The following is a 71,912-nucleotide window of genomic DNA, read 5'->3' as shown; positions in this document are numbered from 1 at the left end:
CCTGACCTCAGACCAAGAGCCAAAACAAATCTTTTAATTTTTTTTATATTGATTACCTCGAGTAATTTGCTATAATGGCAGAAAACTGACCAATGCAGATACCTGCATAGTTGGTTGGAGTCCATGTCTGGGTGTGTCTTTTAAGGTGTTTTCAATGACTCACTGGGGAAGATGCGCCCTGAATATGACTGGTACCATCCAAGAGGCAGGGAGCTTGGATCGACCGAAAGAGTAGATGTAAGAGAGACTCGCTCTTGCCACTTGCCCTCCATTCTTGAGTGTGTTCTGTAGCTGTGATCTGTGCACATCAGACTCAGCTTCTGCAGTTTTTGGATGCAGTCCTGCAGCAGAGACTCTCTGGGCTGCATGGGTTCTCTGCTTCCCAGGAGCTGCAGGATAGCTTCTGTCTCATTCTGAGGCTTTCAGTTTAGAACTCAGCAGCTACCGGGTTCACTGACTTTTCAGACTGCTGGCACATTCACTGCGGGACTCATTTGCCTCAGGCCGTATGAACCAGCCCAACAGAACACCGCTGCGGGCTATGTAGAACCAGTTGACTTCTGCTTATCTGAAGTATTGGCAACTACTGAGGGAAGCCCGGAGCTAAGAACCCTGAATTTTGAAACAGGCTGTAAGCAAACATATCCTCTGCTTCAGACGATGTCTGCCTCCGATCCTTCACAAACCCCTTTGGAAAGACAGACTGGAGTTGATGCTCTGCTCAGAAAACATGCAGAAATGCAGAGATGTGCCTCCCAGCAAGGCCTGAAGCATCACAGGGCTCTCTGCGTGTTAGCCATAGTGGGGACAACAGTACTAGTCCCTGGACGCATCACATCCTTTAGTATGGAACCTTCTATCCAGCGTGGCTCTTGAGCCTGATCTCTTTCTTGGCACCTGTGCTTATACAATTCCTCGGCTCTTTGCGCCCTCTGTCTCTCTGAAATCTGCTGTCTTCTAGCCCCTGTTTGCGAGGAGCCCATATTTGACAACCCTAAGCCCTTTAGAAAGCCTGCAGGGGAATGCAGACTCTTCCCAGGACTTCCTGGACACTTCCTCCAGACAGCCACTAAGACCGCTCCCACTGTCTCAAGGTGATCTCTACACAACGCCCCTTGCCTTGCTTCCCTTCAAACTTGGAAGTTCTGGAGAAACCTTGTGTGCTCAGGACTTGGCTGTGGTACCCGGCACACAGAGGCATTTAATGAAAGAATACGACACACACACACACACACACACACACACACACGCACGCACGCACGCACACACGCACGCATGCACACATGCACACATAAATCTTACCACGCTGGAAGCTCCTAGAAAGCGCTGGGTAGACAGACAGCTCCAATGGCGTTCAGTGTCTGGGCTGATTGACAAGCCAAGCCATCTGCCGCCTTTCCATGTGTCATTTTCACCTCGCTTTAGAGATCTGCAGGGCCTAGTGGACCCCTACTTGAGAATGTTGACCTTGCCAAAGGTGCCATTCATTTCAGCTTATATAAGGGGAAAATACTACTAATCATTTTTACAGGAATTTAAAAACCACAAGCTTCATGTTCTTTTAAGTTAGTAAATATGAAACTCATTTCGCTCTTAATAGTCTACAAAATCAACACTAATTTAAATTAACCGTCTGTGTGTAGCTTACATGGTAAGTTTCAAATCTCAAATGCGTTTTTACAGCGGCTTTTGAAGGCTGATGTTGGAAAGAATGACAGAGTCCCCACTAAGCCCGGAGCCAGGTTTGAGGCTCGCTTCCAATGTTCCCCTAACATTGATAAAACTACATCAGCAGACAGAAGCTCAGAAAGTTGGTTCAAGGAATGTGAGCCCACATGAGATTTGGGAAAGCAGGGGGCACACTGGCTTTAAGAGCAGCCCTCCAGGCTCAGATGGACCTGTGTTTGGATTCTGTTTCTCCTTCTAACTTGAACTCAGTTTCTTCATCAGTGAAAGTGTGAAAATGTAACTTACAGCATGGGATCGCGGTGAAGACTGGATGGGGTGATGTGTGCTAAAACAAGCAAACAAAAAATACCACAAAGCAAAATGGGTGGTACACAGCATGATCAGTTATTGTCGATTTTATAATCAGAAAGACCTAGACACATATGGCAGAGAAGGCACTAACAGCTGTATGTTGGGTCTCCAGCTGTGGGACACTGAGACGTTTCTTAACTTCTGCAAGCCTCGGCTTTCTTCTCTCTTAAATGGGCCCCAAAGTGATACCAACCACGCAGGTCTGGAAGATGATCTACTATTGTATAAAAGAATGTGCTAAGGAGCGGTGAGGTGGATATCAGTGGCCCAATTAACAGTCTGTAGCTCTCCTGCCTGTTCTGCCGTGTTAGCTCACAAGCTGGAAGTCATGTTTGCAAAGCACCGACCCCAGTGTCAAGTACTCATGCAGGTCTTCGGAGATGAATGCCGTCGTTTCTAGCCCCTCCCAGCTTTGTCTGAGTTCTAGCGCTAGACGAATGGATGAGGCATTATTGATTTCCCAAGGTTTCTTTGACAGCCCAGAGTGGGGCGAGGAACAAGAGGGGCCCCATCCCCTGGAAACCACAACCTGGACATGAACTTCCTTAATCAGTGCGTTGTAGAATTCCTACAGCTGGTTCTCCTTTGGAGTCAATTGGAACCTCCTGGGCCCCCTGCTCTTTTTTCTGAGAGGAGCAAATGTCACCCCACAGCCAAGATTTAGAAATTTGCCACACCGGATCAGAAACAGATCCATCTGGGACGAGGTCAAGGTTCTCCGAGGCCGTGGCCTCAGCCCCGGGAGTCCCCAAAGCCTGCAGGGTGGCCTCTAGCCTGAGGTCAGCACTGCCTGTCGGGCTACCAACAAGGGCTGTCCTGTCCCTGGCTGGTAACTACCCGGATTTCCATTTGAGAAGGTGAGTCACGTTCGGATGTGGAGAGTACATTAAATAACAATTTTTAGGATGTGAGCGTCAAAGAGCACAGCAAAAATGCTTTTGCTCTGGAATGGGGCCGTCTCCTACATGCCAGTCTCATAATCTCTTCCATCTGTCCGCATTTCTGGTGACTCCCAACAGGCCCCCAGGGCCTCCGGAGTGGCGAGGCTGCCCTGGGCACTGCCGTTACTAGGAGACGTCTTTTGCCAGGGCCCGAGGCTGGAAGAGAAATCAGGTCGTGTGTAGAGAGGCCTAACTCAGGAGTTCACTTGCTGTGCAGCCTCGGACAGTTCCTTGCGTTCCCTGTTTTATGTTTCACAGGGAGAAGGGCAAGCAGGCTGCATGCTCCCCAGAGCTCTCTGATACTTGGATCATAAAAGCGTTCGCAGATGCTCAGTGAAAAGTCGCAGCAGCCGCTAATGAAGAAGCACTTACCGGCTCAGCTCCGCGGGAGGCACTGGTGTTTGCCACCCGATGACCCGAATGTGTCGACAAGAGCAAGCGTCTCTGAATGCTTTGGGAAAAGAAGGGAGAAAAGGAGGTCCAGCGGCACTGGAGCATCTCTCGTAGGTGCCATGATATACATCCTGGGCTTAAGGAAGGGAAGCGTGGATCCAAGGCCTTCAGCCCAGTTGTGCTGTTGGAAAGGGTCGTGGGTCTGCTCCCCATGGGTGCTGAGCATCCTTGGGTGCTGCCGGCACACGGAGGGCTCAGACCAGCAGCACTCCTGAGCACAGCCAGGAAAAGTAGACAATAGGGGTGTGGAGGACCAGTGTGGAGCCACAGGCTCCTGCCAGGACACAGGTGCAAGGGCAATCTGGGCCCCACGCTTGCCTGTTTCCTACAGTTGTGGCCCTGTTGATTGTTAGGGCTGGTGGCTACTCTGAGAATTTCCTGGGGAAGAGGATTTTATAAGCTGGGAGACGGTCACCTTTGCCTGCTTATCCCCACAGGAAGAAGAAACAGCGGACTTTACAGAGTGCAGAGACATTAGCCCAAGGACGGCGGGCTGATAAGGGTGGGAGAGCGGAGAGTCCGGGAGCCCTTCCTTCCACTCGGAGCCCTTTGGTCCTTGGTCATATGAGATCTGAGTAGTGATGCTTTCGAGCTATTCATCAAATGTGTGCCATTTTCTCGATGTGGTTTGGCACCTCTGGTGGTAGCTGGAGAGCCTTTTCTGGGATGCACTTGCGGTGTGATTTGGGGGTCAGGTTCAGGTGAGAGGCATGTTGGTTTTCTGACTGCTATCATGAATGTTAACTGAGTAGCCTAAAATGAGGCATTTGGACTGTTTCACAGCTCGGGAGATCTGCCTGCAGTTGATATGGCAGTGGGTCAACTTCTAGCCTCTCTCCATCTTCCAAGGTCTCTGCAACACTGGCCTTTGAGTACTCACAGAGCATCCCTAGGCTGGTTGACTCTGTCTTCCTGTTGCCTTCTCCACCTCCCACCCTTACAAGGACAGTTGTCATTGGATTTAGGGCCCTTCAGAATCTGGGACTAAATCATTTTGAGATATTTAACTCTAGCTTCATAGAACCCTTTCCAAATACAGTTACTATCACACATTCCACACCCGTAAGCCTTCTTGACCCCATTCAACTTACCCCAAGGGTCAAGAATAACAGAACAAACAAGAAATGACTAATTGCACATTGTAAGAAGTAGGAAAAAGATGTTTATAAAGTTGTAGAGGGGAGATAAAATACATTTTGAATCCTTGGGGCTTCAAATTCTTTACTAGGAAACAAAAATAATATTTAACTCAGACAACTGCTTGAAGTTTTAATATGTAATTATTGACTGAATAACTGATGAAAAGTGTACCTATCAAATAATGGTACATGGATGTTTTCCTCCTCTGGCTTCAAGTTTTTCTCTTCCTTCTCTACCTAATCCATCTCGTTTATTCATTTATTAAGCTTGCTTCGAGACCCTACTGAGTGCCAGGTTTTATTGTAGCTATGGAGCGCTCTGCAGGGAATAGACAAAACTTTGGTTCCCTGATTAGTTTATGTTTTCATCTTTATAATGGTTACATCTTTGTTTCAACTCGTCTGAACCACAGAGTGCAGGGATCTGTCTTCAGACACCTTTTGTTTGTTTGTTGCAGAGATGGTATTTCTAGATGAACCCCTCATGTGATCTGGTAGACTGGGTCGGACAGATTGCCTTCCCTAATGTGACTAACATTCCCCAGTCAGTTGAAGAGATGGCATGGACACAAAGGAATTCTAGTTTTGAATGAAAATACCAGCATGGGGGGCGGGGTTTGTTTGGTGCTTATCTTCACAGTCATAGTTCAGCAATGACCCTTCCTAGGAGTCTTGGGCCAAGCAACTTTGGACTGGGACCACAATATCCACTCTTCATATCCTTGGACCTTCAGATATGGGGCAGAACTGAACCACAGACTTTTCCAGGTTTTCAACTGCTGATTGACTCATCTTGTAAATCCTGGGACTTTCCTGCTCCTGTGCTCATGTCGTGTGCTGATTCCTTACTCTCTCTCTCTCTCTCTCTCTCTCTCTCTCTCTCTCTCTAATCATGTGCTGATTCCTTATACCAACTCTCTCTCACTCTCTCTGTCTCTGTCTCTCTGTCTCTGTCTCTGTCTCTCTCTCTCTCTGTCTGTCTTTCTCTCTCTCTCCCTGGTGCTATATCTCAATAGAACCCTGATAAGTAAGACATTATGATCATCTTTGTCCTCTTTGAATGTAATATGGTGTCTTCAGCCATAATTTGTTTTTAATCTGCAGAACTGTGCTGTGAATCAGGCAGAATAAGCACTCTGAGAACCCTACCCTTACAGAGGAGGAAACTGAGGTCTAAGATGGATGTCCTTTACTTATGATGCTAAGGGCCAACCCTTTAGAAGCAGGGCAATCTTAACTTCAAACCCAGGGCCCTGCCAGGTGAGAAATCTGGGCTGATCCAGGGCTCTGAGCCTCTCATCAAGGAGGCAGAGCTGTGATTAGATTATTGGGCAGGGGAGCAGGATAGAAGAACAGTTACTCACTTTGATTTTTAATATAGCATTAGCCATCACTTGGAAACCTCTAGAGATACTCTTGAGAAGAAATAAGAGACTCAACTTGTGGACTAGGCAAATCTTGTAAAGCAACGCACAAGCAAGGTCTAAAAGAAAAGCCATGTCTAGACTTAAAGAATAAATGCACTCACCAATACTCTAGATGAGTCATGGCAACTCAGATTTGAAATGATTTGAGAATTTATCGTTTCGTTTTAGTTCTTTCTTTCTACAGTAAGAACATGAAGGTCCAGAGAGGCCCTCTGGCTTGTCACTGGGTAGAGCCGGAGAGAAATCTACTAATCTTCTGCTCAGATACTTTGTCAATCCAACACACTGCATGCTGATGTCATGAATGTAGACTGTCTCTCTGTCAACCTCATGAAGTTGAAATGGAATGTGGTGCTGGGGAAAAGAAAGTCCTTTTCCTCTGCATTCTGTGCTCACGGACTGTCACTTTTAGGTAGCCCCTGTGCCTGGATGTTATCTGAGATATATGTGGTTACTCATAGGCCTTCATTTGTAAAGAAGATGCTTTGGCCTCAGACAGTCTGGGTCTTGGTTCTAGTTCCTTGCTTAGGAGGAGAAGCACGGCCACATGTCTTACTCTTTGGGCTCTGTGTTTTCATCATCATGGTGCCTGGACACGGGATTTCTGACTCATGTTTTCTAACGAGGACTATTAGATAAAGCTGGCAGCACAGCCTGAACACCAAATGCTCAGTAAATCACCCCAAATATTGAGGTGCAAGCAAGCCCAGTATCAAAAGGGGTGTGCTCAGAGCACATACTGTCTTCAAGGCTGAGTTCATGCTACTTTTGTTGGCCTATGAAGCTAGCTGTAGCACACCACTGTATTCTGTAGTGGTGAAGTCCTTTCTAGTACTGGCAGAACTGTCTTTTACTGTCCCCGATGCTGTAGGAAGTTCTTTTCCTCTCTCATCTAAGCTTTTCCATCTATTAAATGGACACGGAAATCCTACTGGGCAGGAGCCAATGGCAGTGCTTGGCAAGAAATTCACCTGTTCACTTGCTAAGGAAAAACTAGCATGTGCTTGGTATTGTCCAGTATTAACTATAGAATAAAATTATCATCTTAATTATCACTGTTACCAAATTTTCTAGGCTAGGTGAAGCTCCTGGGTGATGAAACCTTCACAGAAATGACTGATCAAGCATGTCAGAGACGTCAGGTATGGTGGCACAGGCCTGCATTCCCAGAAGCTGGAAGGCAGATGTAGGAGGACTTGTGACTTTAAGCAGCCTGGGCTACAAACTGAGTTCTAGACTAGTCTGGGCTACAAAATATGACCGTGTTTCAAAAAAGAAAAGAAAAGAAAAGAAAAAAAAGCAAGATAGCAAACAAAAATCTATACAACAAAATCATGACCATGTTTAGAGTCAAAGTGGGAAGCGGCATACATGAAATTCGTAGAGCTGATTATTCTGCCCCCTGGATAAGCATTGTCAGTGGCTCTAAGGATGAGATGTGCTTCTCATAAGGATGAGATTTGCTTCTCATAAGGCAAGGTTGAATTCTGTGCTTCCCGGACTGACCTGAAAATCCTGACTGTCCTGCCTCCCCCTCCTCAGTGCTGGGATTACAGGGTGAGCCATGTCTGCGTAGTTCTGACTCCTAAGCAGAGACTCTCAGGGTAAGACTCATCACTCTGCCCCATCACACAACCCCTTGCCCATCACATTCAGTACTCCGGCTATGCAGGATGCTAATTGGACCATCCACATACTGCCAAGCCCTGCAGAGGAGATGAACGCGCACCTAACTGAGCTGTGTGAGCCTAGACTCAGGATTTTCAACCTCTGTCCAAGAGGCCATCTTAAATTAATACTTTCTTGATATCCTCATGGTAAGATTTAAAGAGCCCATGGACTGGTCTTAGTGTTGATCTTCTTCCACTGGCTAGTTTTGTACCTTGGGGCCCACAGGGAGGAGCCTTGGTTCTTCTTCTGTAGGATACTTACCCCATACTGTGGTAGATGAGATGGGTGTTTGGAGACATGTATGTTCTCCATGTTCTCATCTGTCATGGGAATGAAACTCATTCTGAACATATTTCCAGTTTTTTTTTCATAGACCAACTATATTCCACCAGGGAAGGTGTTCATTGCAATTGGCAGCAATGTTAGTGACAACTGAGCTTACAGTGGAGGCTGGTGATTATGCACAGGGGACTAGCTTCAGTATTTCGTGTAGATATTTCTCACACAGTCAGTGTTACAATGGAGATGGTAGTTGCAGTTTTCAGATGACGAGACTGACGTTCTGGGAATTGTATATCTTCAACGAAGCTTGGAGAGTGGCGAGCCCAGGAATTCTTGCTCCATTGTCCCTTGGCACCAAGAAAAGGGACCCACTGTCTACCACTCAGTGAACGGGAGATGCTGGTGAGCAGTAGAGGACCCTGCGACCACACCGAGCTACTGCATTCCCAGCCTTCAGCATGGAATGTGGATCGTTAGGAAGATCGTGGCAGCTGACATTCATGACAGAAGGCAACTTCTGCACCATCAGAAGGTGGATAATCATCTCTGTGACCCAAGTCCACTGTCTAAGGGTGAACCCCAGCATGGTCTGAACCCTGAGACCAAGTAAGACTAGCCTGTACTGAAGAAAATGATTATAGTCAAAATGCTTTTAAAGTTCATCAGTTATTTTCTGTATTATGTCCATTAATAATAATATCCATGCCTGGAATACTTAATTAGGTTGGTTTCCTTCCTTCCTTCCTTTCCTCCTCGTCCTCCTCTTCCTCCTCCTCCTCTTCCTCCTCCTCCTCCTCCTCCTCCTCCTCCTCCTCCTCCTCCTCCTCCTCCTCCTCCTCCTCCTCCTCTTCTTCTTCTTCTTCTTCTTCTTCTTCTTCTTCTTCTTCTTCTTCTTCTTCTTCTTCCTCTCTCTCTCTCTCTCTCTCTCTCTCTCTCTCTCTCTCTCTCTCTCCTTCTTTCCACCCCCACCCTGTACTTGGCCTTATACTTGATAGACAAGGGCTCTCTAACCCGCTGCTTCCTGACAAATCCCCCTCTGCCTTTAGTGTCTTTCTCTTGTGTGACCCACTTCATTTAGCGTTGCTGCCTCAGCATACGTGGGGTTATTTCCCTGAGCAAGGGCAGCTTATCAGTGACGATAACCATTCACCCAGAATTTTGCTGTGGTTCTCCAAAGAGCCCATAACTAATGGGGACACCATCCCGACATGACTACATCGTTTGAAGTGGGAAAGTGGAGGTGAGGAGGAGGAGAAATAGCTTATTTAATACTGCTTCTGATATGTTGTTCTTTTGAGAGATCGTGATGCTTACCATCTTCAGGGAAGGGTTTTGGAGCCAGCTCATATACGGTGCGGTGACGGGAACTGGTGGGCACTCATTAGATGACAGTCCTTATCCGTTTCAGTGTGGGGGGCTTAGCTGTACCCAGTCTTGGGCACAGATCTGGTGTCTGGTCTGCGTCTGCTGGAGCTCTTTCTTGTGCGGCCAGGTGCTTAGACCACCGTATGTGTCATCAAACCGATGACACATTACCCTTTCACTAATACGTCTAGGCCCCTGCAGGGAGAAAGGCTCCCACATGACAGGGCCCTCCAGTATGAATGCAGTCGCCAGGGACGCCTGGAGTAGAGGGAACTGACTCACACTGAGCTGTCTCCCACCCCAGGGAAGCAGCCCGGGAGCTGCCCACCTCTCCCACACACCACGTTCTTGGCCCAAACTTCTAGCTGCAGCGCTTGGATGTGCTCATTGCCTCTCTTCTTCCGCATCTGCAGGGACCAGGAAGAGGACTTTGCAGGCTCTCTCTCTCCTTCACTTAGCTTTCTCTGTCTTTTTTAGCGACTGATGGACACAGACAAAGCTGAAAATTTTCTCCATGTCTCATAGAACCTGGATCCAGTGGGAATCTGGGCATTGAGAGAGGAGCTGGCTGGCTCTTGCCCCTGGAGGAAGAGTTAGTCACTGGATCGCTGCTGGCAACTGGCGCTGTCACGGGGAGGAAATGCACTTGGGATGAGTGAGTGCAGTGTGGTCTCCACAAAAATCCTCTTTTTTAATTGAGCAGAGGAAGTGGCCTGCTGATTTCCTCTTTCATTCACTGACAGTTCCTGTCTGCTCCAAGCTCAGCAGCCAGGGGGGCACTGGACCAAAAGCGGAGTGGGAGGAGATTAGGGTTTACACACACTGCTTCATTTCCCCCACAATAACCTTATTGTCACGGTCTACACTTTTCCAAACTGGATGCTGAATGCTCGTCCAAGGTCACACACAGTCTACCTAGGGCCAAAGCCACAGCAGGGAAACATCTCTCCAGGCCCCTTGCCCCGTTCCCCTCTGTTCATCTCACAGTCGCCCCCATACTACCCTCCAGGATGTCAGAGGTTTCCCTAAGCTTGGGTGTTAACCCCTCAGTGTATGGTTGTGTACACAGCACAGGTTCTGTAAGTGCCTGCTGTACCGAATGCTATTCCCTACCTTTTAGGAAAATTCACATTTTCGACAACTGGAAAGGAAGAGAATCCACACACGGAGGCTGAGCAGCGGTCCCAACACCATTCTAGATCCCTGATGGCATGTTTCACTTCGACCCCCCATCTCTATACCTTTTTTTCTTTCTCTTACATTTTTCGCTCAAGGAAAATTCTGCCACAGTTGCTCCTAAGTACTTCACAATTCTCTATTGATTTCATTCTCATTTCCATCGTGTGACACAGGCCGTGTTAATATCGGCACTGTCCCACCTGCAAATGAGTCACTGAGCACAGAGGGACTTAGTTGTCTGCTTGGAGACATACAGGATGGTGTGAGTAGAGCAAGAATTAACGGGTGGGCTTCACAGCAATCCCGTGAAGCTAGAGGTGTGCACTGCATGGGCTTTTCACTGCCTATGCATTTCACTGTCTAGGTATGAATATACTGTCTAGGTATGAATATACTGTCTAGGTATGAATATACTGTCTAGGTATGAATATACTATCCATGCATTTTCACATGTCTTGCTCTATCTGATGCTCACACTCTGGGAGCCTTGGACAGCTACTCCTGTAAAATCCGAGTGCACAGGTCAAGGTCCCACACTCAGTGAGTGAGCAGAGCTTGTGAGTCAATGTCGCTGGGCTTTGTGGATTTCTAATGACCAGAGCCAGTGCTGAGGGCCTGGGGCTGCCTGGAACACGGGTGAAGCTCTGAGGAGGAAAAAGGTTTTCATGTCGCTCTTTGACAGTTGGACAGAGACTCCCCCCATTCCTTCCCTCACCCCCCTCTTCTCCCTCTCCCTTTCTCTCCACCCCTCAGTGTGCAGGTCTGTGTGTTAGTCATAAAAGTAGTTCTCAGAAACTTGAGGTTTTAATAAAACATGAAAAACATTTTCACTAGCACCCTCCCTTCCCTTTCGGATCTTAGGTGCTACACGGTTTAAGGAAATGTAATCCATATGCGTGATTATTCATACTTCCATCATCAAAAATACTGTTGACTCTTTGAGAAACATTTGATTTTCTGGATGTCATTCTTTTTAGAGTATAAAGGAAGAGTTTTTTTTTTTACCCCCCTCAGCTACTAGTTTATTTGCCTTGAATATCACTTGACTGAGGTGAACAAGTGGTCACTAGACTGTGGCCCAGCTTCCTGTGGACTTTTAACCCAGTGATAACCCGGACATTCGCTTTTTCAGACTCCGAGCTTTCAGATGTGTGTGGGGGGGGGGAGGGCAAGTTAAGATTTGTAGAACGCCCACTTTGCACACGAATCGCTGGGTCCTTCTTTTGAGGGGAACAGTGGAGGCAGCATGAGAGCAAGACCCAGAGGCCCGAGCCTGGTGCGTCTCACACCTAAAAGGTGTTCCCCTGAAGTCAAAGCCACCGCTCCTCTTTTCAGGATATCATAGAGGCTGCAAGGGTCAACTTTTTCCACAAACAAGAGCAGGATTTTCTTCCCCTAAGCTCACCCATCTCCACCCCCAGCCAAACACAGACACAACTCCAGCAAGAACAGAATGGTACCACTTTGCCCGCCTTGGCTTCCCAAGGTGGAGGAAGGGCTTCAAGGGAAGGAAGGTGCAGGGCGTGGTTTCCAGGTGGTGGTGCGTACGCTTCATGGCACGTTGTTATTGGCGGTTTTATTGGTAGCGCAATAGTAACCTCAGAGAGAAAAGGAGACCAAAGGACGAGCAGAGTAGGAAGCTAAGGTTCTGGAGCTGTGGAAGAGACAACAGAGGATGCCTGAGCCAAGAGTTGCAGAAGCTGCTGAAAACCAGGCGCCACAAGCAAACCCTGTTAGAGACCCCAGAGGCCACTGCCCTGCCCCTCCTGCAGCCCACGTTCCTTAGCTTTCGCTGCCCCGCCGTCATTATGTTCTGGACTCTTTTTAATTCGGAAGCTTTAGGGGCCACATCCTGTCATCAATTTGGGGCTGACTTCAATAAGCATTCTGTGCTGGGCCAATGCGGCAGGATGCAGCTTCCTCCTGGTGGGCCCTGATACAATAGGGTTTTCTACTGAGATCAATGGATTAATTGCAAAGGCTCCATTCGGGGCCATAAGGAGAAGCATTGTTTTTTTCCACAGCCCACAGCCCGGCCATCAGGGCTTGCCAAACTTCATTTTTGAAAAGCCAGGAAAACAATTTTGTGAAGAGGGGTTAGGGTGGAGGGGAACAGGGGATTCCTTTCGCTCATCTCCGTAAAGGTCAGAAACAATTACAGTGAGAATTCAGAAGGCACGTTTGTTCTCTGACTGTGGCCCTGTCTGGAAAATTCCACCCAGAAACAATTGTCTGTCCCTCTTGCAGCCCTCCCTTCCCCCACAGACTCTCCACCCAGGCCCCAGCCCACCCTCTTTTAGCTCCAGCCATTCTCTCCCCTGTAAACAGCCTGGGATGTCTGGCCACTGAATGGTCAAAGGGCTCAGCTGCATTCAAGGGGATGAAGCATCCCTGAAGCGATGGACGTCTCTGAGGCAGAGAACTAGATGTGGCTGAAAGACAGAGCTGGAGAAGCTGTCTGGGCAGAGGAAGGACCCCATACATGACCCGTGTGTTCTCCTGGGAGTACGGAATGAACCGACTGTAGGACTTGGGTTGGTGAGCTCCCTGGAGTGGATGTTGGGGTGCTGCCTTTCCGGGGTTCTGGGAAAGCATGTGTGGTGGTGGACCACACGATCCTAGGGACCTTAGTGCGGAAGCTTCAACTAGACAATTCTTCACAGGCACCCAAGGGTTCCTGCTCAGTTCTCACCTCACCAATACATATTCTTTCCTCTAAATATGTGGGTGACATTCGAGAAATGATAAGCCGTGGTGGTGGGTTTTATTTGCATTTTACAGCTGAGACAGACTAGCAGGGCAGAGGGGGAGACAGTTAAGCAGTTGGTTTCAGACCCATGACCAGATAAGCCCCAGGAAACCTGGGATCCCTTCAGCTCAGAGACAAGTGCCAGGGTCTGCAGCCAGCCCCCACCCCCAGCATGGCATCTGCCACAAAGATGACACTCAAAAAAATAAAAATTTGTTGCATAAATTAATAGTTTCTTATTCAGTATTCTAGGCTATATGGGGCCCCAATCCCTCTCTACCTGCCTGGTTGCTTGACCATGACTGACTGGATTTTAATGTTGCTCAATAATTCTTCCAGAAGATTCTTTCGATGCGATTATTTTAACAGCCCCTTCAGGTAGACTGACCCAATCCTGTCCTACACTGGCTTCCTCTTCCCCATCCCACTCCTCTATGCTTCACTTTAGTGATTCCCTTTTCCAAGACTTAACCATAGAGGGATTTAACATGGAGTTGAAGAAAACCGTATAATCTAATTGTAATACCTCAGCATCTGAGCACAGTGTGGGCCCCCAGGGCTCAATGGGAGGAGATTAGAGCCAGGTGCTTATGCTGAAGGCATCTTCCCTTATGGAGGAGGGCAGGGTACCACACCTGTCAATCACCTCCAACGTAAGCCCCAATGAAACCAACCCTGGATGCTAAATCGTGGGGCAGAGAACCTTTTGCCATCACAGCAGCTCTGAGATGCAGAAGACTCTAGAATCAGAAGAAGCTTGGGTTTCAGCATGGTATGGCCCTTGACAAGACGCGAGAGTCAGTCTCTTGTAGCCAGGATTCCAAGCAAAATTTCCAACATTGCCTTCATACAGCCAGCCTCATTTTCTCAGCCTGTCTGAGGCTGCCTTGTCACCTAGGATCAGATTCAGCTCCTGTTCCATTTCCCCCCCCCAATTCAGTCTCTCCCGAAGTTGCCTGGGAGGTGAAGGACTGCCAGAACAGAGCTGTTTTTGCTCTGGCACACTTCCTTCCCCTGCAATCTCAAAGGTAGGCTGTCTGTCGGTATAGCCTCACTGGAGCCGTTAGATGGGACTGGAGAGTGGCAAAGGCTGTAACAACGTGAGAAGGGTTTATGTTCAACCCCACAAAACTTAGTCTGAAAAAAATATACATATGTATCTATGAAAGTCCTGGGGAGACAGCTAGTCAGTAAAATGCTTCTTTTTCAAGTACGAGAATCTGAGGTCAATCACCAGAACCCATGTTTAAAAAATAGGGTTTGGTGTTATCTAATCTTAGTGCTGGAGGAAGGGAGTGGAGACAGGAGGATTGTTGAGGCTGTCTAGTTAGCTAGTCTAGCAAAATCAGTGAAACCCAGGCCAACGTCTCAAAAAACAAGGTAGGCAACTCTCTTGGTGACTAGCCCCTGAGGTTCGACCCTGGCCTCCACCTAGGTGCACACTTACACACACACACACACACACACACACACACACACACACACAGTATACAGGCACACACACCCTCATGCACTATGTGCTTGTGCACATACACACAAAACGGAATGTGCTCACAAAGTGTGAACTTCTCAGCGTCGGGAGCCTTTGTCCCAGGACGACTGCGTTCCCAGAAGTAGACTCGTGCAACCCCAAACTGGCTCAGGAATCTCTCACCATTTCCTTCCATTGTCCCCACTTTCTCTCGGCGTTGTCACTGTCGTGTTTGTTGATGGAATTCCACTAATGGAGTTTTCCTGGTCCCCATAGAAACAATGAAAAGACTTGGCAAACCAAGTAGAGACCAGCAACTTGCTCTACGTGGGCGACTGGCACGCATCTTGGGGTGGTTGGTTTGCGGCTTTCAGTTGAAGTCTGAGCTCTGGAAAGGAAAGCGCATAGCCACTAGTGATGTGAAAGTGGACAGGAAGGCGGAAGGTGGCTGAGACTGCGCAGTAGGGCCTAGGACTGACTAGGATATGGGGACCGAAAGACCTGAGCGCTAAGTCTTATCATTCTCTGTACTAGTTGTGTGGTCTCGAACAAGGCACTTATTTTCTCTGCCCTTTACCAAGTTCTCCAGTGAACATGGGAATTTTGCCTGTGCTTTGTATCTGAAGCGAAAATTAAACCCCTAGGTTCTAGCTTCTTAAAAGGCCTAGGGGAGGCGGGGCATTATGTAACTAGGTATGGGGGTCATGAAAGAAAGCTTGGTAACAGCAAGACGTTTCTGCCTGCAATGAATAACACCTTAATAGAAAATCAAATGTGCAGTGAGTCCGAGGTGTTTGCAGCAGCGCTCACCTGTGCTGCATTTTGCAGCTTTACTGCAGCCTTTGTAATGCAAATGCATGCCCACTTTGTACTGTGCATGCCTTCATGCAGTGCTTATAAGCACTGATCAAATCGCCTCAGATCATATGCGTGGCTGCTACGTATGAACAACAGAGTTTCTCTTTCCTGTACTTACTGAGTTTTCTGATCGTAAAGAAACATAATGGTCTAATTATGAAAAATTAAAATAGTATTTCCCTATCAGCATTCCCCAGAATGTAAGCATAAAATTAGTACATCTCTGGATTTTTCTGTTAGAATGTTTCATTTTAAAAATTGCTACTTGAGTTGCTTACTTTAGTTTCATAAAAATTAATTAAATTGATTTTGGCTTGGAATTAGGTCAGAATTTCCAATAATTTCTTGAATGAAATACTTCTACCACGTTGTGTAATATATTTGTGGGAAGTTGCATTCTCGGCATTGGTAATTACAAAATCAAAATATCAGTCAATTCTGAAAATATTCAACAATGTTTAAGTCTTTATGCAAAAAAATCACATTCAAAATTGCCTTTAATAAACAACAACAAATATATCTAACAAAGATTAGCTTTCAGTTTTCAAGCAAATTTCTTTATGATTTAGTATTGGTAAATATTTGATGCATACACTGTTTCATATGCCTTTACACCTAAGGGCACATAAAAGCTCAGGCAAAGAGGGTTGAAAGTGGAAAAGCTTAGGAAATCCTTCCCTAGGGGAATGAAAGCACCTGGCCCAGGGCGACTGTCTTTTTCCTTCAGTGGGCTTGGCACATCCCTCCCACTTGCAGATATTCTAAAAGTAAGTTTCTGATATGGGTAAGTCAAAGAGACAACTTTCAAATTGTCAGCTTCAAGCATTGGCAGTTAACTTTTACCAATGATGGCGTGTCCTTGCTTATATGCATGTATGTATGCTTTGGAGCAATAATTTATAAGAGAAGAAAAGACTACTTCATTGAGGCTGTTTCCAGTCTTCTTCTTCTGAGCGCATGTAAAATAAGTCTACCATTGATGAAATATCCCAAGTACTATGTGTATATTATCTTGTTCAATTCCTAAAATCATTTTATGAATTAGGAATCAGGAGTCCAAGTTCCTGCAGAAAGAATTCAAGTTCAGATAACTGACTAATAGCAAAGTTAGGGATATATTTTACTTTCATTTGTAAAATTTGATTTATGGGTATTTTATGTCTGCAGTTGTGTGCCTGGTACCTGCAGAGGCCAGAGAAGGTGCTGGAGTCCTTAGATCTTGAGCTCCAGACAGTCATGAGCCATGATGTAGGTGCTGGAAATGGAATCTGATTCCTCTGAAAGAGTAGCCAGTGCCCTAACCACGGAGCCATCTCTCCAGTCCCAGAACTAGGATTTTTAACTCTGTATTTCCTGACTAGAAGAACAGCTCTTGCTATCAGAGCATTTAAAATGCTCTAACTCTCTTTAGCACTTCGTATTAGACTTTCAGCATTCACAACCTTGACTTACTAAAACGTTTAGTTGACGAGCTACCCTGTGCTAGGGGCTGTTCTAGGTGGGGGATTTCAAGTTATGGGTGGTGGTCTTGACTTACTTCAGGTAGTTGTTGGGATTTTTGTTTTGTTTTAGAAAAACAAGCAAACAAACCTGCAAACAGAATGGTGTTATTTACCTGGAAAGGTTATACCAAAAACACATGGAAAGCACCCAACATGCATTTGGCACATACCAGATATTTATATGAGTGTCTCAAACACTCAAACAGGGTAATTTAGGGAGAGTGATTGTTGGATAGAAAACACAGTGAGGGGCAGTGTTAGGTTCCAGGGTCAATGGCAGAAAGGAACAGATACCATTTATAGGCCTGAAGGGTGAAGAGAGTGCTGTCCTGGGACCAGGAAGGATCACAAGAGATGGTGAAGCGTCTAAGAGCTGTGCCCGGTGATGGAAGAATAGAGTAGACTCAGTAACCTGGCAGGGAAGGAGCCAGGAGCAGGGATACCTCACCCGCACTCTTTTCGTAGCTTTTTGCCTGCTAGTAGAACTCCACAGGTTGAGTGCCGTAGAAGCTGGGGGCAAAGGTCAGCATCTGGGTGACAAAACTGATAAACACGAGGGAGGAATCGATGGGCAAACAGAAGATGCAGCAGTTGATCTGTAGATACCAAAGCCAGGTCCCCACCCCAGAGTTGCTTATGGCCTGCACGCAGCGAGTGTTCACATCACAGAACAGGGTGTAAGGAGCACAGCACAGTAGGTTTGACCTTGACTTGACACTGCTATCATTTGACGGCCTGCAGGCATCCTCCAAAGTCACACAGAGCCTCTTCAAAGTAGATCTTGAGGAAGGTCCACACCAGGATCCTTCTGAATGGCCTCTTTGCACCTGCTGGTGTGGTCAGGTTATCTTGCTCTTGTTTGCCAGTCCTTTCATAAAGCCAAGCCTGTGAACTTTGGTGAGCCTGCTCCCTTCAGTTTCGGGGCCTTGGCCTTCTACCTGCCTCCATCAAAGCCAGCATCTGCACATGGGGCCCTTCTCTGCTCACTTCCATCCAGAGCTTCTGCAGGGCTGTCCCTGTCCTCCTGAGGCATGGTGCTCGCTTGTTTGGGTGAGGCGTATGTTATTCAACAAATATTTTATGCAACATTTATTGAGTGTCTATTGAGTTCTTGGCACCATGAAAAAAAAAAAAAGGAGTACCAAGAAGGCGTTTGGGACTGTTGCTCTTACTTAGGACTTCCTCCTGGGATTATAAATCCTTTCTCACCAGGCCTTTCCCCCTCTAGACTGTGAGCATCCTGAGGACAGGAAATCTGTTCAATTATCTTTGTGCTGTCAGCGATCAGGAGAGAAGGCTTCCAAAAGCTGTCGCTATAGATGAAGCAGAAATGAAGGAAGAAAGGAATTAACTGACTGTACAATTATTTGTTAAGTGCCTAAGATGGGCCAGCTTCTTTGAGACATAAAAAACAGCTCAGGGTGTATACTTGCAGGTGTGTGTGTGTGTGTGTGTGTGTGTGTGTGTGTGTGTGTGCATGTGTGTTGGTTGTGAATGTCTCTAGGTCTCAGAGGACAAAACACAGGGTTCCTACTTTGGCCAGATTTTTTTGTAACATTTTAATCATTCTGAACCCTAAGGACAGACACTAAGGGGCCTGTTTAGAGTCCCAGTGTAGATGACCGGTGGTTAGAGCTCTTCAAACAGTTTTCAAAAGCAGGTGATTGCTGTAGCTGAGGGCTTGTAGGCATATGGTATTTGAATGATATAATTTCTTTAATTGAAAGTGTTATCTTAGCCGGAGAGTTTTGCAAACCCCCCGGAGACATCTGTTGCTGTTTTTGTGCTTTTCCCCAGCAAACAATCTGGTGGTGAGAAATAGGAGTGACTAAATGGAACACCAGGAAAAATTGTGGGGTTGAAAAACAAATCTTCCTGTCTTTAAGGTTGAGGCAATTAATCAAGGTACAAGGCGGGCAGCTTCTGGTCAGAGGCTTCTGTGAGATCTCCGGCGGCTTACTAATGATGACGAACACAGAACCAGCGGGATGAGCAAAATCCAGCTCTTATTTTTGTTATTTATGGGCCTTACCTATAAGATTTGTACACGGGGGCCATGATAAAAGCTTGGGGCCAGATCCGTGGGTCCTGAAGCATTTCCAGATAGGCCCCGAAGTCCCTAAGGCTCCTGGAACTCAGTCCATCAAGGCTGACATATCACCCGTCTCCGAGACCCACGTCTCTTACTGAGCTGTCTACGTTGTGGGCCTAACCGGGTGTTTTACCAAGTCAGAAAGCTCGCGAACCATGTGTTTTCTGAGATCTGGAGCAAGCTACAATCAAGGGCTTGCTCCCCTGGGGAAGGGCTACCTTTTCTGTACTCCATGCCTCTGCCCGATTGCTCAGACTACTGCCAAGGCTACTGTACCTAACCTTGACCCCCATGGATAGCAGGATTCACCTCAGAAGTCCCAATGGAGATATGACTTAAGGAACTACACAGAGAGCTGGGAGAAGGCTAAGGAACACGTAGAGGATGTTACCAGAGCTAAAGAAGAGTGCAGCCAGAAGCCGTGTCACCTCTAGGAATGGAGGGCCAAAGGGAAGAAAAGAGACCTTAGACTCCATGGAGAGCTAGGAGTAGGGATGGCTGCCAGGGGAAATAGCAGAGAGGTGTGTGGAGGCAGTGGGGTGTATGGGGGAACCAACAGCACTCTCTACCCACCTTCTGTCTTCTGACTGAACCCAGAGGCAGGTGGGGTCCAGGGTCTAGAAGATGTGGGCATAGCACAGGGCTAGAGAAAGGCTGAGGATGGGTCTGAAGACAAGGAAGAGGACAAACACTAACCACACACACACACACACACACACACACACACACACAATTCTATACTCTCTGATAGAGTTCCTGTTGGTCTCTGTTAGAGTCCCTGTTGTAGCACCTGAGGGTCTCCCCAGTCTGAACTTCTCAGGACCTCTCTGCTTTGCTCAGAGTAAACCAGGCTTTCCCAAATCACCATGGGTTAGTCAGTGTCCCCTCTCTCTGGGATTCTGAGAAACCCCCACTTTCTGCCTGGCGACCTGAAACTCTTCCTCTCAGGCTTGCTTCCGAAGATGCATGCTCTGGGCAGATGTCTGTGAGCATCTGGACCCTTGGGCCCTCCTTCCGAGCAGCGTCCACTGTACGCTGCAGTGTTTCTGCTGCTGACATTCTTCGTGATTTGCTGTTTTTTTTTTTTAAATCAAATCTGCTGCATTCATTTTATGTTTCCATCATGATTTGGGAATGCATTTAGATAGTAAAATGGTTACTATAGTAAAGATTTTTGTCTCGGCTACTTTTGTGACAAGAACCACTAAAATGTATACTCAACAAGAATCCCTAATATCACACGGTTTTCCTAGCTCTAATCATGTTGTGCTGAAATCCCTAGATAGTCTCTATGTAGTGGTTTGGATGAAAATGGTCCCTAGAGGCTCATAAGGAATGGCACTGTTGGGGGGTTTGGCCTTGTTGAAGGAAGTGTGTCACTGGGAATGGGTTTTGAGGTTTCAGACATTTGAGCCAGGCTCAGCATCTCTTTCTTCCTGCTGCCTGTCAATCCAAATGTAGAACTCTCTGCTCCCTGTCCTGCACCATGATTGTCCGTGAGCTTCCATGCTTCTTACTGAATGACAATGGATTAACAATCATAGACTAAATCTCTGAAACTGTAAGCCAGCACCAATCAAATGTTTTCCTTTACAACAGTGGCCATGGTCATGGTGTCTCTTCACAGCAATAGTAGAACCCTAACTAAGACACTAACCACATGTTTTGGTAAATATGGGAGTGCAGTGTCTCCATGAGGAGAACATGGAATGCAGTGTCTCCTTGAGGTGAACATGGAGTGCAGTGTCTTCATGATGTGAACATGGAGTGCAGTGTCTTCATGAGGTGAACATGGGAATACAGTGTCTTCATGAGGTGAACATGGAGTGCAGTGTCTTCATGAGGTGAACATGGGATTGCAGTGTCTTCGTGAGGTGAACATGGGATTGCAGTGTCTTCATGAGGTGAACATGACAGTGCAGTGTCTCCATGAGGTGAACAAGCTGTGCGGTGTCTCCTGAGGTGAACATGACAGTGTAGTGTGTATAATTGTATAATGTGGTTCTTGTTTTACTACCTTTAAATTCTCACACTTCTTCCTGTAGAGCCTGCTGTGCACTGCATTCCCACTAATAGCTGACAAAGATTCCACTTTCTTTATATCTTTGCCAACATTTTTCTCTTGATTTCTTTTTGATAAATGCAATCCTGTGGTGTAAAGTGATTTTTCATATTGATTTTAATTTCTGTCTAATGTTGAACACCTTTTCATAAAGTCTCATGACCTTTTCTATGTCTTATTTGAAGAAATGTTTATACAAGTTCTTTGCCCATTTTTCCTTCATTTTCTTGCTTTTTGCTACTAAGCTATGATTTACCTTGAATGTGTCTATATCCTTCAGTTGCTTAGGCAGCATATAATTTACCTTGGCCTATTAACTAACTGTTACAATACTGAGAACATAATTTTTCTCAGTAAACCTTAAAGAATAAAGGAAAAAACTGAGTGAAAGGAGGAAGATGTGGACACCAGAAAAGAAATAGGAAGTGAAGAAGTAAGGAAGAGAGGGAGGAAGGAGGAATATAGCAACAGCAAGGAGATCATTATAACCACTCAAACCATTATCCAATACCTTGTTACTTTTCACTTTCACGGGCATCTTAAGTGTCGGGCGCAGGGATGGCTAAGGACCACTGCGACTTAGGATAGGGCAGAAGAATGCTGAAGAGAAGCAGTTGGAGAAGTTGGGATGTGGACTCAGAGGATGAGTCCAGTGTCTACTTCACCACATGTTGGTTCTTTGCTGAAGTAGGCAATGCTTTTTTCTTCCTTGCTCCATCTTTTATAATATATCTCTGCAGTTAGGGTTAATAATCCCGACCACGGCCATGGAAGAGATGGCCTGGGAAAATGGCCAATATGTTATGCAAGGTTACATACATGAAAGGGGTTTGTGAAGCACTCACAATACTCTAACTGCCACTTTTCGCAGCTCTGATGGACTGACTGTGCACCAAGCTACACCTTATGTGCCCAGTTGAACATAAGGCAAGAGTCTTCTTGTGCAGAGGAAGTTCCCTGATGGACTCCGAGAGAACCAGAGACCACCCATCCCAGTCTTTGATCTCATGCTATAGTTACTGGCTAAAGGCTCCCTGGCGAGTGGACACAGGCTCTATACAGCATGGCTGCTCATCCCTGTCAAGCTGGCCCATCTTTCTTTGACAGACTCTGGTAGCCCAAAACTTCTTTTCCATGGGACCACCCAGAAGAGGCTGATGTTCAGTATATAAGGGTTGTTTTGAAATGAAGGCGGCTCTATTGTCGTTCTGAATTCTTTTTATCAAGGCCAAGAGTCCCTTCTGTCTCTCAGCTGGTCTTCATTAGACAGACTGTAAGACTTTAGTACCCTGCTGGTCACATCAGAACTTTGCTTTCTGTTGTTATTCCAAAGGCCACGGATAGACGGAAGTGGCTCGTTTGATTACCTTGACACCATAGCAAGCCATCATAAATCTAAAGTAAACACCATTAATTACAGTGGTCCTTGTGTTCCCAGAGGATAGAAATTTGGGCTTTGTTCAGGAGCAGGACACTGTCTCGATTCATATGAGTGGTGGATTAGCGCACCCAGGGCGGCCTAACTTCCAGAGCCCCTCTATTTTCTAGTGACAATAATGCCTTTTCCTTTCATCCTGGTCCACAGCATCACAACATGTGACCTCTCTATGTAAGCTGTGAGGCCAAGTGCAGAAAGAACTAAGGATATACTGTCTGTGGTACTGTGCCCAGTACCACAGCGGTCTCTTCAGTGAAAAGAAACATTTGCCCTCATCTTCAGAAGTGCCTTCCACGTAGAACGCGCTGAAAGGAAGGATGCTTGTATGGGCCCTGTCAGAAAAGCTTTCTGAAGTTTGTTAATGGATTCTTTTCCCATCCACTCTGAGATTACTAGGAAGCAAGGGTTTATAATCATGCAGGCTGGAGGTATTCCAAATGTGGTCTGTGTCTTAGTATTTGTCTGTAGTCTTCATGAATTTTTACCAAGAAGATACAGCGAGTGTTGGGAAATTTGATATCCCCTTGGCATCAAAGCGTATGATCTTGATATAAAAATACCAGGTTAAGAAATGGAACCTGGTCTTTCCCCATAGATATTTTGACAAGCTGATGGATCCATTCACATAGGAACTTGAACTTCATCTAGAGACTAGAGTCAGTTTGAGTTGCTTTGGAAACAGTAGTCCTTACCTGTGAGTGATGGGCCTCTCTAGGCACTGGGAGAGACTGTAGGGATGGACGAGACCTGGGTCTTCCTGCAGCTCGCAATACTGCAGCATACCCTGGACCACAGGGTGCTGAAGGGTAGATGCTGAAGGACTATTTGAACAAGTACAGACTTTTTCTTCTATTGTTTATCCGTGTAGTCTTATCTCATCAACTCCACTGCTTACTGTGTGAGGACAGATGACATATCTTACATTACTTGTCCTTTAACGCAAAGACGTGCATCCTTCAAATTTCATTTCTTAAGAAATGATGATAGCTCTGACCAGGGAAATGTGTATATGATGGAATTTTCCTCCTTCGAACTCATGATGATCAAATCAGAGGTACATCTTAATTAATGGCATCTTTGAGTCTAAGAAATACTGTAATTCCAGCAGGGGATGGTAGCAATCCTGCAATATTCAAAAAGCTGAGGTCAGAGGAATATCAAGAGGAGCTTGAGCTATATAGTGAGACCCTGTCTAAAAACAATGATGACGTTAAAAAAAATTCTGTGAAGCCAAATTGCTCTCATCTCTCTGTGGGACACAAATGGGGAGTCCCATAACTCCCTCACCCCAGTTAAATCATTAATTATCCTTAGGTTTTAGAGACGTAGGGGGAAGAGGACTATGTGAAAGCCAAGGTTTTTACAAACCCAGCTGAAACAAATGCTTCTCAGTCAGTGACTTTGTCCGGCTTTCTAGAGAAGGAACTTAGTAGGGATAAAAGCTGCTGTCTGATCAAGAGAGACACTGTGGGGTCTACTGAGAGCTCCTGATTTTCTTCTTTACCAAATTGGTAATCTAGATGCAGTTCAAAGTCTGAATCAAAGTTACTCTTTTGGGAAGATAACCTGGGCACTCCAGACAGAAGAAAACTCTTGTTTTCTTCTCTGTGTCTTCCTAACACTCTACCCGTGCCAAGCTAACAGCCTGGATGCTTTGCGTCTCAAATTATGGTGCTTTAGGAATGTCTTCACTCTCACTGTTTGACACACGCTGCTTTCTTGGGAGATCAGTCTGTACCAGGAGGCCCTGAGAACTCCCCTGCAGATCTTGTGGTATTTCCTCTGTGAGATACAATTTAGAGATTGGCACGGTGTGTGTGTGTGTGTGTGTGTGTGTGTGTGTGTGTGTGTGTGTGTGTGTAGTTTCATTGGTGGTGGAAAGTGAGAATTTGGTCCCAACAAAGGCCCCATCAGTCTATGTATTCTGAGGTGACTTACTTTTAAATTCAACCAGCTTTAATACTGTCTTTTAGTGGAACAATGTGGATTTCATGCAAGCAAGGGAAAATTTGGAGCTGTAGCTATTATAACAGAAAATGTCCCTGAATACAATAGCTATTACTGAAAGTAATACAAGCCAACACTTCTGTAGCATGCTATAAAAATGCTTTCAGATGTATGTGTTGTGCTATGTATATAACAACTCTGCAAGCTACGTAACCTTAGGCTCTTTGGCCATGACAGGAAACAGGCTGACTCAACCAAGTCACCACACAGAGCTACTAAAAGGCAGAATCAAAGCTCAAATGCAGTCAAATCCACAGTGCCTCCCAAGGCAATGCGTGCTATTGTGGCTAATTTGGTCATTTCCAGAACCCTGTTTTATTTAATGGAAATCATTACAGCAATGAGAGCCCTGAAGGCCAAATATTTGAAAGATATCTGTTGTGGAGTTAGAATTGCCCAGGTGACATCTTGGGTTGGTAGTTATGATGATGATTGACAGGCAGGCAGTAGATGCTGTCAGTCATGCTTGCCATAGAGATGAACTGAATTCTAAGATAAAGATATAGTTACCCAGGAAGAGGGAAGCTTGCCTCTTCAGCTGGTGAGCATGACTCTCATCTTCCTCATGGGGACAAGTGACAGAGACCTGGGTAGAGGTAAACCATATGTGTCCCCTTCTTGCTCTTCATTCCTACCCATGGCATGCTCTATAGAGTCTAGACCTTAAGCATGTAAGAGGGTTCCTGCCCCCCAGTATTGGGTCTGAATGAGATGATGTATACACTCCAACAGTTCGACTGTTTAGTCCTGGGCTTCTGGCTGTTTCTATCTTCTGGCTCCTTCTTAATGTTGGTCTCTGTATGTGTTTCTCCATGGTAAAAGTTGCTGCTGGTGAAATCAAATCAACTGGGCATATGACTTTTATTCAGCCAAATCCCCTTAGAGCCCAGAGAAGCTTCTGCTTTTCTGTGTGTCGGTTCAATGCAGCTGTATAATGGAAAACCTCAGCTTCAGCCTTTACAACACTCAAAGTCTCCTTTGGATCATTTAGCTAGAATTCAGTTTTTTTCCCCTTTCTATAGCAAGTTATATTGTTTTACTTATCTTCTGGTACGGTGGAACTTGTTTACTTTGAAGTCTTTCTCACTAAGGTGTGAGCACCTAAAGTCAGGCACTATGGAGTTCCCTGGTACTGAGCCTTGTACTGAGTAGGCGGTCAGGAAGATAGAAGGATGCAGGTTTAAGTAGTGGAATAACTGAACCCACATGACCAGTTCTCTAGCGTGTGCTTTGGCCTACCTTGCTTTCAGGTAATGTGACCAAAGTAGTACTGTTCTAGGATGCTCAAAAAAGGAAACACAGCCAGGCCTCGTGGGACAGATTTGTAATCCCACTATTCAGGAGGTTTAAGCAGGAAGATCAGAAATTTAAGGCCAGTCTGTACTACAGAATGAGTTCAAGGACGGTCTCAGCAACTTAGTGAGATGCCATCTCAAAGTAAGAAATCAAAAAGGGCTGATATGATGCATAGTATTATGTCACCTTGACACAAGCTGGAGTCATTTGGGAAGAGGAATTCTCAGTTGAAAAACTACCTCCACACGATTGTGTGGTACGTTTTCTCAATCAGTGATTGATGTGGTAGCGGCCAGCCCATTGTGGGTGGTATGACACTGGGTAGGTGGTCCTGGGTGCTATAAGAACTCAGGCTACCAGAGAAACTAGGTAACAAGGAGGACCCTAAGAGAGGACACAGAGATATTTCCCTGGGAAGGGGAAATATATGAGATCTCCTAGGGAAGCTTGGGGGAAGAGAGTGAAGGGGAGGAGGTGGAGGATGGGAACATGAAGGATTGAGTTGGCCGAGTTGGGGGCAGGACTGAGGGGGGAAAGTAATGAAAGAGATATCTTGATAGAGGGGGGCATTATGGGGTTAGGTAGAAACCTGTTGCCAGGGAAACTTCCAGTAATCAACAAGGATGACTTCAGTTAAGACTCCTAGCAATAGTGAAGAGGGTGCCTGAACTGGCCTGTCCCCATAATCAGCTGGTGACTACCCTAATTGTTATCAGAGAACTTTCATCCAGTAACTGATTGAAGCAGATGCAGAGATCCACAGGCAAGCACTGGGGCGAGAGAATCCAATTGAAGAGTGGGAGTAGGGATTGCATGAGCAAGGAGAGGGGGTCAAGATCATGACAGGGGAAACCCACAGAGACAGCCGACTTGAGCTAGTGGGAACTCAGGGATTCTGAACCAACAGCTAGGGAGCATGCAAGGGACCAACCTAGGCCCTCTGTATGTTAGTGACAGTTGTGTAGCTTGGTCTGTATGTTGGACGCCTACCAGTGGCTTCAGGACCTGTCCCTGACGCATGAGCTGGCTCTTTAGAACCCACTTTCTACGGTGGGATGCCTCGCCCAGCCTCGATGCAGGGGTAGGAGCTTGGTCCTGCCTCAACTCGATATGCCGTGCTTTGTAGATTCCTATGGGAGGCCTGCCCCTTTTAGAACAGAGGAGGAGTGGATAGGGGTGGGTAGATGGGAGGTGGTGAGAAGGAAAAGGAAGAGAGGAGAGAGGGGAAACTGTGGGTTGGTATGTGAAATAAATTAAAAATTGTAATTAAAAAAAAAAAGTACTCCGGCCCAGCAAGCCATAGGGAGCAGCACTTGCCCATGACTTCTGCCTTAGCTCCTGCCTCCAGGTTCCTGCCCTAACCTCCCTCAACAGTGGACGGTGATGTGGAGCTGTAAGCTGAAATAAACCATTTCCTCCCCAAGTTGCTATTGGTCATGGTGTTTCATCACAGCAACAGAAACCCTAAGACAGGCTGGGAAGTGTTGCTCAGTGATACAGCACTAACTTAACGTTCAATCCTCGGCATTGAAAACAAAAACGAATAAATAACAATCTTTACAAAGTAACCAGGCGGTAAAGCATGTGAAAACATTGTTACGCTACATAGCACAAAGCAAGGCTTTGTGCTTCCATGGTATATAATTACAACTGACACATTCTGGCCATTTTGTGGGGAATTGCACTATTGTCGGATGCCAGCGTGTGGGCGTGTCCACATAATACCTCTTGGTTTTGAAGAGGAAGGAGAGTCAGAAGAGTGTTTCTTGGTGTTCTTGGAACAAAACAGTTAGTATGTTTCTCATTCTTTTCTTGAAGTATTCTGACAGGGTTCCCCGTGGTTCTTTCCTTCCCCGCTGGGGGAAACTTGTTCTCTGGCATGTTCAAGCCCTGTACTCACACACTGGGTCTGCACTAGGCTTGGCAGCTGCCATTGCAGAATAACTAACATTTTTGAACAAGTAGTCTGTTATCGGCTTTTCACAATTCCTGCAAATTGCATCTGGAGCCCTGCTCACACTCTCTTCAGGGCTGTTGTTCGCTCTTCTACTTCCTGAACAGAGCAGAGATAGTCTTCTCATTACTCCCTCTCCCTTTTCTGCTTCTGCCTTCGAAGTTTAAGCTTAGAGGATTGCTTTCCCTGCCTGTAACATACGTACAGATTCCTTTCCATGCCTGTAACATACATACAGATTCCTTTCTCTGCCTGGAACATACATACAGATTCCTTTCTCTGCCTGGAACATACATACAGATTCCTTTCTCTGCCTGAAACATACGTACAGATTCCTTTCCCTGCCTGGAACATACTTACAGATTCCTTTCTCTGACTGTAACATACGTACAGATTCCTTTCCCTGCCTGTAACATACTTAGAGATTCCTTTCCATGCCTGAAACATACTTACAGATTCCTTTCCCTGCCTGGAACATACGTACAGATTCCTTTCCCTGCCTGGAACATACTTACAGATTCCTTTCCCTGCCTGGAACAGACTTACAGACAGCAGTCTCTTACTTTCCTCCTGTGCTGCCTCTGTCTTTTTCTCCTTCTTTTTCTCCTCTGATTGGGATTGCTCCTCATCCCTCTACTGGAATGTAAAATGTGGCTTGTATCTCAGCTGTGCCCCCTTCCACTCATCTGCTTGTGTTTTCTTACACTGATATTGTACTATTTAACGCACATGCTTAAATGGTGTGTTCTAGAGTTTCTAAGGACAGATTTTCATAATTATGATTTGGCCAAGTCATCTTTGTATCTTTTCCCCGTTACTTATTAAAATGACCTTTGGAGGAATTACTTTCTAAGAATAAGTCCAGCAGTTGTAGTATATTATCCTTTTAGTATGGTGGAAAGTTCAACTCACTATGGTTGTATTTAGAATTTTCACAAACTTCACAATATATGCAATCGAGCCATAATTATCTTTTTTGAATATTAGATCTTAGGTTTTTTTTTCCACATTTACTTATCGTGTGCACGTGTGCTCCTCCCAACATGTCCCTGTGGAGATCAGAGGGCAATTGCAGGAGTTCTGTCTTTCTACCACGGGGTTTCTGGGGATTGAACTTAGGCACCAGTTAGATTTTAATATAAACATTTGAAAGCTTTATAAATACATGAGATATTTCTCTCTCTTTTATTTTAGTGATTTAGATTTTAGATATTTAGATATTTTAGTCTGCACAGAGATCTTTCAAATCTAAAAGAATCTCCATCTAATGTTTGAAGACTGTGGCACTCAAGAGGAGTGTCTGCTGAAACAGTTATCTTGAACAATGCTGTAATTTTATTATTGTAGTTGTTTCTTTCTATTTTTCATTAAGCTATCTTTATAATTTATGGCTTCCAACAAATGATTCAAATTAATAAAAATGTTCAAATGTGCCCATATGTAGCTGTATTTTATTTTTGTTTGTTTGTTTGTCTGTTTTTGAGACAGGGTTTCTCTATAGCTTTGGAGCCTGTCCTGGAACTAGCTCTTGTAGACTAGGCTGGCCTCGAACTCACAGAGATCTGCCTGCTCTGCTTCCTGAGTGCTGGGATTAAAGGAGTGCACCACCACCTAGTATTGTAGTTGTATTTTTTTTTAGCATTCTTTAAGGCGCTTGTATTCCTAAATGTGTCACATTCTATCTGCATTTTCTTTTCTTTTCCTTTTATTTCTTAAGATAGGTTTCTTTGTGTGGTCCTGGCTAACCTGGAATTCTCTCTCTGTAGGTGGGGTTGGCCTTGAACTCAGAGATCCTCCTGCCTCTGCCTCCCAAGTGCTGGGATTAAAGGTGTGTGTCACCACCCCTGGCTCTATCTGCACTTTCAATTTTGGTTTTCTTCATTGAATTAAATTTTCCAGAACTTGTAAATTTATTTTATTCTTACTTTGAAAATAGTCTTTGGATTTATATGGGAAGTTGTTTTATATTTAATTTCTGAATCTAAATTAATTAGTTTTAGTCTTTATATTTCTTTTCTATTTTCCATTATTCTCTCTTGAAATAGAGGGTTTATTGAAATCTTATTTTTAGACACAATGTTATTTGTTCTGTCTTCTTATAAATTAAGTATAGGAAAGGTGACTAGTGAGATGATCACTTTCTCACTGTTTTCAAAGATTTTGCATATTTTAACTTTAATGAGCTTCTCACTACTATATCCTCGTTTATTACACATTTTCTCATTATGAAGTTATTATTCTTCTCCTTCCTCCCCTTTACATCGTCTTTGTGCAATACTCACCTTGTTGTGCCTTCTGTTTGCGTTCATCTGACTCCTAAATTATATCTTTATTTTCTTAAACTCGACGTGGCATTTCACGCGTCTGTCTTTTATAAGGAGAAACCACTGGGCCCTGTTTTAAAATCTACTCAGTTTATTCTCCACGAGGTCATTTCTGTTTATCCATGAACATTTTATAGCCCCCTTGACAGCCTGGTTAATGGTGGGTTTATAAGGTCTTCACATCTTTCGAAATGTAAACTTTGGTGGAACACCATTTTATTGACTTCAGCGCCCATCCACCCACCGTCTACATCCAAATCCATCCTTCTCTGAGGAACGCCATCAGTGGGAAGAACCGTTCAGAGATGCCTAGCTAATGGTGCTCCTAACCTATTCCTATTCGGCTATCAAGGACAGCAGCATGTCAAAGGAACACTCTCTATAGGTGTGATGTTCATTTAGGTTAAGATAGACAGGAACATAAAGACTTTTCTGATGACTTTATTGTAAGAAATGACCACATTTGGTCCATATTTTAGCGTGCAAAAATTGAGTAACCTGAGTGGTATTCTCTAAGAAATAAATATAAAAGAGGTCATCCCCATCCAAAATCATCAGTTTTTCATGGAATGTTGTAGATTCATGAATCAGGAATTACTCATAAGACCATCAGGCATTTTAATATGGGGCGTGCCATTTCTCCACATCTTTTGACCAGAGCCTCGTGAATCATATGCTGCAATAATAAGGAACAGGTTTGTATGCACACACACACACACACACACACACACACACACACACCTTATACATATCTTTGAAATTATGTCCTAGAAAATGTATTTTCATTTGTAAAAGTGTTTTTCCTTTCACTCATCAATTGTTCAGAACAACTGTCTGTAGACTAGTAAGTAGCCTTTCACAGAACACTATTTGAGGGATGGAGGAGTCTCTCCTAGGCAGTTTAACTGAAAAGTAGGAGATGTTTGCTTTGTAGATAGGGAAATAATAATGATAGTACAGAGACCAAAATTAAGACCTGCTGATGGTCTCTTGTTTGAAACACTCAATTTCTTCATATAGATTGGTCAACAAACATGTATGGAGCTCTTTTTACACACAGATCTTCACATGAAGCCATGAAATAATGTTAGAGCGGGTGCCATTGTAGGGGTAGTAGTTAACTGTGGAATAGAGAACATTATATATTTGGGCCTTTAACCCCGAAGATGCAAACACCCACCCAGGGTATGTGGTGTATCAAGACACCATTCCACGAAGTATAGATCGTATGACTACTCTTAGGGCAACGGACTCCACTCTTAAGAATGTGTCTTCATCATTATTTCAAGAGTTGCAGTGTGATGTACTCAACACGTTATTTCAGTGCCTGCTTCTTCAGGGACAGTGAGTTCCTTTGCCACCTAGTACACAGTGAGGGACTATGGATAGGGAAAGGTGGATAAATACTTACCGGAGTGATGGTATTAAGGTTAATTTTGATCCTCAACTTGGTTAGAACTGGGCATGGTGGTTTACCGAAGCAGGACCATTTCCAGGAATTTGAAGCCAGCCTGGTTGACCGAGGGACATCTTGTCTCAGAAAGCCAAATAAGAGTAACGGCAACAGAAAAGCAAACGCAAGGTCACTTGGTTGGGTTGAGAGATGCTCTGGAGATTAGTAAAGTACACACCACTGGGCCTGTAAGGATTACTTCAGAGGACTTTGATTCCCTCGGTGCTTTGCCCATTGATGGATTCAAAATCTGAGTAGACTATTGGAGGTGGTAAAGTTGTGGAAGGTAGGGTCTAGTTAGAGGAAGTGGGTCTCCTGGGGATGTGCCTTTGAAGAAATATTTTGGGTCTGATCCATTGTTATTACTTTCTCTGTTTCCTGCCCACTATGCAGAAAGCAGCCGTTTCCCTGCATTCAGTGGATCCAGCTGATCTTGAAATGGAATCTACAAAATCGTTCACCCAAATAAACTCTTCCTCTTCTAAGTTGATGATGCTAGGGTTTCGTTTTTATTTATTTATTTATTTTTGTCATGGTGATGATAAGGTGACTAATACACATGGCAATCCTGATTCTTTTACATTGCAAAGCTCAGATTTCTTTTTTATTACTTTATAAATAATACCAATTAAAATTCCCACTTCCTCCCCTCCTCCCACTTCTCTTCTGCTTCCTCACACACCCTCCCCCACCCCCTCTAGTCCTAAGAGAGGGCAAGGCACCCTGCCCTGTGGAAAGTCTAAGGCCCTCCCCCCTCTGTCCAGGCTTAGGAAGGTATGCATTCAAAGAGAATAGGATCCCAAAAAGCCAGTACACGCAGTGGAGACAAATCCCAGTGCCATTGTCATTAGCCCCTCAGTCTGCCTCAGCTGTCACCCACATTCAGAGGATAAAGTTTGATCCCATGCTTGTACATTTCCAGTCCAGCTGAAGCTGGTGAGTTCCCATTAGCTCAGGCACACTGTCTCAGTGGGTGAACCAACCCCTTATGGTCCTGACTTCCTTGCTCATGTTCTCCCTCCTTCTGCTCTTCAACTAGACCTTGGAAGCTCCGTCCAGTGCTCCAATGTGGGTCTCTGTCTCTATCTCCATCGTTCACTGGACGAAGGTTCTATGGTGATATTCAAGATAGTCATCAGTCTGACTATGGGACAAGGCCAGTTCAGGCATCCTCTCCGCCACTGCCCTGGGTCCTAGCTGGGGTCATCCCCAAGGACTCCTGGGAACCCCTCCAGAGCCAAACCTCTTGCCATCTCCAAAATGGCACCCTCAATTAAGATATCTCCTTCCCTGCTCCCATATCCTTCCTTCCTCCATCTCAACCATCCAATTCCCCCAAGCTCTCCCCAACCCTTCTCTTCTCCCCTCTTGGTTAAAACAAATAATAATAATAATAATAATAATAATAATAATAATAATAATGCAGAGCAACAATAAAAAGTCATAACGAAAGATGGAAAATAGTTAATTTTTAACGTTGAATGGGTAAAGTTGAACTCACCCTTACAAAACTGTGTCATATTGGTCCCTGAAAATATGCGTCATGCAGCCCCTGACATTTAGAGAGGCCTGAATTTAGCTGGCTGTTGGCTGAACCACCAAGATGGGAGTAAGGGACACAAGGCAGGGAGTTGCCGACATGGTGACAAAATCAGCTGGCATTCACGGGTGGCTTGCTATGGTTTCCTTTGTGCTGTAGATTGGAGCATCTGGAAGAAGTAGATGCTTTGGTTTACAAAGAACTTATCACTTACCAAGGGTGCTCGTATTTATTGAGGGCCTACTATGTATCAGTTCTGTGGGATATATTTCCCCATTCATTTGATCTCTCCATTCTCCTAATCATTGAAGAAACTGCAAAATGAACCCAAGAAAGGTAGATTGCAACACAGCATTGGGGTTTAGAAGCAGCATTCCACTTACAGCACACACAACCCCCATTTAGGATGGAGAAACCGAGTGTCACTGAGATCCAGAGACTCACCCACCCAATCTCACTGCTTCCAAAACTCTATGACACCGCTTAAAATGGGACATTTCCCTCCTTCCATGTTTCACCATGGTAGTGCTGTGGCCCCGTGCCTGTCTGTAGGGGACACCCTGCCTCTCGTCTTCACCGTCACCTCTTGAAGGATACTGCAGCCTGACTCTCTTGAGGACTCTTTCCTACTCCCTAGCACAGTAGTGTCCAGCACACTCAGAGCCAACGGTCGCAGTCTTCTCATATTCTAAAAGCATGGCTCAGAGAACGCCACTCAACACTCTACTCTGGACAGTCACACAGAGGTAGTGAAGTGGTACCTGGCCCTTGAGCATTGCCCCATCACCTGCTGGCTCTATTTCTTGAACCCCCATTGTCTGTGAAATGGGGCAAAACCACACTGGCTGAGTGGGGTGAGAAAAGGTATATGGGGAAAAGACCCTACCATTGAGTTACTAGCTGTGTTGAATTTCTCCCATTTTAGGCAGCCAGGTTTTCAGAGAACACTGGGAATGTTCCAGAAGCATAGGGGCTGAGTGTCTCTTTGTCTAGTGCCCCCGCCATCCTGCTTCGTCCTGGATGACTTTGTCTCTTATCTTCATCATAGACCTAATATTGATCGGGCAAGACAGGGAGTAAAACCGTAAAAAAAGCTCTGCGAGGCAGTTGGGCCTTGATAGGGAGGGGTGGGGAGGTCCCTGCTGTTTGTACAGGTGCATTGTAATGCTGCCTGCGGTGTGAACATTTTCCACTTCATTACTCCTGGCCCTGGCCCAGGCCCTGTCTGCTCCCCTGGCCCCTGTCTTGGTTTAATTTCAGCCGTCTCTGGCCTTTGGAAGAAGCTGTAATAGAAAGGAAAACAAATGAGGTCGCCATAAACATTTTTTTTTTTTGCACATTTAGCCAGGCAGTGCCGATGGCATGCTTGTGAAGAAGAAAGGAGGCCAGTTGGCCAGCGCTGCTGGTGCCCCCATCAAAGAAACTTGTTCCCCAAGGGCTTCTGTCTGCTGAGCCTGATCCCTCTAGATGGGGCTGACTCTGCTTTAACGTGTAAGAATGAGCCCAAGCAGATGCCCACGGGACCCAGGGTGGCATAGTCTACAAGAGTTAGTCGATTTGTATAAATAACATTTACTATGCATACACTGTGTGCCAGGTGCTATTCGGAATATTTTAAAGAATTTCAGGCTGACTGATAGCATCCTGCTGTTATTCTTACAGATGGGAAAACTGAGTCACACCGAATAATTTTTTAGTAACAGAGCCACGTTTTGTCCTTTGCACATCCTTGGCACCTACATGTTGAGTGCGGTGCTGTGCTTTCTTCTGATGTACCATGTAGTATGTGCTTACATTTTGATGATGAAGAACATCCCAGGGTATCCATCAGACATCCTTGGGATGACATGAGTTGAATTAATTTAACCCCCGGATTAAATGGAATCATAAAGTAGCAGAGTCCTACGATTGTTGGATGCTATGGTTCCCCCAGACATCAAGATTCCACTGACACATCTCCCGTGATGGGAGTTCACTCCTGCGTGGGCTTCCTATCCCATTGGGTGACACTGTAATTCAAAGGTGGTGGTGGTCGCTCATTGTGAGGGATGAAACTTCCCCCATCATGCTGATTAACTGTCCTGGCAAGGTCCCTAGTGCATGGTGAGTTCTAAATCTATCCTCGTCTCTTTCCTGAACTTTCCCCCTTGTCCTTCACACATTGAAAAGAAAGAATCTATTCATTGCTCAACTGGCTGAAAGATATTTTTACAAAATAATAAGGAGATTTGAGCGTCAGAGGGTCCAGTTGTTGCCTTCCCCCTTATTAGTTCTTCTTCCTTTCCCAAGTGTTTGGGATGACACATTTGCTGAGGACAAACTTCAGAGAGGAATGAGACACATTCCCGACTTGTGGGGAGAGCCTGTGAACGGTGGGGACTCACCACACAAGTAACCTGCAGTTAGAGCAGTATGCGTTGAAGAGGGGAACCCGACATTGGGAGCAGTGACAAGTGACACTCATGGAAATAGTCTCTAAGGGCCATGAGGAATACCTTTCTATCTCCCAGTAAGCTTATTCTGTGCAACTGAAAGACAGGATTGCTCTCAAAGCAGTTTAAAATTGCCCTCAGATATATGGCTTTATTAATTGGAAAGAGAATGCTATTGAAGTGGAAGTTATAATAGAGATTTGTAGTCAGTTCTCTCTCTCTCTCTCTCTCTTTCTCTCTCTCTCTCTCTCTCTCTCTCTCTCTGTGTGTGTGTGTGTGTGTGTGTGTCTGTCTGTCTACAAGGACATAGCTCCCACATCAGGCCTTTTTTCCTAGCCTGTCAATTACCCCTCTATAGCAGAACGTTCCCACTAAGGCAGACATACCCTGAAGTCAGTCATTTTTAGGCCCCCACCTTTTCTTTGTTTCTCTCCAGAGACTTTCACCTGCCTGCATTCTTCACTTCCTTTCTCTCTGTTCCCCCTTGCAATGATTCCCCTCAGTGTTTGCCCTCGCCAGGTCACTGAGACAGATACTGTCATGGCCCATAAGAGAAGCAAAGAGCAAACACACTTTGCCAGCTCTGAAGGTTAGTTTGAGTTCTCAGTCCCCACCCTAAACCGTCACTGCCTGAACCACCTGGCTTGCTCCTTTCTGAAAATGCCCCCTTTGGCTTGGCTTGCAGGATGGGACTTTCTAGGGTTTCTCCCTAGCTTAACAAGCCCCTTCTTCGTGGCCTTCTGGCTGGGTTCCCACCTCTTCTACCCTCATCCACCAGAGTCACCCATGGACCGCTGTTCTTTTCTGCCCCCACTTTCTTTACTGGGAATTTCAAACTAGGTCTAGCTTTAAGCAGCGTGTGGCTGACCAATGGCCAATATTTTAAATCAGCCACTTTTTGTCTCCCCTACCTTCTCCATGGTCTCTTCAACACCAGTCTCCAGTGTAACATATTTGCCTCCTAATTCCTCTGGAAACGACTGTGTGACTCTGATCTCAGCCGGTCATTGGCTCCTCTCGCCCTCACCCCTACCTTCCACCCATCAGCGGATCCCAGTTCCTCTTCTGAGTCTGAGTCATGCTCTTCACCACTCCAGACTCCTTCCCTTCCAGAGCTGCCTCTATTCACAAGAATGAATCCTCCCACTCCTTCTCTGCCTACCTTCAGCCTGCTCCCACGAGGGCTGGTTGGCTCCCAGAGCCTTGTAAAATCCACAGTTCTTTTCTATGAGGTTCTCATGGGCTAGACTGGTCTTGGTTTTGCTTCCTCCTTTGTCCCCACCGCTCTCTGTTCTAACCATGCTAGACTTCTGGCTGTTCCACTAGAAGTCACCACCTTCCCTCCTCAGCTTGGCATCCAAGTCGCTAGCTCCTCATTTCTGTCGGGCGCTGGGCACAGATTTTCCAGACAACTGGAAACAAAGCAGTATTTGGCATCACCTTTTCTCCACTCCAACCTGCCCCTGCAGAGATTATTGTGTTTGTAACACAGTATGTATTTATGTGCTTATAATCTGCTTCTTAGCCTTTCGGCTCCAGCTATATAACGTAGACTTTTTATTTACCCAAGGGTCTAGAACAATATTGGCACTTAGCTGATGCCCAAAGAAATATTTGCCTGAAAGAGCGAGTTGGAAAATGTGTTTGAATCTCAGCTCTGCCTGCCATTGCCCTGTGACTGAGGTAAGCCCCTTCACCATGAACCTCAGCATCCTCAATCTTCATTGGAAACAGCCATGTTTATCATTGCGAACCCAGCAGAGAGCAAAGAAAGCCCAGTGAGGTCCAGGCCGCGAAAGCTTGCTGTAATGAAATCGCGATGGACAAAACCCATGGAAGTCATTCCCCCTGGGCTATGTCCAAACAGGCAAACTAATCTGTTCCCAGAGAAATGTTGTGAAAGGACACGGGCTCTTTACACCTCTTAGGGCTTTCTTTGGCATAGCCCGATTTAGAGAAGTAGGGAAATAAACTTTTATGGTATAGCAAATCCCACCGGGTGCCAGGCACGCCACGTGGTGCAATTCAACCTCATATTTGCTACAGCTCTGCCTGGGAGGCTGCATGGCATCCTGATGGCAATACCCAGGTTATTTCTGCCTTATAAACTTAGCATATAACTCAGAGTAGGCTCGGCATTCAGTTTACTGATTTGGCTTTCACTGAATTTTTTTATTCCCTGCAGAAAGAACTCAGTGACAGCAAGCGACTTTCCCAATGTTACAGAAAGAGAGGTGCTGGCACTGGTACTGTCCGATGCCTGAACCAAGGTCAGCACACTTAGCTGAATGAGCTCAGTAAGCAATTAACAGGCTCCTGAAAGCAACTCGGGGGCTATGGGTAGTCTTATACTTCTCTTGTCAGACCAACAGTAGGCTTCACGGAGTCAAATAAGTTCTCTTTAGTTCCTTGAAGGGAGCCTGGAAAAGCCTTCAGTCTGTGCAGAGTGAAAAGACCAGGAGAAACCCTTCTCCTGACAAGTCTTTACTTAGCACCTCCCATTTTGATGTGCAGTTTCGGGGTTTTGCCATGGTCACTGTGGTTGCTATAGAAACAGAGCAACAAATATTTGGAAGCCAGCAACACCTTTCCCCCAGAAGCCCAGTCAAGAATGTTTGGGAGCAGGCCCCTGCCCATCAGGCTGCTGTTGCTGCAGCTGAATGCAGCCTTTGTGATTGGCCTTCTGGCCTGCCACCAGGCTCCAAAGGGATGACTAGGCTCAGATCTCTCTAAATAGTGTTTGTGTTTCAGTCATCCATAAGGAGGGGTGGGTGGGAAGCTCTACACAACTCTAAAACTCGCTGGGCCTATGGCTAGTTGTCTAGACAAAAATGAGGCTCAGTCTCACTGCGCGAATATCATCCAGGAAAGCAGAACCAGGGTGTTGTGAGCTGTGTTCGCAGCCCCTCACCAAGAACAGCATGCAGGAGGCTCCGTTGGCAGCATCCTGCAGCATCCTGGCTAGAGAAGCACATGCCAGTACTGTAAACCTATAGGAGAGAAAATGGGAATTGGTGGCAGAGACACAGACAGGTTAACAACTGGTAAGGAGGACGGTGCTGAGGCTGAGAGGCCTCGCTGCTGGGATTCCTACTGGCATTTTTTAAAATTCCTTTGAGTTTAATGTGCTGGGTGTCGGGACTGTTTGCATCATGTATGTACTGAGGCAGATTGGTGGGGAAAGGACTTTAATAGAATGGCGGAACTGGACTTTCGCTGAAAGCTGATTTTAATTGTCCATGGGAACTTGATAGGCTTACTTATCATGGTAGCTGGGCATCATGTGACTTTACTGTGGTGTGAATGCCCATGGCTTCCCATCTGGCACCAGTTCTGCCAGAGAGTGAGGAGGCAGTGAAGGAAATTTGACTTAATGGCAGGTGTTACTTGGACGGTTAGAAAGGTACCATTGTCTCCTCTGCCATAAACTGCCCACCTTTCACCTGCTGTCAAATTGCAAACTCACTCACCATTAAAACACTGGCTCATTACTTCATTCATTTAGCAAGAGTTTATTAAATGTCTACTGAGGGTCAGGCACTGGACTACGCACTGGGGCTAGAAAAATAAATAACATTTGTCTGACAAGTGTGTCTTGAATGTCTGCTCTATGTGAGGTGCTATGTTAAGCTCTGGAGGGTGCCACATATTCTACATAGTCTCAAGAAACTGTTTAGACAAGCTAAGTAAACAGACACTTGCCTCGGCAAAGATTAACTCTTCCTTTGAAAATCTGAGTAGCTAGGGGAGGTGCCCAGCAGAGACACTCAGGTTAGCTGTGGTCTAGCTGAGGACAATGGTACTGGATCTGGGAAACAGAAGCAGTAGAATCTAGTGTCTGTAACCACTGAGCCTGTCAGGCCTAAGCTAAGGGTGAAATTATCTCAAGCGAAATACAACAGAACAAAATTTAGCTCTTACCCGCACCATCTAAACTGAGAACCACCTGTGGCTACTGAATATATAAAATGTGAGTGATCTGACTTGAGATATAAAATGCACATTAAATTTCAGTCAGTATACAAATAGAATCTCAATAGCTCATTAGTAAATTCAAGCGCTATATATACCCTATAGTTTAGGATATGCTGGGTTAAATCAAATATCAAGATTTTTTTTTGCATTTCTTAAGGTGACGTGCAAACTACTCTGCAACCTGATAAGGTAAATATTATTTTTTTGTAGCACCAGCAAACTCTTATGGAATGGGATTACGGTGGTGTAAAGACTTGCCTAATACTACATGTCCAAGATCACACAACTGGACCTTCCCCTATATAAGGCCCTTTAATGATCTGGTTTTAGAAGCTGACTCTTTAGCAAACAGTTCCTTGTTTTATCTCAGCATCTATTGATATTTTCTAGAGTAGGCCTAAGAATATGCTGTAAGCACAAGACTTGACCAATCATGAATCCATTTTGGAGAGAATAGATAGATTCTGAAAGCAAGAATTTATCTCTACAGTCTTCTTAACAATTCCACCCTTGATTTCTCATATGTTGTGGTAGACAAACTGTAACGCCTGCCCTCAACAAAACAGGGGGTTACTATAGCTAAGTGCTTGTCCATGGACCATAAGCAAAAATAGTCCAAAGTAGTTAGGTAGCTTTTATTGCTGTCTTGACACAAACTTGAGTCACCTGGAAAGAGGGAACTTGGAGTGAAAAATTGTCTCCATCAGACTGGTCCTTGGGGGACATTTCTTGATTGGTAATTGATGTAGGAGGGCTCAGCCCATTGTGGGGGGTACCATGTTCTGTGCAGGTCATCCTGGATGTATAAACCAGAAGGACCAAACAAGTAAGCAGTGTCCCTCCAAGGTTTCTGCCTCAACTACTGCTCTGAATTCCTTCAGTGATGGGTTGTGATTTGGGAAGGGAGAGCCAAATAAACTCCCCCCCCCCACAAGTTGCTTTTACAGAGCATTTTGTCATAGTAAGGGAAAGTAACTAGCGCATGGGTTGTATAAATTATGGCAAGTGATCTTTCAGTTTTTAAAATACTTCCTTCTTAAAGTGTGTGTGTGTGTGTGTGTGTGTCTGTGTGTGTGTGTGTGTGTGTGTGTGTGTGTATGTGTATGTAGATGTATGTTCTTGAATGCAGGTGCCCACGGAGGCCCGAAGAAGGCACTGGATCCCTGGGACCTAGAGTTAAAGGTCTGTTGAAAACGATCAGCCTGATGTTCAGCTCGGAACTGAACTTGGCCCATCTGGAAGAGTAGTACTGCTGAGCCTCTCCCAAGCCTTCTGGAAAGGGTTCTTATTCCCTTCTTATTCTGTTCTTCCTCCTTATTTCTGAAGTCCTCAGAAGCTGAAAACAGTTGAAGATTGCAGAGCAACACATCAAAACGAGCCTGGGTCTCTGCCCCCATAGAGAGTTGCTGTTTCAACTCAGGATCGCTTCCCGCTGGGGAAACTAAACTTGATGACTACGATGTGTTTTCTGCTATATAGACAGTGGACCATTTTCTCATAATGCCACTTGTTACAGTTTTGATACTGTCTTGCCCCTGAACTCATGTGTTCTATACTTGGTCCCCAGTGTGACAACATTGGTAGGTGGTATGAACCATTAAAAGGGTAGGATCTAGAAGGAGGTGTTTAGAATATTAAGGACACTGCTTAATATAGTTTTCACAGGACTCGGGCTAGTTTCTGTCAGAGCAATTGTTCTGTCGACCAGGCTGGCCTTGAACCCACAGAGATGTGCCTGCCTCTGCCTCCTGAGTGCTGGAATTAAAGGCGTACACTGCCACCGCCTGGAGAGCAATTGTGAAAAGAGCAGACATGGCTGTCAAGTTGCTCAACATTCTTTTTTAAAATTAATAACATGCAAGACTGTGTGTCTGCTTATCTGTGCACTATGCATGCTAAGTGCTTAAAGAGTGCAGGAAATGGCATCAGAGTCCCTGCAACAAGCATCACAAGCAGCCAAGTGTGGGTGCAGCAAGGGTTCTTAACCCCTGAGACATGTTGCCAGCCCTATTCAACTCTGTCCAGTCAAGACATAACATGATCAAGTCTAACAATGAAGGTGTTGATTCTGGGTATAAAGACGGGAGACTTCTGTTTTAGACCCTGCCATGTACCATGCCTGGATGTGGACACTCTTTGGTTTTGGACATACTCGTGGGAGAGGAAGCAATCCATTGTGACATGTTTGAACTTGCCCAGTCTACCTCCCCACCCCTAAGGGACTTCCCTGGCAGGCTTTGTTGACCTAAAGGATCCCTGGGCACGCCTGTCCAACAGGACAGCTCTGCTCTCTCCCCAGGTCTGATGTTCACCTCAGCTGTGACTCAGTGTGGGAAACTAATAATGGATTGGCTCAAGGGGCCATGGGAAAGGGTGGGGCAATCACAGCAATGCTCTGTTACCCACCTGAGCCAGAACAGCCTGTGTTACGGAGTCTGGCAGAAAGGTCATTGCAGCAGGTCACTAAACATCTGACTTGGTCACATATTACCAGACAACTGAACCAAACTGAACTCTGACAAGCAATTTTTTCTTTTCCTTCTGGGATCTAGAGGAATGGATGTAGTTAACAAAGCCTCCTATCAGTTCATTTGATTTTTCTGTGCCGCCATGTTAGAGACAGAGGGATGAACGGGCCACAGGCCCTCCTTACTCGAGGGGAACCTGGATCCTTCTGCTTCGTAAGCAGGACAGTGCCCCAGTTCTTTTCATCTGGGTAAACTTCTGGCTTGGCCTCAACAATCAGAAAAAGTGGAACCAGCCCATTGTCCCTCAGTCCTAGGCCAGGAAATTGGACATTCGAGTATCAGTGGAGAGCAGCGCAGAAACAATGGCCTACAGAACTAACAGGAGTTTCAGTCGTGGCTTTGGGCACACAGTACGTTAAACAAAGTGACAATGCACTTTCTCTGTGCAGGACCTGGATCCCCTTTGCTAAAGTGGAACAGAGCTGAAGAGGATGGCAGGATGGGTTTTGGGGGTCTCTGAGGTCTTCAGATGACCAACTCAGCAGAGTTCTCTAATCCTAGGAAGGGGAAGAGAGCTGAAATAAGAAAATAATAGTGGAAAGATTTAGGCATCAATGTAGTCATTTCTGCCTAAGTCCAAAAGATAGCCAAAGAGACAGAATCTCAAACAGTCCACATTGCCTCCAGCTCATTAAGTAGCCGTGGTTGACCTTAAACTTTTGATCCTCCTGCCTCTATCTGCTGGGTGCTGGGATCATGAGCATGTGCCATTATGCCTTGGTTTCTATGATGCTGGGAATGCAATACAGGGATTTATGTACACTAGGCAAACACTCTACCAGTGGCACTATATCTCCAGTCCCAAGAAATAATTTGGAAGGAAAAGGAAAGCATTCAATGGAACCCCATTCCCTCTGCATGACCCTATGAGGGAAACATAACCCTCCAGTGCCTTGATTTCCTTGACTGAACAGTGTAGGTATACCCCGTGAGACCTCAACATCACCTGCCCTGAAGAGGCAAGGCAGATATGGCTGTGACACTGACTGCTGGGATCTGAACCTGGTTTATGTTCAGGTGGCCTTGGTCACTTGTTTGACTTTCTAGTGCTTCTGTTTCCTCATCTTTAAAACACGGCGAGAAAAGACCAGGAGCCCAGGACTGTGCACATTGCCCTGAGAGTGCCCACCACACTGAGCTATCATCTTCATCCTGTCCCCTTTCTCACACAGCAAGGGTGGTTGCCGTGTCTAGGGGCAGCAGGTCTTAAGAGAATGTTTCCTGTCCCGCGCTATCATCTCGCCCGCAAGAACGACGCGGGACACTTAGGATCCTTCTGCAGAAAAGCTTTAATGCGTCTTGAGAGGGAGAGCATAAGCTTACATGGCGGAGACCCAGAATGAGGGGAACCCAGCCCTTATAAAGGAAACAGTCCTCGCTTCTGACGTGTCACTCTTGGATTGGTCCGCTGCCCATTATCCCAGATGATGCCTCGGAAGTAGGCAGGGACGCAGCAGTAGTAGTAAGTTACCAAGCACATGCGCTGGGATTAAAGGCATGTGCTACAACACCTTGAACTCACAGAGATCTGCCTGTCTCTGCCTCCCAGGCATTGGGACCAAAGGCGTGTACCACCACACCTTGAGGTCACAGAGGTCAATCTGCCTCTGCCTCCCAGGCATCAGGACCAAAGGCGTGTACCACCACACCTTGAGGTCACAGAGGTCAATCTCTACCTTTGTCCTTTGAAGCAATGGAGAATGTGGTTGCGGCCCTCCACAGTTTCCCTTCCATGTTTTTCCAGGGACTCATGCAGAGTGTCTCTGGGATACCCCATTCTTCTCATCTCCAGACTTCGGGGGGTGGGGTATTTCTTTAAAATACAACATCTTTTTACATAGATTCGGAGAGCTGCCTGCCTGCCACTAACTCCCCTAATGAAGCAGAGGGAAGATCAAGGGACGAACTGGCCCCCTACTTATGGAAGTTTCCCATTCATCCAGATAACAGAGTGTTTCCCGTGGTCCTGCTTCCTTCTAGCTGCAGCGTGTGACCTGAAGGCAGAGAGCAGAGAAATGAAAACTCAGCCTCGCCAGTCCAACGGGTCATGAATGTCTGAGCGGTGTGTGATGATTTGAGCTGAAGGCTTTCGATCTCTGAACACCAGCATAACAGAAGGTATCGTCCTGCCTCTTGTCTCTTGTCCCCGCATGTGCTCTTCCCCGGGATTCTGTTAGGAGAGACTTGAACCTCCAGACCTTGAGGCCAAATCCTTAACTAAAGAAGACCAAGGAGGAGATGAGGAACTGGGTACCCTGGATGCCCCCCAGAGCAAACCCAGAGCAGCTCTCTACTTCTAGTGAGCAGCAATAGGCGAGATCCAGAACTACAACAGTATCCCTGTACCCAACCCCACTTCGCAGTACAACTTTTGGGGACAGCCCCACAGCTGCGTGGTGGCTACTGAACTTCTGAAACGGAACTCCTGCAGCTGATCAATTTGTATCCCTGTCCTGTAGATGAGGAAAGTGAGGCTTTGTCAAGGAGCTTGCCAAGGGAGTTGAGTAGAGTCACCTGGATGGAACCCGTCTTGTCTGGCCTCAAAGTCAAGGCTGTCACCAGCACGGTAGCCTCTCCTGCTATTCCCTGAGTCTCAGCACCCTTTCGATTGCAGACAGGTGACTGAGTCACGTCTGTCTGTGCAAAGGGTCTCACTTCCTGATCGGCTCTACCTGGCTCCAGGTCTCTGAGCCACCTGTGTTGTTTCATCGATAACAGTGTTTGCCCTTCCCAAGCCAGGGCTATAAAAGGCAGCTTTCAAAGTTACTGCCACAAAAGTGTCAACACGGCCGGGCTGTGGGGGAGTGATAGTCGTTTGTGAGGTGAAATGTCACCTCTGAGTTACCTCAAAGGCTGCTGAAGAGTTCTTCATTGTCCAAGGACCTAGGGTCTAAGTCTGGCTTCTGTCCTGTCACAACACACTAGACTGTGTTGGGCACGCTTTGTAATTCTGCTAGTCCTTGTTTTTGTCATTAGTGTGCGGAGACGTTTGGACGCTAAGACCTTAAAGCCCTCTAAAGTGTTTAGTTTGCTGGGCTGGGAGTACATTTAATGACTGTGAGATACTTTATGTAGAAACCTTGAGAATAAAACCACCCTCCAAACCCCAAAACTTTCTCCCCAAACCTCTCACAATGTCACCATTGATACCGCAAGGGTACTCATTAGCGTCGTGAGAAGAAATGATTTTTGTCATTTTTCTTTTTTCTTAATGTTAGAAAAGCCCCCTACCCGTGACCCTGGGCCAAGAGCCCCGGAGCACAAAGCCACAGTCAGACCCCAAGCATCCTGCGGAGCTCAGGTGTTCAGCAAATTGCCATCACTTAAGGAGGCAACAAAATTTTCCTCAGCTTTTACAATGTTTTCTCCCTCCTCCTCTGCTTTCTGGGGGTTTTGCCCGTGCTTGTAACTCACACCACAAATAATACTGTAAGCCTCTGGCTGTGAGGTGCGGAGTGGAGGCTGCCAAGAACATCACGGTTCATGAGGCCCATTGCTGCCATTCAGGAAGGTGGAATTCCAGAGGACAGCACACGCTCCAAGAACCCTTTGTGCTGGGATGCCTCTCACATGGGACTCATCAAATTGATGATGGTGCTCTTTTAACTCAGGATCGGGTTACCTGGGTGTCAAACAGCTGCTTGTGGTCCTGTGTCTGTTTGTCTATAGATGTCATGTCTTTATCCTTAGCACGGGAGTGGGCATTCTTGTCTTCATTCTGTCGGAAAAGGATGAAGGCTCTGTGAGCTCTGTAATTCATTCCAGGTCAAGGTCATTCATCAGTTACCTGATGATGTGTGCAGAAAGTCAAGATGATCTCTACAGACCCCTGAAGCCGTGTTCTTACCAGCCCACCTTCCAGCAACACAAACCAAAGAATCACTCACTGTATTTTCAGGCCCTCAGTGAAGCCCATGTGTGAAGGATAAGAATTATGGACGGAGACTTCTCCAAGTACTTTCTCCCCAAATATTGTCAATGAACTGACTCTGTCAATTGAAATGTCAACTTAACCCTCTTTCTTGCTGCCTCCTGGACTCCTCTGCCAGGAAGTCTGCTCAGGGCTGTATGTAGTTCCTGTCCCTGAGTGGGCACTCACTTCTGAGTTCATCAGTCAGCAATGCCTAGACAACATTCAAATCTGTGTTCCCCAATCTACTGCTAAGACCCCAGCGCATAGACAGGAGCCAATGGGCAATTGCTCAATAGATTCTTGAATACTGAGGAATGCCTTTTCCCTTCCTCCACCCCAAAGCACTGTAGACTGTCAGCTCTGCCTGGGACTTCTGCTAGGATGCTTCCCTCATGGGACTCATCCAACTGATGGTGGCATTCTCTTAATTCAGCTTTGGGTCTTTCCAAACCTGAGCACAGCAACTTCTTCCTTTTATCATTCAGGGCTGGATTGTTAACACCTTAAACTTGCTTAGCACCAAAGGAGGATTTATATCAGAAGCATACATGACTGTCTCAACATTGAAGGAAAAACTCAGCTTTCAAATTGCAGGAAGAGAATAGTTGGTCGACAGAGGGGTTGTAGCTCTGGGAACTCCCCCATCTCCTTTCTCTGTTCATTGAACTACCAGGTTCCTTTATAAGTCATGAATATGGACATTTACAGAGTTCTATCTTTAGAGTGACTAAGACAAAACAGGGAATGTTCTCTCCCCGCTGTGTTTCAGTAGTGTAATTCCTAGGAGAGGTCAGCACACTGAACAAGGTGTCTGAGATACTGCTAGCCCAGTCACTGGGACTGGGACTCTGTAGGATTCGAAGACTGTGCCACACTCTGGGTATCTACAATTCTGCAGAAGTATAGGACACTCTGCCAGATACGCTGCTACAGAAGCAAGGCCTGCGTAACTGTAGGTCATGAGCCTGACTGGCAAGTTGCACAGTGAAGGGCACTCTCATTGACCCGTGTTGGGTTAGCCTTTTCCCTGGGTCACCAGCATGCTTAGAAAAGCAGGATCATATTAGACATCACACTGTCCTTTTGGTCCATATGGTCTGAGTGGAAAGTAGATGAGGAAAATAGCATTTTCTCTAAGTGAGGAAGGTAGCACATTCCTGGAGGCCGGGAGAACCGATTTGAACAAGGAAGTGTTTACAACTCCGACCTGCTTCTCCTTCAGTGGTCCAAGGAAACATCTGCCTTGTAACTATGGCCAAAAACCTATGAGGTATCCAGATTTCTTTCCTCTCCCTCATAGTAATCTTCCAAATGTGTCTCAAATATATCCTAATCATCTTCCCATTTATTATGCTTCCTCTTAGTTTAAGCAACAATTTTTGCTGAACTCATTATAAAAACTGCCTCTTAAATACAAGCACCAAATTCATCCCATCCCTATGCACCCGCATTGTTATATGACTTCGTTGTTCTTGCCAGTGGGAGGTAGGTCTGTTACTCTGTGCTAGAAGCTTGTGTTTGGCCTATGAGATACTAGGAAACATGAACCCAAAAGTTGAAAAGCACCCCTGTGTCGGGGCTTGCTCTCTCTTGCTGGTCTTGATAGGCCTGAGAAAAAGTCCAATAATAAGAGACATACGACCCACTCACTCCCACTATCTCAGGGGAGAAGTTGTACCCATGGGTGAGCAAGCCACTCTTTGGCTGCCGAGACACCCACAGATGCACAGATTATGGGCAACAATAGTCTTTGTTTTAGGCCTGAGTTATGAAGTGATTGATTATACAAGTGCCAAGGGATCCACCTGTCTTCCTTTCCTTCTCTAGCATGTCCATACTGGTACCCATTACCATTCTAAAATCAGGGTCAGAGTATGTCACCTTCCTCTTCACCGAACTATGACTGGTCAGCATCTAACAAATGGTGAGCGAAGAAGTTTGATATAGAAGTCCAAGTTCTCCAGGGTCTGGGCACAATTATCTTTTGATTTGCCTTGTCTTTACCCTGTTAACTTTCGTTCTTTCTCCTTACTGTTTCTTGTTTCCATGCTTGGATAAGATGGGGCAATCTGTGTGCTTTTTCCCGAAACAGCATGCTCCTTTTCATGTTTTCAAAGCCAGATCAGATGTCCTCATGTTAGCAAACATCCACTGAAACGCACATTTTAGTTCTCATCTACCTTATGTTCTGGGCTTGCAACTGTTTGAACAAAGAGACTTTAGTCCTTTCTCCTATAACCCCTAAGCATGCCTCGCATGCATTTTGAGCCCTTTGAAAGTAAAACATGATGTCACTCCATGAAAAGTTCATGCTTAAGAACTACAGAATAGGGGCTGGAGAGATGGCTTAGATGTTAAGAGCACTGGCTGCTCTTCCAGAGGTCCTGAGTTCAATTCCCAGCACCCACATGGCAGCTCACAGCAATCTGTAATAGGATCTGATACCTGCATGTGGGTATACATGCAGAACACTAATATACATAAAATACAAATAAAATTTTTAAAAAACTGAAGAATTGAGTTACAAAACATTGCAGAAGAAAAACACAAAACCCCTAATATCTTAAGCAAGTTTACATCTGTGATGGGCTGTGTTCATAGGTATCTTTGGCTATATGTTGAGTATATGCTCAACTATGGAGTTACTGTCATCCCCTAGAGTTGGAATAGGTGTAGGTATGATCTGTTGAGTTGTGAGACCAGACAGTTAAGACTGCGAAATCCGGCAGTGAGGATCTAAACCCTGGCACTTTCATTTCTGTCAGTTTGGCCTAAGAAAGCTATGTAACACTCTTTAGCTTCTTTGTACGTAAATTGTGAACAGTAATGGAACCCAAATCACAGGTTGCCTGTAAAGAATGCATTAAGTCAACACATGGAGCTCTTTGCAAGGCACCCACCTACCCTAAGCACTTGTAAGTTTTTCACTGATCTATGAATGCCGCTGCATTGTTGCCTGGCCAGAACCTGCTGCCTCCTGTGGCCAGACTGGTGCCTAGCCCAGTGATCATCAGAGAGCCTTCATCCAGCAGCTGGTGCAAGCAGATGCAGACCCTCAGTCAAACACTAGGCAGAGTTTGTGGAATTCTGCAAAAGAAGGGGAGCAAGGATTGTGGGAGCCAAAGGGTCAAAGACGTCACAAGAAAAACCACAGAATCAAACAACCTCTGTGAGTTCATAGGGACTCACAGAGACTGAACCAACAACCAGGAAGCCTGTATGGGACTGATCTAGGCCCTCTGCATCTATGTTACAGTTATGTATCGTGATCCTCTTGTGGAACCCGTTAACAGTGGAAACAGAGGCTGTCTCTGACTCTTACAGATTTTTTGGGACGTTACTCCTCATACTGGGCCGTCTTGTCCAGCCTTAATACATGGAAGGTACTTAGCTTTACTGCAACCTGATATATCATGTTTGGTTGATACTCGTGGGAGACCTGCCCTTTCCTGGACAGAACGGGAGGAGAAGTAGATGGGGGGGGGGGCAAAGAGCAGATGGGGAATAGGACTCGAAGGAGGGGGGATGCTGTTGCAGGATGTAAAATAAATAAATTTATTTTAAAAAAAAAGAATGCTGCTGCTGGTTGTGATAACGATGTGACCTACCCTGTTGTTCAGTCTTTCTAGAATGGCTTTCGAGCCTCTCGGAAACTGGAGGTCCAATAGATCGCCTTCCTCACCGTGAGTCCTATCGGGCGTTAGCAAGAAGCAGAATAGTGTGTGGAGACAGCACAGACTTTCCCCTTAGCTCAAGGGGAAATGTGAGCTCAAGCCTTCAGTTTATCAACTGGTTGATTTTTATTAAAATTCTTATCTTCACTGAGATTATTTCTTCACTCATAAAGTGGGTCCAGCCTGACTGGCTTGAGAAGAAATCCCCAAAGGAAAACTGTTGAAGGAGGTACAGACTTTGCAGAGTAAGAGCCCATGCCCCTTCTTTCTGGATATCCATGTTGTTGTTGTTATTATTTTGGTTTTACCTTCCGTTCCTGGCCTGGATATCCATGTTATTATTATTATTATTATTATTATTATTATAAGTATTATTTTACTGTTTATTGACAGCTATTCACTGAGCTGACACTTGAATACCTGCTATGTATTGGGAGTATTACAGCAGGCAGGACAAAGCCATCCTGGGAACTTCCATGCCTGTGAAAAGACAGAATTTAAGTGAGTAAAAGGTACCATAGTTTCCCACTGGTCATGTGGTGAGACTTGGGGAAAGGACTTCTATGGACCCTCGGTCCTTGGCACACCATGTTGTCATTGCCCTTGTATTTCAATGCTCTTCTTTGCCATGAGGTCCTGGAGGTTGAGACTCTCTGTGTGGCTATGACTCAGGTGCCCATCACGTGTCTTGTCTGTCAAGTTCATCAGTACTCCCTACCTCCATAACTGCACCTAATGGTCACTGTAGTAAGTGACGTTAGACAGCATGAGGGGCCACAGAAGATCCCTTTCCCAAGACTCACAACCCTTACCATATTATATCAGCAATCTTCTAACCACAATTTCCCTTCAATATAGATGAGGACTAAAAGTCTGTATGCTAGGCCCTCATTTTATATTTTCCGAAGAGAGTGATGCCCGAAAGACAAAAGCTGTTTCTATGGCTCTTCAGTCCTGCTGCCCAGTACTGCCTTGGCACCTGCTACATTACCCAGGGTTCTCCTAATACGCTTGTGCCTTCAGACCAATCTTCCAACCCAAAGCTCCAAATCCTTCCATGCACACCCAGGGCAGACAGCCTGGGCTTCTTCCCACTGTGCACTCACAACCTCCTAGGACTGCCCTGGCAGACCTTCAACTCTCACAGTCTCTGTAGAGTGAGGACTGATGGTACCCACCTGGACTTGGCCACTGACTGCTGTGAATCGCTCATCTGGGAACCGGGGACAGAAATCAGTACAAAGATTCCCACCTTCATGAAACTGACTTTCTTGAGAGAGAAAAGAGTCAAACAAAACAAAACAAAACAAAAAACAGAACACAAAACCAGAAACAAGCTACAAGATGATAAGAAACTTGTGGCTTGAATAAAAATAGCCCCCAATAGGTTCATGGAGAATGGTACTATTAGGAGGTGTGGCCTTACTGGAGGAAGTGTGTCACTGGGCGTGGCCTTTGAGGTTTTTAAATGCTTAAGCTGGGCCCAACGTCTCCCTTCCTGTTGCCTGCTGGTGTGGATATAGAACTCTCAGCTCCCTCTCCAGCACCATGACTGCCTGTGTGTCACCATGCTTCCTGCCATGATGACAAGAGACGAATCCTCTGAACCTGTCAATTTTTGTCAAGTCCCAGTCAAATACTTTCTTTTATAAGAGTTGCTGTGGTCTTGGTGTCTTTTCACAGCAGCAGAGCATAGACTGAGACAGAAATATTTGGACGACAAAGTGGGAACAGAGCAGGAAAGCCTGCCGGTGGGCTAGCAGTCCATGCAGTGCCATGGAGGGGCTCCTTGAGGGGATGATGCTGGAGCAGAGAACACGAAGGGGAAGGAGCTGGGCAGTGATGATGCACGCCTTTAATCCCAGCACTCAGGAGGCAAAGGCTGGACTGCTGTGAGTTTGAGGCCAGCCTGGTCTATAGAGCTAGTTCCAGGACAGCTAAGGCTGTTATACAGAGAAACTCTGTCTCAAAAAACAAAAATAAAAGAAAAACAAAAAAAGAAAGGAAAGAAGGAAGATAGGGAGGGAGGGAGGTAGAGAAGGAGGGAAGAAGGGAGGGAGGGAGAGAGAGAGAGAGAGAGAGAGAATAGAAGGTGTGGGAGTGTCCAGAGACATCTGAAAAAGGATGCCCACAGCAGGGGAGGAGCATGTTTCTGAATGGAAACCAATCTCTTCCTCCTAGGACCACCTTCCATCATTTTTCTATCCCCTGATGAGTTAAGGCAAGAGGATTTGAGTTTGAGATAACTTTGGACAACGTTCTGAGACCCTGTCTCAAAGACAAACAAAAACCCATATTTGGATTATGCCAAATGTTAGTGTAGGTAACCAATCACCCTCATTTTTCAAGATAGCACAGGATCTACTGGGAGAGCTGTCTAAAACGAACCCACAGCTACAGTGGTAGGTCCTGTCCTGGTCGCCATTCGTGCAAGAAACATTTGGCCAGGCTGGTGCAGCCCACGGACCTCTACCCAGAAAATGGCCCTTTAAAATGCCCAAAACATACAGTTACAAAGGAAACCAATTAATTTCCAGAAGCTATACAACTAGAAAATTAGCAAGTAATGATTTATGGACTTTTTGTTTACATATCAACTAGCCAGAACTACACGGCTGTTAACTATTACCATTGTCAACCATGGATGAATATACACGTTTTTAAGGTCATCTATGCCAACTATTAATGAATATCATTTCCAAACGTTAAATCTCAGATACGAGTTAGCTCATTCACTATGAGCTGAGCCAGTTCATTCAGCACGAACTGAGCCTAAATGCAAACAGGAAGGAAATGGTGAACGTTAGGTAGAGACTAGTGCATAAAGACACAGGTCCCTGTGCACAAAGCTCTCTTAAGAATGCTGTGCCACAGACAGTCTCTCCCTGGGCTCTGAGAGTGCAGAGGATGGAAGGGAAATCCTCTGGAGAGGAGGAGTTGGCATCTTTGCTGGCCTCTGCAGGCAGGGTGTGCCTTGAACTAGCTAGCAGGGTTAGGACCAGGATGCCTGCCAGACAGAGGGCTCCCGGCAGCACAGCCCAGTGCGTCCCCCTTTGGAGAACAGGTTGAGCTGGTGAGAACAGGCGGTTTGTGCAGGTTGTGACAGAAACAATGCACAGTGCAGGTGATGGAATCTGGGGCTGGGGATTGTGGGTCTTGTGCTGTGGAACTGGTCTGGCAGTGGTGGGAAGAACAGAAGAGGGACGTGTCACAGTTAGAACCATCTACGGAAAAGGTCATACTGCCAGTTGTGAAATGATGAAGCTGGGGGCAAGGGGCAGCTGGCATTAGTCTAGTGACGGTGTGTTCCCCAAAGTGGTCATGGGAGTATATAGGAGAGGAGGTGCAGAAGATACATGTACTGATGTTTTGTTTGTGGTTTAAAGCTTGCATGAAAATCAGAGTGCAGAGCTAAGCCACTAAAAGACAGGCAGTGCTAGCGCACACCTTTAGTCCTGGGACTCGGGGGACAGACTGATCTCTGTTAGTTCAAGGCCACCCTGGACTACACGAAATTGATCTGGTCTAAAAGAGAAACAGAGTTCAAACAGAGATAATTCCAACACTTGGGAATCACACACCTTGAATCCCAGCACTAGGGAAGTGGAGACAGGAGTGATATGGTGAGAGGAGACAGGACTCAAAGAGTCTGATGCAGTCTGAGGATCACCCCTTTGCTCTGAGCATTGGCAGAGGTAAGAACTCTCTAGTGGCTGGCCGCTTTGCTTCTCTGATCTTCAGCATTAACCCCTGTATCTGACTCTGGGTTTTTATTACTAACACCAATTAGAATTCGTGCTATAGATAAACACCTCTCCACCTCCATTGTTGAGCTTTTTGGATCCTGGACTCAGAGCCAGTCCAAGAAACCTGGAAAACCAAGGTGAGACATTAGCCCAGCATCTGACAAGTCATGCAGAACGGCGTGTCTTTCTGTGAGCCAATAACGGTCACATTGGAAAGTCAACAAGGGGAATGGAAAGGGAGAGACCCGGCATCCACAGCGCTCACACCCTGGGCCCTGGGCCAGCGTGAACAAGGTTTTCCGGGTGAGGACTTCCCTTCGCGGAATGGGAACAGCAGGTGCAGACACGGGGAGCGAAGACTATCTCATCCTTCCAGAGAGCTTTCCTTCTGCATTTTCTTAAGAAGGCTTCAGCCATAGCACGTGTGTGAGTGTGTGTGTCCATTTCATAAACACATGTGACTTGCAGATGAAGAAAATAAAGCCTGAGGGAGTTAAAGCCGGGCAAGAATCATGGCCACTGTTTCTCATGGGTTCTGGCTGTTGCTCTTCCATCCCTTCCCAGTCCATCCTCCACACTGTCACTTGAATCATCTCCGGGCACAGAATAGGACAGGGCAATGGCTTCCAGGCCCTGCTGGCATGATTTGTAACGCACAGTGCCCCCAGCCTCCTCTCACCACCCTTTCTTGCCCGTGCTCTACCCTTGAACCACGTGTGTTAGTGGCTGGCCCTTTTGCTCACTCACGTGTTTCTACTGGCAAGCATACTGCTGCTTCTTCCTAGTAGGCAGGGGTAGGGCAACAAGGGATGGGACATCCCTCACACAATCTCATAATCTAAAAGCAGACTCAGCCACTTCAGGCGAAGAAGTTATTTACTGAAGTAAAATGACACTGGACAGTATGAATGTGACTCTTTGAGATCATAACGGTAAACGAGGGTGAACATTTTTCATGTGTGGTTTCCTGGGGCTATGGAGTGGCTAGGTCCCCGAGCTGCTGACCCAGTGCCTGGCATCCAGCATATTCCAACGGAAGGAGCAAAAGAAGCCGAGATGGCACCTCACAGAAAGAAGTCCGTCACTCTTCTACATTGGGACTCTTCCTTAGGATAGAAGTAGGCTGAAGCTTGGGCTAGGAGCACGCACAGCTAACCCAAGAGGAAGAGGAGCTGAAGGAGGAAGTGGAGGGGAGGAAGGAACAAAGAGTTAGAGGAAGTGGAAAACAGGAGGAGGAAGGGTAAAAGGTAGGTGGTCAGGAGGAAGGGGAGGAAATGCCTGAGGGGAAAGAACTGTCTCAGCTAAACACCTAGAAGCTCATAGATGCTGGAGAAATCCAGGCTGCTTTTGAGACAGGGAAGGGACATTTGCTCTGAGGATCCTGGAGATCTTGCTATCCACAGACCCAATATGAAGGACACGCAGGTGTCATGGGGCCACCTAGGTCACCTAGGCTCTGCTAGCTTAGGGTTAGACTCTGGGAAGCCTGGCTCTCTTGGGCCAGGTCTATGAATACTGGTCCATATGATGCCCTCGGAAGTCAGAGGGATAAAGGGTGTGGATGGACCTCTTCTAGAAGCAAAGGACTGCGACTTGGGAGAGCACTTTGAGTATCCTTCTGAAAGACTTCAGAATATCAGGGGGATGGATGCAAGGCCAGAGCAGAAGGAATACATGGCTAGCCTAATTTTTTTAAATGTCCCTGGCCAAGAGACAGTTTATTTTATTTTTCAATGTGGGGAATATGTGCGTGCGTGTGTGCGTGCGTGAGTGTGTCTGTGTGTGTCTGTGTGTCTGTGTGTAAACCAGAGAAGTGCACCAGGTGTCTTTTGTTACCACATCCCTGCTTATTTGTAGAGACTGGTTCTCTCGCTGACCCTAAAGCTCAACATTTCGGCTAAGTTGGCTGGCCAGCAAGTTCCTGGGATGGCTCTCTGCCTCTTCATAAGGAGGTTTCAGGCATGCATGGCCTGGGGGTTCAGGTTGGAGAAGGGTTTTTACATAGACTTAGAAGTGTAAGATCTCTGAGCTACAAGAATAAAGAAAAGCATCCTTTGTTGAATGTTCCCTTATGGGAGACACTAGGAAAAATGTCAGAATTAGAGAAACCACTACCGAGGTCCTGGGTGCTGCATGTCTGGCACATGCTGGGGATGTTACAGCTACTCTTCTATTAATGCTTTCTCCCCCTGCAGGAGCTAGGCCTAAGTGCTCCCCTGCAATAGAGAAACTGAGATGTCAGTCATCCAGCGGGGGTACTTGCTATCCATGCCTCCTTCGCTTTAGAGTCTGGAGAAGATAAATATCACACCCATAAGGGCTGTAGGCAGAGCTGCAGAGCCTGCCGACCCAGGCCTGCAGTCCTATAGCCCCCTCACACAGGGAAGTCTGGAGGTTCTCCCTGTCAGAGAGTCTGGGAGGAGAGCTCAGCAGGCCCTGTGGGTGGGAGGATCTCCCAGCAGGGCCCCAGGCCCAAGCAGTTGGAAGCTTGTTTCCCAGTGCTTCAACACAGTTGGTCCTCTGCAGGCGTTTTCGGGCTTTTTAGTCTGGGGCGGCTAGGAAGCATTACCCCGCGCAGAGAGAGCCCAGGAGACTTAGGAAAGGGGTGGGAGGAAGGGAGGGCCAGGCAGAGCTGGGTGGGTGGGGCTGGCAGCCAGTGTTCCCTGGAGGGAGCAGGCAGGCACAGGGGACCTGCTTCCTTGTAAACAGTGTACAGCCAGCTCTAAAAATACTCCTGCCCTAGACAGGGCGAGCTCGGCTCTAACAGTCCTCTTCCAGAGCCTTCCCGGGGCCTCCCCCCTTTCCTGAAAGGTCAAGGGGATGGGAAGAAAGTCCGTTTGCAAAGAGTAGGATTTCCTCAGCGAGGAAGGCGCAGCGGTACTTCCTTCCTCTGAAAAACAGAAGGAAGGCCATCTCCGGTTTTAAAAACAACGATCCAAAGGGAAAACCTAGCTTCCCTGGGCTGTGACGTGAGCCCTGAGCCTAGTTCGGTTCAGAGGACTGAATCTGATTGACAGCTGGAGCTGGGAGCCTGGTGGAGGAAAGAAAACGTCCACAGCTCCTCCCCTCATTAGGCCTCTGACCTATGAGTCAGCGCCATGCCTCAGTTTCCACAATTATACAAGGGGATAATCACAGTGTTGACTCCACTTGGGTATGGAGAAGACCAAATGAAATACCATATACAGACTCCTTACACCGTGCCTGGCACGTGTTAAACACTTAAAATAGTCTTACTAGGCATCAGGTAGAGAGATAACTTCTTAATCATCAGAGGTTTTGTTTAATGGGGAGAACTAGCAGGGAGGCAGAGCGCAGTGGTGGGCGGGAGAGCAGGTCCAGGGCTGAGTCTGGGAAGATATAAACCTGTCAGTTGACAGGCAGGGAAACTGATCTCAGGGAACAGAAAGGAGGTGCCCTACAAACACTGTTAACAGCTGATGGAGCTTCCGTGCCAGCTAAAAGGGTGTTCGGATCCCCGGCTGTCCTGCTTCACAAGTCAGAGCATCTCCTGGTCTACAGGCCAGTGCACTGTTTGGAAAGTGCGTCGGGGAGGGGGGGAGGGGAAGCGGGGAAGCAGCTTGCGCTGCCGGGGGCGGGGGTGGGGGTGGTGGAGGTGTGTGTGTGTGGGTGGGGGGGTGTTGCTTAACAGCATGTTGGCCACACTGAACAGGAGGACTCATTTTCATGGTGGTGGCATCTGTAGGCCAATGCCTTTGTACCGAAGGATCATAGAGGTGAGACCCAGACAGGAAGTGCTCAGCCTTGCCTACAGAAGAACCTTCTGGTCCTGTGCAGTCTAGTGCTGTCGACACGCATAGCCAGACGAAGCTACAAGTACTAGATTTCAAATACTGTGTTTGAAAAGCAGGTGAAACGCCTTACTAAGATGTGCTGTGTTGTAATGGGTGTTACCGTGTTGAAATGACGTTTTTCTTCAGATCTGTTGGGTTAATTAGCATCCCTTCGCTTTTCCTGTGTCCTCGAAAATGGTGAAGCACGCCTGTGGCCTGCAGTCTGCCTCAGTTGGGTGGCGCTGTTCCAAGCACTGCCCACTGATTCGGTGACAGGGCGGGCTGTGTCAGCAGGTGATAAGCTTCTCAACACTACAGGCTTAAGAAATGGGTCCTGTGAATGGAATTCCCGCAGCTACCTGATTAAACTCTTCAATCCCTAGTGCTTGGAGGATCTGTTGCCTGGGATACCAAAATAAATAAAAACAAAAATAAAAAAGGGTTACCGAGAAAAAAAATGTTTGATTAATTTAATATTTTGTTTATAAATGACATTATATTCCTATAAGGTAAGATTTCCCAGAGCTTTCTAGACGTGGATGTGAATTGTAGGTCTTTGTGTGTGCAGCACATTAGATTGTGTGTCTTTGCCAGCGTCCCACGCCATATTCCTCCACAGTAAGTGAGCCACAGAGGGTCCTATGAATGGAATTCCCACAGCGACCTGAAAAATTTTCAACCCATTTGACCAGGAAATAATTTACGTTCACTCCTTGAGAAGGCTGCCTCCCACTTCTCAAAAACGCTTTCTGTTACGCTTAGTTCTTCTCCTGGCTGTTGGAGAGAAGAAGTCACCTTCTTTTTCTTAGGATCGCATTGTAGGCGACAGTTTATGAAGCACAGGGAAAATATGGTGTGGTGGTCGATACAAGGGACACGTTCAAGAAAAGTCAGTTCTCAGGAACCAAAGCTGAGAGAGGAACAATGACTTTACCAAGGTCACAGAAGAAACTCTGGAGTCCTTGACTCCGGGTTGTAGGCCCTCCAGGTCACCTAATTCTCTTTACTAAACAAAGATAATAGAAGAAATCTCCTTCCAGGGTAGAAAAGGTTCTTCTCGAGTTGATTTCATGAGCCAAATTTGAATTTAAAGCGGAGACAAATATTTACTTTCCTACTCCTCATTGTTCCTAGTCTGGCCAAAGGAAGCAACAGCCCCGCCTGGCAGGCTCTCGAGTCTCTTCCACACGCTTAGTTCCTCTTTCTGCTGCTCCTCGGAGCCCCCAGCAGATAGACTGACCTTATCAGTTTTATCAAAGGACTCCAGGCCAGAAGAAGGATTGTCTGGCCAGTTGGAGCTCCAGAGGGAGGGGAACCTTGTAAACAAACCCAGACCTCGCAGAGCAGTGGGGGAGGGTCAAGGGAAGAGAGTCTGACATTTTAGAGCCGGAGCCAAGATTGAAGGACACCAAACACAGCCCTTATTGGCTGTTCCTATGAGGATTGACAAACGCACGCAGTTTCCCTGGATGACAAGGCCTTCTTTAAATAGCCCTAGGAGCTGGGGCATTCCCAGTGTGGTGTTGGCTTGATCCAGGCCTAATCCCTGCCCAGGACTGACCTTTCACAGTTTACAGAGCACTCTATCTCCTGGCTCTCAGAGAAAAGGGCTTTATCATCACCCCAATTCCCAGTCGAGGAAATTGAGGCTCCAAAAGCAAAGGACCATCTCCTGGCTTCACAGTCACATGCCATGGGGTCTGGATGACAACGTATATATTCTGTCACCAAATCCCAACCTTTTCCTATGCCTTTATAGTCTTCCCCCACGGACTTCAGCATTGTGCTGTGTTCTAGATGGGCTCGAGGTCTTGATCCAAGGAAGTATACAAAGCAAAGCAGGGGAAAGTTGAGCCTGGAGTGTCAATGCCATTGTACTCTTTGAAAGAAGCTTGCCAACGGGTCTATCTGGTGTAATTCCATTGATAGAAAATGGAAGCTCATTTACAGAAAATGATGGAAAACAGGCCAATGGTTATTTACTAAGGGGAGTCTTGAGAAAACCTTACCAATTGCCTGAAAACAGTTTCGATGTCATGAAAACATTGGCTGTCTGGGTGGTGGAGAAGCTTCCACAGGTTGGTGTCTGACAAACTGAACTTGTGGTTTAGCACGGGTCGATTACTTCTCCATGAAGATGCAGAAAAAGAGGATGTTGGGGGAGGATGTTGGAGGATTTGCACGGCAAATCACGAAATAACTTGAAGTGGACTTCCAGAGGGAACGCTATGTACCATTAAGCCTATGGAGGAAAGGAGAGAAACTGGTTCTCAGAAAGGGACTTATCATCTCAGGCAATGATCAGGAAGGAGTTCTGGAAATGGGCTGGGGAGTTAAGGAAGAGAAAGGCAGGAGATGTGGGTAGGCCACAATTTTCTGACATTAGAGTGAGCTGTCTTCTCTGGCTGTTCAGGCACACCTCCTTGGCAGTGAGCTTGACTTTGCTAATGAGATTCCTACCCCCCAGAGCGCATCCCTTCGGTCCTGTAGGGGCCTCTGCCTTCTCAGGTTTCCCCTGTGAGTTCTGCTGCCAAGTGTTCCCTGGCTGAGTCAGGGACAAGCTCAGCTCCCAAGGTCCTGGGTGTCCCCATTTCTTTTCTAAATCTCACATGAAGACTTAGAAGAGTAGGTTGGGGGTTCTGTGTGGGATGCGATGACATTCTAAGACCAAGATAGAAATGTCTTCTACTCCTTCCTCCGCCATAGCTGTTGGCTTAGTAATTGACAAATGGCCCTTGAGAATTTTTTTTAATAGTTATTAGAATGTACTACAATAAAGCAGAAGGACATTTAAGCACTGCAATTACTTGGCTAATTGATTCCAAAGTCAGTTCTGACCACTGCTCTTGGGTTTGAGAAATACTGGGTTTTGGGAGATTTATTATTCCTAGCTTTGTATAAGGACTCTCAGTTACACATGAAACCCACACATGAAACCATGGATTAGCTCTTGCTTTCAATTTCCTTGGAATGTTTGTTGATTTTCAAAGTGCTCCCTTTCAAAAGTGTCCTTATTAATTAAATCAACCAGCCAGCCACATTCCCCGCTTCTAACTCAGCACTCAAGTTTAAACTTGGTCCTGCCTGGAGTCAGCTTTCCAACCTTGGCTTAAGTGGCATTAGTCACTTGGAGCAAAATGTGGCATTTGAACAGCTGTCTTGGGTACTGAGAGTCCAGGCCTATGAGTCTAGAGAACAGGCAAGGTGGCAGGTGGGGAAGAGAGGCAGTTTTTATTTCTGAATATCAACCCTGTACTGTAAACTTTTACAAAGCATATTTCTTGAATTAGGAACAGCCCATTACTATGTTCTGCCTTTGCCGTTCTAGCAAGGCTAACTAAAAGCTGGGCAAAGATCATTCTGCTAATAGGGGTAGAGCTGGGACTGGAGCCTAAGAACTGGCTCTGGAGAGTATTTGCCTGTGAGTTGTCCCCTACACATCTCCCCCAATCCTCGGACCCCCCCCCCAAAAAAAAATAGGTGCTATTATTACAAGATCCAGATTTGCTTTCCAGATGGCAAACCAGAGACTCAAACATGTGATATTCCCAGCATAAACTAAACACAGACTCTGGACTTGAATTTCACAACCCTGGGAGGATTGCTTCACCCATCATCCATCCGTCATCAGCTATCCACCTACCCATTCACCCATCCACCTATTAACTCAAGATAGTGTCCAGGGCTCACTCTGCTCTGGGGACTGCCTTGTGTCTAGAGATGAAGTGAGTTGTTTGAAGTCTAGTCCCTGCTCTTTAAGAATGTGTAGTCAAATACAGAAGGCGACCAGCTAAACAATATTTAATAAACAACCTTATTGTGGCACGAAGGGTCCTATACGGTACTATAAAAGAGTTGGGATCAGAAGGCAAAGCATTCAATTACCTGCCAATAAAGCAAGGAAGGTTCCGGAAAGGAGGTGACATTGGACTATAAATACATGCTCTCCAGGCAGAGAAAGGGGGAGGAGGGTTTCTCTCGGCAGAGAGCATCACGGCATCGCTGCTCACACACCAAATGCCCACCACCCTCCTTCCGTACCATCTCTAGTGTTTGGATTCTGTGGAGTGGATATTATTCAGAACATTTTGTGGAAGAGGAGCACGGGCACACAGAGGTCAAGTTCTTTGCTCATGACCAGAGGTCTGCTAAGAAAGGCGCTGAAGTCAACCCTGGTAGATTGGCTTCAAAGTCCATACCTCAGCCACTCACTGAGAACCAAATAGGAACATCTGTTAGGAGTTTCTCATGAGGAAGGCCACACAAGCAGGAATTGGGGCCGTAGGGTCTTCCTATAGGCTTTATTCATGCAGTTTTAGATGTTATTAATTTCAAGATCTTGGACTTTCGATGCCCATAAAATATTAGTACTGTGGTATGAGTTGTGTGTGTGTGTGTGTGTGTGTGTGTGTGTGTGTGTGTGTTCTTGCACAGAGGAAAGACATCACCTCTATTTAAGAGGCCATGGAAGAGAAAGATAGATACATCACCTTTATTTGCTTTTGACTTTTTTGGCCTCAGTATCTGAGTCCTTCTCTTTCTGTGTCCAACAGTCTGGCCATTCCATTGCCCAGAACAACACCTGGTCACAACTTAAACATTTCCAATGAATATTTACTGGAAATGTGTTGACTGACTTCTGGGTTTTGATCAATTATTTAGGAAGCAAACTGTGGGTTGATTTACTTGAGTAAATAGCTCGAATTGTGTAGTCAGAGGACATAACAGAAGGAAATCTGAAGGTGAAAAACGAGGAGACTGTTGGCTTAAATCAGTGGTTTACGAAGTTTTTCTAAGTTTGCCTATTGGATTCCAGTTCAGCTACTGTCCTGCTCAAGCTTTCTGACATCATCAGATCAGGATTTGGAGATGTTTGAGTCCATCATTAACACCTTCTTCCAGATTGAATGAAAATTCAATCTGTGCCTAGACATTCTGACGGATGAAAGCACATAATCTCCCAGGGCACATTGTCCGACACCCCATCGAAAGGGCAAGGGCAGCAACGCTGTGACCATGTCCTGGGCGCTTCTTGGGTGCACCAGGCTCAATCCATGTCACCAAATGTGACAGACCAGACAGTTTTCTTTCGGCACTCTCAGCTCGGAGACAGCGCCAAGGCCCACGTCCTGCCCACCGCAGCAGGCCCCGGGCTTCCCGTCCTGCGCTCCTCCCCCGCTTCGGCGTCCCGGCAGCCCGCACCAGACGCCGAGAGCTCCTGCGCTCCCACGCCCTCGCACTCCACTCTCCCAGCCCTGCGCTCCCACACCCGGGGCGGAGGAGGCGGGCGCCCGGGGCGAGGGCGGGGCGGACGGGGCGGGGCTGCCACGTCAGCGGCGCCGGCTCGCTCCGCCCACCGCGGGCCTCCCCATAAAAGGTAAAGCCTGGGCTGCGCCCGCGGGCGTTCTACGGCCAGCCGCCTGGGTTGCTGGTTTCAGTTTCTAAAGAGCTAGGCCTTGAGCAAACACTGGCGGGCGTGGGGAGGGTGCTGGAAGCTTTCCCAACAGATAATGTGATTCCTTCCCCACGTGGGTGGGAGCCACCCACGGTGGGAAGGGGTAGCGCCCGAAGCTCGCTCCTCGGCAGGACGCGCAGAGGGCCAGCAGCAGCCATCCAGGGCTCGGACCCCTCTACCTCTTCGCTGGACACTCGTGTCCCCGCGTGGTAGTAAACCTCTTAGAATGTTTGTTTTCTTTCGGAGAAAGAAACGGAGGGGCGTCGCCAAGACCAACACGGAACTCCCAAACAAACGCAGGGCATTCCCTGGTCTGGCCTTTTTGTGGATGGACAAACCTTTTCTGAAAGGCGAGCCCTGCCCTACCTAGAGGGTGACCCCTGTGCATTTCCTAACGTCTCTGTCTCATTATGCTCACCCATAAAACCGGAGTAATGATACCTATTTTTAAGATGCGAACTGAGGGTTAGATTAGATATAGATTATACAAATTAAGCACTTAGTACCCCCAGTCAGAGGACATTAACATTATTATTAATTATATTGTTATTGCGTATGACTAATCATAAGATGAATTATTAGTGCTCCTGGGAGCATAAGTAAAAATATGCCCATTTAAAAACTTATATTGAGGGAAGTAGTTTTATGAGGTAAATAAAGAGGAATAGCGCTGAGTCAGGACTTCAGCGTGCTTCTCATTTAGTATTTAAAGAAGTTTGCAAAGCAGGCATTATGCCACTGTACAGGTGGGGACAATGAAGCTTCCAGAAGTAACTGACTCACCTCATACACTGGGGTTAGTCCAAGCTAGTCTCCAACTCACCAAGTAGCTAAGGATAGATCTGAACGTCTTAAAACAAAAAAAACAAACTCCAATAGCATTTATTATTTATTTCGGTGTCTCTGTCTCTGTCTCTCTCTCTCTATGTGTGTGTGTGTGCGCGCCTGTGTGCATACAAGATGAGCAAACGTATTCCACATGAAATTCAAAAGGCAGCACAGGAACTGGAGCTAAAGGCTGTTGTGTGCTGCCCTATATTGTTGGGAGGAAAACACGGGTCCTCTGTAAAACTACCAAGAGCTCTTAATTGCTGAGTCATCTCCAGCTCCTAGACTTGAACTCTTATGTCTGCTTTTCTCCCTTCCCCCACTCTCATCAACCTGGAGAAAACTGAGTCAACACAATGTCAGACAAAGGTCACCTGTCTGCTCCAGGAGAGTTTCTGGTCCACCGCATCACCTCCACCTCTCTTCTCCTGCCTGTATCCTGTATCCTTTTGTTACCACCAGGTCTGCCTATGTCAGTGCCTCCGCTAAGCAGAGACTCTACAGCTCTGTGACTTGCACAGCCCTAGGCCCACCACCTCCTGGGTTCAGATCTTAACCTCCTGGGTTCAGATTGGAAAGCTGGGATCACTGACTTTACCTGACTGCACTTCATCTCCCAAATACAGAAAGTGGATTTTAGTAAGCTGTCAGCTGGTAGAGTTGCTATTAATACAGAATGTATGTAGACTATGTGCTCTGAACTTACGGCTGCCACTGAAGAAGACAGTCTCTCGGAGGTGTTACTTAGGGACAGAAAGGGATAGTGCCAATGGGAGAATTCAAAGCTTGGGTAGGCCTAAGAGAGGGTGGCTGGGTCTGCCTGAAGCTTCACGTGTGGTCTTGGGCTTGCCCCTTCACCTCTTAGGATTCATCTTCCCCACTGCTAGCTGATCCCCACAGGCTTAGATGAAATACCATTAGCGGTCAGTCATTTGTCTGCGGGGCTTGTCCTGCTCGGCTTGTCCTGCTCTGAGTCCCAGTTCAGGGTCACACACAGAAGGAGCAGGAAGCACAGAGCTCGGCCGCTGGGTATCATGAGCTTACGGCAACTATTGCAGTTTACAGTGTTTGCTGAGCAAGTCCTGGCGCCAGGCCAAGGGTCCTCACTGCCCTGTCCCCTGCAGAGAAATGTCTGTGACTCTCATTCTACAGCTGAGGAAACAAGCTCAGAGGCCAAAGAGCCTGCAACTCGTTTGTCAGATACAAGTTTCCAGCCAGATACAAGAATCCTTTTGGAGCCCAAGCTTGTTCAGATCTGTCTGGGCACACAGGGACTCTTATCTTTGAAGCCTGTCTCCTAGTATTATCCTGAGAAGCCCAAAAGGCCAAGCTGCCATCTTTGCGCTAGTTCCATGGCTTTAACTTGGGCTCCAGGCAACCATGATAAGGGTGAAGGCTCAAGGAAGGAAGGAAGGCAATATACTTCAACAAGGAGAGTAAGTCTTCAGGAACTTTTCATGATAGGATGCTTAGAATATAAGGGTGTGGTGGTTTGAAAGAAAATGCCCCCTCCCCAAAGGAGTGGCACTTTTAGGAGGTGTGGCCTTGTTGGAGGAAGTGTGTCACTGTGGGGGTGGGCTTTGAGGTGTCCAATGCTCAAGCTACACCCAGTGTCTCAAATCATTTCCTGTTTCCTGTTGGTCAAGATGTAAGAACTGTCAACTCCTCCAGCACTTTGTCTGTCTGCTGTCTTGCTTCCCACCATGATGATAATGTACTAAACCTCTGAACTATAAATGAGTCACCAGAATTAAGTGTTTTCCTTTGTAAGAATTGCTATGGTCATGGTGTTTCTTCACAGCAATAGAAATCCCAAGACAAAGGGCTTTTATCTTTCTCCAATGACCCTGGACCAGCTGTGGTATGTTAAAGCGTTCTAATGCAACCCCTGGCTGGGACTGAGTTAGACTTCAAGCATCAGGGAAGGGTTCATTGTGATACAATTCTTAGAGGGTGGTTTCGGGGCGGGGGGTACAGTAGGGAACAGGTGATATTAAAAAGAAGGACAAGCAAAATTAAATGGAGAAATTGGTTTCAGGGTGGCTGTTGTTCCTGGTCTTATTTAGTGTTTTCTATTTTGCCCCCCTCCCCAAAAGAATCAAACAACCTTTTGAACAGTACCATAAGGTCACTGTTGCCAACTGGGCAAGTCTAAACTCCTTGGAGATGTCCTTCAATGCCATTCATCAGCTAGTCCCAGCTTACCCTCGTAGCTGCATCTCCTCAGTATTCCCAACACTGTCCCCCACGCCTGTACCTCGTCCATGTTACTCCTGGCCTGTGGCATGCTGCTACCATATTTTGAGGATGAAAACACCAATTGTCTTAAAACCTGTGGATTTTCTCTTCTCCTCTCAAAACTTATCCAAATACTCCACTCTAAGAGAGAATCTTTGTTGCCTGGGCCAACCAAACAAGTGAAAAGCCTGAGAATTAAGGAACTCCTTGTGTCCTCAAGCATGTGGAGTTGAATGTCAGAGCGGTTTGGGAAGGCTTGTGTTGTTGCCAGACTGGTTGAAGGATAGTTATGGGTGTGTATGCCATACTTTAAAAACTGCTGCATGTATGTATGTTATGCCAGAGACTGAGAGGGCTGGAAAACCTTGTTAGAGGAAACTGACAAGGGGGTCAGGCAATTTCTTTTCCCAGGATACAGAAGACTCCTTGGAACATTTTCACTGACTATTTCACCTGTGATTTCAATGTGTGTGGAGTGGAACCAGTGCCCATTCTTCATAATTCTAAAAGCTTCTCATGGAATAGTGTGACCAGTTCCTCCAGACGTTGCAGTGCACACCCACTGTTACACTGTAATCACCACTGGTTCCCTTTGACTGACAAGTGCCCCAGCTTTGCTGCAAAAAGATGTGGCTTCCCTAAGGGTGGGTGGTGAAGCCACGCTTGCTACGCTGTGGCTTATCTACTGTGTGCCATCTGCAAAATCCCAGTTCCTGCTTCAAGATGCAATCTTGTCGCCTCCTCTGGGACACAGCTGGCATCTCTCTTGGGTCCCCTCACACACTTTCTTGGTCTTGTTTGTGAGCTGGGTCTAGGAATTCTTCACAGAGGCTCATCGGAAGCTGCGTGTCTCCTCGCACAGCCCTGGGCACAGCCTGCCTTTAGCAAGAGGTTGCTGAATGAATTATTTGGTGAGAAAATAACACATTCCCCAAGAGGCTTTTATTTTATTTTCAACCTTTAAAAGAATTCAAGGGATCATAATCCATCATTCACATTATATTTGAACTCTAAAGAACAGATAGGAATACAATGCCTTCCAGAGGAAAGCCAAAGAAAGCCCAGGATAGTAACAGGAAGTGTTGAAACAGCCCCCTCCCTGGAAAATATCAATGGCTGTGTGAAGGCTCTTCCGTGTTTCTGTAAATTCAGATTTTTTTCATTATTGCTTTCATATTAGAGAGAATCAAGCCCTTTTTCTTCTGTCTCTTTATTAAGTTTATATTGCTTTTTCTTTAACGTTTGCATTTTTAATTAACAAATGTTACTTTTTAATCAAAAGAACATTCAAAGAAACAAATATCTGTGTGCATCAAGACGCTTTTAGCAAAAGCCTTTGTTCTGCGTCTTAAACAGTGTGTTTGGAGGAGCAGAGCATGAAGAACAGGTAAACAACAGGGCCCATAGGATCTGAGTGATTCACTGGAGGCCTCAAACCAGCAAGTGGCAGAGTGATGTTCCATCCAGTTCCCCTGAGCTCAGCCTCCGGTTCCCTGCTCAGCAGCCTTCTGCTTCTTTGGTAAAAGGAATCTGAAGAGGGGTACTCATATCATCTTTGGAGATAAATCATGAGCTTGGACTTTCACTAGGAGATCCAACTTAAACTTTCCCCAGTCCCAAATTCAAAGCAGCCAAGGAGGAGATACATGGCTAAGAGATTGTATATAGTCTTTGGGGTCGGTCGAGCTGGAATTCAGACCCCGGCTATTCATTTACTCAACCATGATCAGTTTAGCTTCTTTAAAGCTAGCTTTCCACCTCTTCCTTTGTTTCAAGCATTTGACAATACATAGCACACACTGGGTGTTCGAAACAATAAACATTAAATTTATTATGGATGTTATTATAATTGCTCCTCTGGTACCATTGTGCTTTGAATGTGAAATGTCCCCCTTTGGATCATGCATCTGAATACTTATCCTTTAGCCAGTGCTGTTTTAAAGGTCTTGGAACATTTTGGAGATGGAGCCTTGATTGAAGCAGTGAATCCCTGGAGGCAGGCCTAAAGTTTTATAGTCTAATCTCACTTCCTGTCTTCTCTCTGCTTCCTGATTACTGATGGATTGTCTATTCGCCCCAGCTCTCGGCACCATGACTTCCCCACCACGACGGACTAGAATCTTGGCCATGTTTTTCTCACTAAGATAGACTGTGTCCCTTCGTAATACAGGAGCCAAAACAAACCCTTCCTTCCTTACATTGATTTTTGTCGCCATGAGAAAACTCACGAATACAGACGTCCAGGCTTGACTCGAAGGAGAGCTTATCAATTCCAAACAGGAGCTATTCAGACAAGTCTGACCTGAACACAGTTGTGTGTCACCTAATGAGAGGCTGTGTGGTAGAAATGTGTCATTAGGTGGTTTGGCAGTTATGTGACAGTCATAAAACCATACAAGCTAAGCCAACTACAGTGTCTTCTCCAAACAAAACAGTCTCCCATAAACAGCATCTTATACATGGTCCATCATCAATCAGTCCTCCATGTGTCCTGACTGAAGGATGCATTTTCTGAGAACCCGGTGTTTGAGACAGGATTAAACGTGGAGGACTTTGCATGACTAGCCTGGACTACCAGACATTTTCTTATTTTTTAGATTCTTCTCTCTCTCTCTCTCTCTCTCTCTCTCTCTCTCTCTCTCTCTCTCTCTCTGTGTGAGTGTGTCTGTCTATCTGTGTGTGTCTGTATGCTCTGCCAGACTTCCCGGAGAGTTGTTTTATTTGTCTTATATGTAAATTCAAGGTGTGATTAAGAGGCTAGGGATCATAGAGATATCCTGATCCATCCAGAAAGAGAAAAAAAAAAAGGAAGACTCCCAATGCTGGTTTACTTGAAACACTGGTTATTAATTCTTTCTTTAATTTTTTTCTTTAATCTTTAATGATGATTTTCGTTCTTCTCTTCTTTCACCCCCATGGATATCTAGTTGCCATTGAAAACAAAAGCCGTCATGATACCCCGTCATCTACAAGAAAGCCATTTCTCTACTCCTTCATCTCCTCATTTGACACATATTACTCAGTTCCCACTTCCCTTCTTAACTGGTATGGTGCAGACACAGACATGTAGGCTCTCTGGGCTGCGGATGAGGCTTGAACTCTGGCAGACTTGTAGAAAGTTTCTGCTGCTTTGGTTGCCATAGGTTTGTGCTTGCCTAGCTTGACTGCGTAAATCTGAATGAACCAGTTCCTTACCTCCCCTAGCTCAGCCATAGCCTCGCCTGTTTCATGTCAGGAAGCCCTATCCTTTATCCTTTGCCTATGGCTAATCAGCCAGCCAGGGACATGTGGTTTAATGCCTACATCTCAAATGTATATGCATCACCATTTTCTACTCATTCAACAAATATTTACTGAGCCTGCTCCATCCTGGGCTCTGTTGGTGTAGAATATCTGTCCTCAAGGAACAACCTGACTAGTTAGTAGAGTCATAAAACATTTAATTCCCCAATAGCAAATGGGTGTATGCATAATGCAAGCCTACTTTTATTGCTTGCTTAATTAGAACCACACATTATATACGGTGCTTTATGTGCATTGAATCATTTAATCCCCAGCAATACGCAAAGGACAAGAGTTTTATTACTGTCTTTACTTCCGAGATAAGGAAACTAAGACACAGAGTGACTAGGCATCTTGTCCAAATTAATAAACAGTGGAGGCAGGAAGCTTATAAAGCTAGTTTAGTACTTATTCACTATTGAATTCAGTCTCTTCTTCTGGGAGCAGGGTGGGAGGGTTTGCTAGGTGCCAGAGTGTTGCAGGATATTTGAGCAAACTGTGTAAAGATGTGTCGCTGTTTTACCTTGGCAGAAAGAATAACTCAGAGGGTTAGGATCTAGGCATGGGGGAGACACCAGCGAGACGTGGAGGGAGTTGGACATGCAGAATAGAGAAGAGGTAAGAAGCCTCTCTTACATGGCAGAATGTAAATTAATAAAAACAGGCAAAAGTTAGAAGAGCTATTTGGGAACAAGCCTAAGCTAAAGACCAAGCTTTCATAATTAATAAATTCCCCATGTCATTATTTGGGGATTGGCAGTCCCAAAGAAAGTCTGAAAAGAAAGTCCAACAGTAGGTGTTAAACATCCAGCACGTATATCCACATAGGGCCTGAGAAAACTGGAAAAAAGGGTCCAAACATGGAGTTAGACGTGGCTTCCTGGTGACAAGCCTCTTGGGTAGGCTCAATGCTTGCTTTGTACAGAGGCCTGGCTCCTTTAAGAGGCCCTGCTATACAGCTGAGCACTTGAACAGCTGGCCCACTACTACGTAAAATGGGAGACTGGATAGACGTGTTTGCCGTAGGGTGGACATAACAGCTTCCCAGAGCTGGGGCAGTAAATGTGGTTCCTGGTCACTACCTGCAGGCCGGAGACTGGACTCTCACTGATCCAAAGGGGGCAGAGACAGCAGCCAGCTGCCATGTGCTAAGTAGAGTCACACAGCAGGTAACCTAGCTTCTGCTGACTAGCAGGCTAAGGTTTGGTTTATGTGGTCAGAGAAACACTGTAGACACACACGTACACTCGTACGCCACGCACACACCAGATCCAGGCTGAGAAAACCTCTGAACAGGTACAGTGTGCTTGAAAATGTGCTTAGGTGCTAAAGAAAGAAAAGGAAATGTATATAGATAGTAATAGAAAAAAATAAGTAGTTTAAAAAAAAGTAAAGTCTTTAAAGAGCAAAGTAATATAAAAAGAACAAGTCGCACAAGGATGGGAAATACACAGGATGTCTGGATCCTGTATGGTACTTTGTTGACTTTGAATTTTTAAAATGCTAATGGGAAAAAAGGGCAGCTGCTGATAGATGTTGGACTGTGGAAAAGTTACTGAATTAAAGCAGCCTATATATTTTAATGATGTCTTTGCTTTAGAATGGAAGTAAAAAAAATGTGTTCTAGTCGGGGAGAGATTATGTGTGTGTGTTTCCACAGGACACAAAAAGCTGTGGATTCCTTTAAAATGAAAGAACATTAGACTTAACTGGGAGAGACTTTCTGAAAAATATTGACTGCAGACATAAAGGAAGAAACAAAAAACCAAACCAAACAAAAAGAAACAAACAAACAAAAATCCCCTACAAGAAAGGTGGTGTATAAGTCGATTCCTCCACATGGAAGCAAGTCTGAGACTGGATGAGACATGATAAATCTTGCTGGCTACAGAATCCTCATGACTTATTATCACATGCCACCCTTTCATATGGCATCGATAGAGATTTATATTACAGTTTGGTTATGCAGTTCAAATAGACTTATAAAGTTAACAGATTCCTTTTTTTTTTCTTTCTGAGAGAGAGGGTTTTTCTGTGTAGCTTTGGAGCCTCTCCTGGAATTTACTCTTTCTTTAGACAGGCTGGCCTTGAACTCATAGAGATCCATCTGCCTCTGCTTCCCAACTTCTGGGATTAAAGGTATGGGTCACCACCACCTGGCTGAACAGATGCCTGTTGTCTGTTCGAATTTAGAACAAAAAGAATGTGCACACCGCACATTCCATACTTATGCTAATGCAGACATGTGTTACCTTTAAAAATCTGTATGTTTTCAGAAAAAGAAGGACCAGATACCAGTGAAGATAAGTCTAGATGATTCAGCTTCTTAGAATGTTTCTGTTTCAGTTTCCTCAAAAAAATCTTCATCCAGAACATCTTCAATGTTACTAGCTGAGATCATCCAGCGTCATAGACTGCTCTAGCCAGGACTTCAGTTAAGCCCTGCACTTCTACATTATACAGACTGGACAATAAATGATGCAGCTACCTCTCCAAGACCTTGACTATTATCTCAATTTTCTCAGGGTTCCCTAAAGATGCCGTAGCCCCCAGACAACAGGAAGCAATTTTAAAAACATAACACCTACATTCCTGAGAGGTGGGGTGGGTAGATTTGGGTCCTTTAATGGGTTATGGATGTTTGTCATCATTTATGGGGGTTGGTTGCAAATTGTTATTGGCCATGGTCTGGGAGGAAACTAAGTAAAAGAGGTTAGGTTCAGGGATCTCTTCCTGAAAAGATAACAAAGAGAGATATAGGAGTTATACCTTTGTGTTATCTTGAATTCCGATGTTTGATTTTA

At 46.0% G+C, this 71,912-nt stretch overlaps 2 long non-coding RNA genes across 3 annotated transcripts; both read right to left on the bottom strand.

Annotated features, from left to right (window-relative positions):
• Positions 1-30,675: 30,675 nt before the first annotated feature.
• On the bottom strand, positions 30,676-36,795 carry LOC146895091 (uncharacterized). 2 transcript variants are annotated; one of them, XR_015000842.2, is made up of 4 exons: positions 36,587-36,795; positions 33,205-33,412; positions 31,662-31,780; positions 30,676-30,926 (listed from the first exon to the last, which is right to left on the bottom strand). It is a non-coding gene; the product is annotated as an uncharacterized LOC146895091 (long non-coding RNA). The 2 variants fall into 2 exon arrangements; XR_015737563.1 differs by lacking the exon at positions 33,205-33,412 and having other exon boundaries at positions 33,458-36,795.
• A 6,654-nt stretch (positions 36,796-43,449) lies between these two features.
• Positions 43,450-44,859, bottom strand: LOC146895092 (uncharacterized). The gene is made up of 2 exons (XR_015000843.1): positions 44,693-44,859; positions 43,450-44,172 (listed from the first exon to the last, which is right to left on the bottom strand). It is a non-coding gene; the product is annotated as an uncharacterized LOC146895092 (long non-coding RNA).
• Positions 44,860-71,912: the final 27,053 nt, after the last annotated feature.

The sequence above is a fragment of the Myodes glareolus genome, chromosome 3, assembly GCF_982192425.1.
Source record: "Myodes glareolus chromosome 3, mMyoGla1.1, whole genome shotgun sequence".
NCBI classification, from domain to species: Eukaryota; Metazoa; Chordata; class Mammalia; order Rodentia; family Cricetidae; genus Myodes; species Myodes glareolus.
The sequence above is the reverse complement of the archived record's forward strand: the minus strand, read 5'-3'. Positions and strand labels throughout refer to the sequence as shown.